The 72,089-nt window shown below is 36.2% G+C and overlaps 6 protein-coding genes across 8 annotated transcripts in view; 1 reads left to right on the top strand and 5 right to left on the bottom strand.

The window, feature by feature from the left end:
* Nucleotides 1-6,729, bottom strand: part of LOC120345816 (protein unc-93 homolog A-like) — an 8,161-nt gene extending 1,432 nt beyond the window's left edge. Inside the window, exons 1-8 of one of the 3 annotated variants that reach the window (XM_078115032.1) lie at nt 5,604-5,669; nt 5,258-5,333; nt 4,545-4,622; nt 4,157-4,230; nt 3,419-3,600; nt 1,648-2,097; nt 939-1,112; nt 293-527 (exon numbers count right to left, since the gene is read on the bottom strand). In XM_078115032.1, the coding sequence (XP_077971158.1) occupies nt 293-527; nt 939-1,112; nt 1,648-2,097; nt 3,419-3,600; nt 4,157-4,230; nt 4,545-4,552 (1,123 nt within the window). In that variant the 5' untranslated portion in view covers nt 4,553-4,622; nt 5,258-5,333; nt 5,604-5,669. Of the gene's footprint in view, nt 1-292; nt 528-938; nt 1,113-1,647; nt 2,098-3,418; nt 3,601-4,156; nt 4,231-4,544; nt 4,623-5,257; nt 5,334-5,603 lie in introns of all 3 variants that reach the window. The other 2 variants (XM_039415370.2, XM_039415371.2) reach the window with 2 other exon arrangements.
* Nucleotides 6,730-18,250: 11,521 nt separating this feature from the next.
* Nucleotides 18,251-20,572, bottom strand: LOC120346002 (non-structural maintenance of chromosomes element 4 homolog A-like). The gene has a single exon (XM_039415631.2). The coding sequence runs from the start codon at nt 20,510-20,512 to the stop codon at nt 19,517-19,519; it is 996 nt and encodes a 331-aa protein (XP_039271565.1). The 5' UTR covers nt 20,513-20,572; the 3' UTR covers nt 18,251-19,516.
* A 12,688-nt stretch (nt 20,573-33,260) lies between these two features.
* LOC120346407 (tubulin beta chain-like) lies at nt 33,261-36,991 on the bottom strand. The gene is made up of 5 exons (XM_039416134.2): nt 36,840-36,991; nt 36,384-36,495; nt 36,211-36,318; nt 35,307-36,145; nt 33,261-35,230 (listed from the first exon to the last, which is right to left on the bottom strand). The coding sequence occupies exons 1-5, from the start codon at nt 36,894-36,896 to the stop codon at nt 35,072-35,074; spliced, it is 1,275 nt and encodes a 424-aa protein (XP_039272068.2). The 5' UTR covers nt 36,897-36,991; the 3' UTR covers nt 33,261-35,071.
* Nucleotides 36,992-40,209: 3,218 nt separating this feature from the next.
* On the bottom strand, nt 40,210-43,179 carry LOC120346738 (tubulin beta-4B chain-like). Its single transcript, XM_039416550.2, has 5 exons — nt 43,020-43,179; nt 42,368-42,476; nt 42,113-42,223; nt 41,179-42,026; nt 40,210-41,054 (listed from the first exon to the last, which is right to left on the bottom strand). Exons 1-5 carry the CDS (start codon nt 43,074-43,076, stop codon nt 40,836-40,838), a joined length of 1,344 nt encoding a protein of 447 aa, XP_039272484.1. The 5' UTR covers nt 43,077-43,179; the 3' UTR covers nt 40,210-40,835.
* A 3,685-nt stretch (nt 43,180-46,864) lies between these two features.
* Nucleotides 46,865-51,909, bottom strand: LOC144425606 (4-galactosyl-N-acetylglucosaminide 3-alpha-L-fucosyltransferase FUT6-like). Its single transcript, XM_078114930.1, has 4 exons — nt 51,554-51,909; nt 51,217-51,394; nt 50,251-50,375; nt 46,865-48,473 (listed from the first exon to the last, which is right to left on the bottom strand). Exons 1-4 carry the CDS (start codon nt 51,901-51,903, stop codon nt 47,933-47,935), a joined length of 1,194 nt encoding a protein of 397 aa, XP_077971056.1. The 5' UTR covers nt 51,904-51,909; the 3' UTR covers nt 46,865-47,932.
* An 8,318-nt stretch (nt 51,910-60,227) lies between these two features.
* LOC144425750 (uncharacterized) lies at nt 60,228-63,729 on the top strand. Its single transcript, XM_078115323.1, has 3 exons — nt 60,228-61,837; nt 61,899-62,177; nt 62,330-63,729. Exons 1-3 carry the CDS (start codon nt 60,466-60,468, stop codon nt 62,569-62,571), a joined length of 1,893 nt encoding a protein of 630 aa, XP_077971449.1. The 5' UTR covers nt 60,228-60,465; the 3' UTR covers nt 62,572-63,729.
* The last annotated feature ends 8,360 nt before the right edge of the window (nt 63,730-72,089 follow it).

Here is a 72,089-nt window from a genome sequence, read left to right as displayed (position 1 = left end):
GAGGAAAGTTGGTTGTTTGTCTATCTATCCTGGTTGAGTATAAGGATAATAACTTAACTATAGAGCAAAATTATATAAAAATCTGTAATCATACAGATTAAATTTAGGTAACGTCTATTACACATTGAAATGATCGGCGGCGACTGTAAAGAACAGCGACTATCTGAGAGAGATTATATCCCTAAATACTATATATAAATCATTGGAAGTCAAAACCGGAAGGATGATGATGATTTACTGATCGATGTTTCACTGCTAAATTCTTCACCGTTAAAGTAATGCCGTTACTTACTTATAATACACATTTTCCAACACGAATATGTGACTCCGAACACAACAAATATTGCATAAACTAAAGATTTTGAATCTTCATTTGGCCTCCATAACAAACAGAATACGTATGCCAACGTCTCCCCGACAAGCAAAATAGCAATGGTGATATTTCGTCCCAAAAGACCAATCAATTTACCAGATAACACAGAGGATATTGCACTTGAAATTGAAATAGCCACCAGTGACAATCCAACCTAAATCACATATAAATACATTATTTATTTTTAATGTCCTTTACGTAATTTAAGATTCGTCACACTTTGAGTTCTATACGTGTGAGCTCGGAACTTGTCGGAAGTTTAATAATTTAGAATAAACAATCTGTTGTTTATAAGTCCTATGACCTTATAATGTTAAAATATTTATACAAGACGGACATTAGTATTCTCATCCATCATTGCTACACATATACAGTAGACGTTCTCATTGTCAATCATGCTATGTCGTTTATTGACGGGACATAAACATAAGTTGGAAACATTTGAGCCCGCGAGGGAAAGAAAAAGAGTTGAATGAGAAACCGGCTACTAGCCAAAGGCATTCTTGATTAAACGAAATACGTGAACGGCAACGCAATAAATATAAGTTGATTTTACAGCACTTACATGTTCTACGCCCAGAATGCAAGAGGTGTAAGCTCTAACAAGTTCACCAAGATAAAATCCATACATCAGACCATGATAGAGCAGAGCGGGTAGAAGTAAAATTTGCATGAAATTCGTACTATGCTTGAATATTGCAATAAGAGTCGCTTTCACCGAATGATCTTTGTGTTTCTCCTTTAGATAAAAACTATAAATTGACGTATGTGTACAAAATGATTAAATTCGGAAACATTACTTCGTTTCCTATACCAGTATACGCATTGGGCAACGCATATACAACAAACAATTCAATAATCCACAATGTAGAAGTTAAAATAACCAATCTGGGAATGGCTGTATATCAAGACATTTATCAAATCTTTGTTATTAGCCTTCGCTCGTCTGTGGGGCAATAATACGAAAAGCAATTGATCGCAGTAGTAAAAATATCTCATATTTTGCTCTGTAGTTTTCAATAAAAATGGTATTAATAAAATGATACGATATGCTAGAAAGGGGTGGTAAAAAGCTTTGTACGTTTTCTGTTAACAGTCCTGACGGTGATAAACTTTCACTACATATTCTGCAATTGCAATGTCAAATATTTTCAAAAAAACACAGATCCTAAGAGTAAATAGATAGAGGAATAACTCTATAGAGATAATAATGGAGTAATAAGTTATGTTAATTTTGCCTTCATGATATGATCATGATCAGTCTCCTAACTTACTATTTCAGATTTCGAGTCGATAATATTCGCATTCTCTTCTGGTAACCAGTCGTTGGTTTCGGGTTTGGCAACAGGCAGGTAGCAAATATGTAAAAATATACCAATAACACAAAGGCACGTAAAAACGGACAGGAGAATGTTTAAATGCAATTTATCTGCAGGAACGTAATTATGAAGGTTTGACTGCGTTATTTCAGGGTTCTGACAGTCATTTGCACCGCAGTATCTGTAAAGCTCAGGTTCATCGCTGCCCAATGTCATATTCGCAATTGGTTTTGAGTTCATGGTCGATGTTACATACGTGACGTTTCTCAATGTGTCGTTCGTAGCGTAAGATAAATTGGTTTCTGTAGCCCAGGTGGAGTAGGCTTGAATCAACATATCATTTTGGGGAGTTGAATGAGTTTCTCCTTTATGTAATATTGCATAAGTCATGGCTGAGCCAAAAATCTAGAACAATAATAAAGAACATTTTTCAAAGAATATTTCATAGACACCTCATTTTTGGATTTAATTCAGCGGGCTTATTTTATACAAAAGTGCTTTGTTGAAGATCGTCATGAAATAAGATCAATAGTTTATTTGAAATTACGCAGTTCGGTACATCATGACAATGCCCGATGATTGGATATATTCAAAATCATAAAAAAGACCGCTACAATAAATAATAACATGGAAAATTAAGGTATTAATTAAAGCACAACACTAAAAATAACAATAAGAAATTACAACATATATATAAGTGCATGGGGTACTGACAGCGAGAACAAGCCACTGGCTACCGCCCTTATAACAGGTCAAAAAAATGAACATTATACTCAGTTTGAAAACTTCATTTGTTTTAAGGCTTATCACTCAATTCTTAGCAATAATTTGAGGCTAATAACGAATACGCTCGGCACGCACCAGCAAGCATAGTTTTGGAGATTAACCGCAATCTAAGTCGGGGAAAAGTCACGATCACAAGGTTATAATTTGTAAAAACACCGTTTTACCGTTTGTTAGCATATAACTGCAATTAAACTGAAATGTTATGTAAAGCTGGACACTTAATCGATAAATTTTAAGTAAATGTTGTTGTAAAAACCAAGTAAATAAATATGATTATTTTGAGAAAGATAATCACATGCCAGCATTGTACAATTTCCCCCACAAATAATAATGTGCCGAACTTTTCCCACGCCTGATTTAATAGTTAACTTAATAATAGAACGCCAAGCCATAGATCCTAGGCAAAGCTCATAATATCAACTTTACGTTGAGAGTCTACAAACTAAAAGCCTTGTCAGCGGGTTTTTGGCAAATACAGAAAAGATCACGAAGACCGAAAACTTTTGTGGTCGACGCCTTTAACCACATTGTCCTTATCCACCCAGTCGCGTCTTTTAAGATCCCGATGTGCGCCAAACATAGATTACCGATCGTGCCAGAACCCTCCCACTTCTGATCTTAGAATTGCCATCTGCCCAAACCATATCTGACTAAGAGTTGTTCAGAGCTGGTGACCGCTTTTCCGTACAGTTATCCTACATATTTACCAAAACCATTGTCAAAATAGCTCATAAAAAGGAAGTATCTACATTTTTCAAATGAATCGCGGAAACTTTGATTTCATACCGAATAAGATTTATACATTTTTGGGATTATATTCCGAGCAACGCTTCTGAACGGTCGTGATGGTGATCCCATTGTATTCATAAATGCAATTTGGTAAGTCAAAGAAGCTTTCAATTTTCTTTTTCATACCACTATTGAAAATATACGACCTCACCTGTCCAGCAAAATAAACGCCGAAAAAAATTCCTGCATATTTTCTGATGTATTCGGATCGATGTTTAGAACCGTGTGATCCGTGTTGAATTCCAAAAAATGTACTGAATACAGGCACAGTCGTCCATATCATACCTTCACCCACACCAACGATTACCCCAGAGATAATCATGACATATTTCACTGAAATAGTACGAAGATTGGTAATATTTGCTTGTCGTTTTGATTTGAAATATTCAAAAGAAAATCTACAAAATTTTCAAATAGGTCCTCAACTACTAATCATAGTAAGCTTCAGCCCAAAACAATTCTAATAAGTACTAACAATATTTTGAAAGAATCAGAATTGTTCTAGTTCGGCACAGCAAGTCCCAGTACGCTGGGTAATATGAATGGATAGAAAATAAAATAACAATGTTATTATGAAAAAATGGTTTGCAAACAATAATGTTACATATGTTTAAGATATTCTAACTAAGAATAAAACACATTTTACATAAATTCATAGGTCGCTTGCCAACTGAACAAAATCAATCTAACCTGCTTATTGATTTAATCTATTGCGAAGGATTTTGATTGTCAATGTAAGTGGTATCTAGATAAAGAACAAGAGAGTCGCAAAGATTAATCAGACCAAGAAATTTGTGCTGGTCGATTGATTCTGTTCAGTATGTTATAAATTTATTCACGATTATAGCGATTTACATTTGATATTCTTTCAAAATCCCATTATATTTACCTGGGTAAAAGTTAGCAACAATGTACAACAAATGTGCAATCTCGCCGATGAGAAAGGCATACTTGCATCCAAACCTGCAAATAGTAAGAAAACACTATACTAGCAGAATTGGAATTTGATCAAATCTGTGTAGTGTTATTTGGCACTGATTAGATATATATGTTACAGAAAACGTGTGGATAAATAAAACGCTGAATTATAAAGGGTTCTATTGTACTGGGAATTCTACAAGCCAAATTCGAAAATTTTCTAAAACTACATTCGTGGCCTATACACGGGGTCGCGGACAAAGTACCTGTACAAAGCAAACTTTTAATTAAAGAAATATCACAATACGTTACGTCAATATAAAAATTATAAAATTTAATTTGCTAAGGAACTGACACACCCAGACATATTAAATATATTTGTATTCGGCCGACAACGTCAATCCGATGTCATTTTGTAATCAATAAAGTGTTCGCGTCTGAAAAAAAATTTGTTTCGTTAAAAAATTTTGCTTTATTAGTTGCTCTTATTATACACTGGATCGTGCAAAACTAGTCTTATTTTACTTCAGCTAAACGCAACTTCTTCATAGAAGAAAAGTAATATTAATTTATAATTCGTGAATTTCTCAAAGTTATTTCAACCAGTGAGTTCACGTTTCAACCCTTGAACGCGCGAGTATAAGTTGTATCCGTCATTTGCAGATACAACCCCCGACATTTAATTAATGTTATGGCTCTGGTTAAAGGTGCGCCCGCCAGGTTAATGTCCTGAGGCTAAATACTCTAAAACTTCACATAATGTAATTGAATTATTCCAAAACTGTTAAGTGTATCGCAGGCAATCGGATCGCTTTACAAAAGGGCATACTACTCAACTGTACATCTGCTAAACCAATGTTTACAACAGCGACATACATTGTTTTCAATGTCACCCATATCGTGTATCACGTATCTGCTATAGTTCGTGTGTACACACCTTCTTTGGGTGTTGTTTCGAAACAATTTTCATAGCATAGCGAACTATCGTTATACAATATGTTGAAACTCCGCACTACCAAGCGGTCATACTCGACTATGATGTGTATCTATATTAAATTAGGTCGGAACTTACTTGCGTATCACACTGGGTGTCAACAATAACGCAGTCAAGAAGGACACAACGTAGGCTATCCCAAGACTTATGGTGCCTGAAAATAAAATAAAATATTAAATATTATAACAATCATCAAACAAAAAGTTGGAAGAATTCATTTTCACTTTTGCCATTGTATGCCATCGTCTTCACATTGACTTCATTAAAGTTTGTAAATAGTAGGTCACGATAAGATATCACGGGGTTGTTTATATAGTGAGATCCAACCTTAAAATAATGCTATAATTATGTCAGTGAGTTCAGGCCTGGTTCTAGAAAATATACATATGGATTCGCGGCTCTATGAAATCGTAGATATACCCACCTATGCTTGCCTCGATATTAACGCTGCTCTGCAATCCGGTAATAGCCAGGTATGATCCAATATTTAAAAAATATCCAAACGAATATACAGAGAAAGCAATGACAATTTTACGAATCTTTTCTTTCTTTTGTCGTGCCACTTGGTCCTCCATATTTGCCTAAACCATTCTCCTGTAGAAAAAAACGATTTGCTTATTGACCAGCCTGCTTGACTTTTTAAAATACCCCGCAGCAAGACACGATATCGATCGAAGTCTTCTTTGTAAGAAAGTTAACGTAAACACGTCGTCCGACAACCTATGATTTGTTCCAAACAACCGGCAATGAGTCATCATAACTTTGTCATTGCACGCGCTGTTGCCGACGCATGGGCCATAAACCATCACCTACTAATTCTAATTGGCCCTTGGGGAATATGTATAGTTAACACTGATCATACCACACTCAAAGGCAAATATCTACTTCAGTTCATAACTGCAATCCTAGACGTAATGAGAATACAAGTTAGTAGCAACGTTAACGGAATTGGCGGTTCCTAATTTAACACTGAGGATACGCAACACATCACTCTCTTTATTCCAAGAATTCAAAACGATTACATCTGTTCAACATCTCTGATAGACGCGCTGCGAACCCTAGTGATTATATATCATATAAGTCTTGAAAAGATGGCGGAAATGTTACTATCAAAAATCTTGACCATGTTTATCATGATAAATATATCAAAAAAGATGTAAAAAATATTCTATCCTAAAAACTACACACGTCTGCATTGAAAGATATCTAGAAAATTACAAAAAATGCAAATTTCTGCTCTGGTGATCACATTCCCCATAAGAGCTAATGTTAAACTTGTTTTTTTTACATCATTTTTATTTTTGCGCGTAGGATGGGTTTTTAATGAATGAGGTCTATTGCCATATCGCCAGAAACACCTAACCACTGAAAGTTTTAAAGCAATTGGTCCAGTAATTAAATGGAATAGCGATTTTTCACACACAACAAAAATAACAACGAGAATATCGGTCGGAGACCGAAGACTTATCGATCGGAGGTTAGGGGATACCCCAGAACAGCGCTCTTACTCTATAGTGACACCGTGTGTCCCATAACTAATTAATTAATAACTCGCTAATTATACGACATAATTCATCGTAAATCAATAGGCTTCTGTTCCGAACTATGATGAATGCACATGCAAAATTTGGAGCAGATTCAACCTCGCTTTCGTGAGATATTGCGAGTATCTAACAGACAAATACCTATCAACATACTTATCGATCTTAAGTAACAAGATGAAGAAGAATGCCAACAACAACAACAACAATTTAATGAGAATATCGGTTGGAAACCGAAGACTTATCGATCGATAGTTAGGGGATCCCCCAAAACAGAAACTGCAGTTTCGATTCATCCGCTCTTGTAACTTGCGCACTGCGCATCGCACACACACACTCGGCGAGTTTCAAAATTCTCTCGCTTTACAAAAATCTAGATCACTATATCAATAATTGATTGATAACTCGCTAATTATACGACATAATTCGCCCAATATCAATAGGCTTCTGGTCCGAGATAAGATGAATGCACATGCAAAATCTGGAGCAGATTCAATCCCGCTTTCGTGAGATATCGCGTGCATCTAACAGACACACACACAGACAGACATACATACATACAAATACCTATCAATATACTTACCGATTTTAAGATCGATAAGTAATAAGACAATCTATAGCCTTATTACTTATCGATTTTAATCGGTAAGTATGTTGATAGGTATTTGTCTGTCTGTATGTATGTCTGTTAGATGCACGCGATATCTCACAAAAGCGAGATTGAATCTGCTCCAGATTTTGCATGTGCATTCATCTTATCTCGGACCAGAAGCCTATTGATTTTGGGCTAATTATGTCGTATAATTAGCGAGTTATCAATCAATTATTGATATAGTGATCTAGATTTTTGTAAAGCGAGAGAATTTTGAGACCCGACGAGTGTGTGTGTGCGATGCGCAGTGCGCAAGTTACAAGAGCGGATGAATCGAAACTGCAGTTTCTGTTTTGGGGGATCCCCTAACTATCGATCGATGAGTCTTCGGTTTCCAACCGATATTCTCGTTTCGTGTCCAATGATTTTGCCGCGAAAAACCCGATCATACCGTATAGTCGAGACTTTTATTTTCATAAAAGTAATATAATAATTATCTAAACTAGGTTTATCTGACGCTTAAAAAGCTTCCAGAATTGTCATCAAATACACGAGCATCTGTGTAGCTCGTGTATCACTACCATAGCAACTCACAACAGACTGCATCTCGCAGTTTGTGATGTTTTATACAAGAGACGTCGCAATGCGGAGGACGCACTTGAAGATACAGTCGACATTGATCAGGATATTACGGAGTTCTGCGATGATGGAAATGACGCTGTACTGTGGCACGTAACCATGCAGATTATTGCATCGCAGATTTTGCTGATACATTGAGCAAAGTCACATTAATTTTCGAGCTGTTCAGGAAGAGCCTACTGTGATGGGTAGGGGTATTGGGCAGTGTTCCCTCTAAGGTGTGCGCGTGCACACAGCTTTCAGAGGCTGCGCACACGCATAGATTTACTGCGCACAGACGTATTTCGATGTAATGTAATAATGTTCTCGGTTGGCAGGTTGAGAAAGTTTGTTGTTGGCCCACTCATTACCCGGTTAGAACGCCAAAATTTCTTCATTGGTTTTTGCACAATTATTAGTCATTTCCAAAAAAGTGCGCACACACCAAAATTTCTGCGCACACATACTACAAAAAATTAGAGGGAACATTGGTATTGGGTATTACCAAATCAAATATTAGTTTATTATAGGGTAAAGTAAGACGTCAGTATAACGCAGCTTAACGCTAGACCAGTGGTTCTCAACCTTTATTCTCTCGTGGCCCACTTCCGTTGCACAAAAAAATCTGTGTCCCATTAACTTTCTCATGTAAGGGAAAAACTACAAGAAAAACCCAAAAATATATTTACAAAATTAGACATTTTCATAATTATTATGACAATTACCATTTAGTAGCTTAGTACAGTATTATCATTCATTGCTACTATAATCAAAGTTTAACTAATTTATCAATAACTATAATGATAATAACTAAAAATGACAAATAAATATGTCATTTTTGATATGTTTGTGGCCCACCTGAAAATGTCTCTGTGGCCAAGCAGTGAGCCATGGCTCATGGTTGAGAACCAGTGCGCTAGACACTTTAAAACACAAGGATGAATAACAAGCACGCAGACAAGTAAACGCAATTATGACATCATAATCACAAATCTACCTCGTGTGTTAAAAACAACAAAATATGATGTAAATACAAAACACCCCTCTCCCCTAAGGAAGAAATAAACAATGTCACTAAATTAACACATTTACAATAAACCCTCAATTCAATGTTCATTATCATTATCACTAATTTAATCTGTCTGGCGGTCTCCTGTTTCTGAGAGGATTGCGCCTGGGTTCAGGATGTTGGCCTGCTCCTTGATTACCCTGTGGCTGGACATGATCTTCATCTGACGATGTGCTTGACCGGTTCCAATTGTACCATTCCGGTTCTTCATATCTTCGACAAAGTTCGTCATTTTCAGCTGGTGATCAAAATAGGGCGTTTCCAAAATACCCGTTAAAAATTTTGACCCGGTATGTCAGTAGTCCCATATATTTGGTGATTGTGCAACTGGCCCATCTTCTCTTTTTGCTAGAATAGTCACGAGCCGAGACTGCTTGACCAAGTTCGAAATATCTTGTTTTGGGATATCTTTTTGAATTTTGTACATTAGTTTGCTTTTCATTAATTTTTGATGCTAGATCAGACTTGACCAAGTCTAAACGTGATCGCAAAAATCGCTTCATCAATATAATAGCTGGTGACTCGTTCTTTGTCGAATGAGGTGTATTTCTGTACGCCAGTAAGAAATTATCTCGTTTGTAAAAAATATCACCTTTCTTCTTCCTCCCTCGGAGAAGAGAACTCTTGAAAACTCCGACAAATCTTTCTGACATACCATTACTTGACAGATGAAACGGTGCAGATCGTAAATGACGTATTCCATTATTCTTCAAAAAGCCTGCAAACTCTTCCGACGTGAAGGTCCATTGTCAGACACTAGTTGATTGCATATCATATACCATATTTTGTAAATATGTGTCGGAGTTCTTCGGTAGTTCTTTGCGATGTGATAGAACGCATAGGGATCACTTCTGCGCATTTTGAATGCGCGACAATTACAACCAAGAACATCGAATTCACGAACGGTCCTGCAAAACCAACTTGAACTCGTTCCAACCCATTTGCCGGAAATTCCCACATATGTAGTTCAGCATTTGCAGGCGTTTTTTGTGTTTCCTGGCAGGAAGCGCATTCTTTCACTCTATTTTCAATTGAGTTAGTAAGTTGTAGCCACCAGACATATGATCGAGCCTACGCTTTCATTTTGAATATGCCAGATGTGACTCTTGTAATTCTTCTAAAATTCTTGAACGTAATTTGGGTGAACTTACAACTCTGTTTCATGAACACTGAGTTCATGTCTTCTATTAAAATACGGTTGAATTCATCATTCTTGATTTTGTTTGGCCATCCTTTCAGGGCCAAATCTACCACTTTACACAATATTAACTCATTAGTGGTTGCTTTTCTTATTTCCGTACTTGTGACGGGCAATACCTTTAAAATGCAACATAAGAAATATTTTTCATCATCTGTATGTGAATTTTCAGACAATGGAAATCTTGATAAAAAATCTGCGTTACCATGATTTTCAGTTTTACGATATTATTCGATATCATATGAATGCGATGCTAGAAACATTGCAACAACAAAAAATGGTTGATTGTCTGCAATCAGTGTAAATGTAGGTAAAACTTTTTTACATCCCAGACTATGAACAGAGCTTCTTTTCCAATTTGCGAATAGTTCATTTCTGCTTTTGTTAATTAATGTTCGTGGCGCAAAAGCAATAGGTCTCTCTGATCCAGCTTTCATTACATTTGATAATGCGCAACCAATACCATATGGCATATTGGCTAGCATTACAACTCAATTTTACTGGTTTCTTAGGGTCATAATGCACCTATACTTGATCAGATGCAATTGATTGTTTCGCATTTAGAAAAATTAATTGTTTCGCTTTGTTCACATGTCTTAGGCTTTACCATATGAACTTTTGACCCCTTTTCAATAGACAATAATTTGGCTGTAGCACACTTGCCCGCTTTTTGCAAAATTTAGCATAAAATTAATCACACCAGTGAATGCTCAGACTTGAAATACATTTTCAGGACGTGGTGCATCCACAATTGCTTTGACAAGTTTCTCTGCCCTATGTTGTCCGTAACAACCAATATCATGGCCAAAGAGGGTAAAACGATCTTTCATAAATTCTCATTTTGTTAAATTAAGTCTCAATCCATATTCTATTAATCTCTTTAAGACGTTTTCCACATTCTTGAGGTGATCTTCACCATTTAATCCGTTGAGAATCATGTCATCTAATATAAATGCCACTTTAGGCAATCCTTGCAAAATTTGTTTCAGAACCCGTTACCAGATCTGGATCTGATGCAATTCCATAAACCATTCTATTCACACGATATAGTACTCTGTGAGTAGATGTTTGCAGTTGTCATCCACTTCCAATTGCAAATAAGCATTTTTCAAATCCAATTTTGTGAACTTTTGTCCGCCAGCTAAAATTACAAACAGTTCTTCTTTTGGGAATGGGTATTGATCGATCTTTAAAGCTGGCTTGACAGTTATCTTGAAATCACCCCAGAGACGTATTTGACCATTTAGTTTTGTCACAGCTACAATAGATGTTCCCCAATCCCTATGTGGTACTTTACTAATTATTCCTCCTTCAATTCTTGCTTTCATGGCGAACGTTACTTGACGTGCCTTCTTGAACGCCGGGGATGCATTTTTCTTCAATACAAATTTAGTTTTATGGCCCTTGAAAGTTCATCTTTAAATAAATCTTCAGCAAGGTATCCAATCTTATTTCTATATCAATTGGATTTTCATTTGAATTCAGGCTATTCACATTCTCCTATTTATTACAGTTAACTTTCAATGCTCTGATCCAATCTTTTCTTATTAATGGTGGTCCTTCTTTTTCGACTACATACAATTTCAGTTTTTCCCCTTCATTTCCACATTAAACTTCAACTGGTAGCAGCCCAAGTGATTTTATGGTCACCTGTATACGTTTTCATTTTTACAGCAGTAGGTGTTTATTGGTATTTATTTCCCTGCTACTTTGACAGGTATCCATATGATATTAGTGGCATTAATGAACACTTTTTCTTCTCCATTTACTTTTGCCACTTTTATATTCGATAGAAATTTTGATGTCACTTTATCTGCAGCGACACTTTTCTCTGCTTCTTTTGTGAAGTTTTGTTGACGCCCAGGTCGCGGCTGGGAGTTTCTTCTGTGGTGTGGTTTTGATCTGCTCATAAATTAGGTGTGACTTCTTTTATTACAATTCAGACAATATAACTCTATCAGCATTTATCTGGACAATGTCCAATTTTACCACACCTGTAGTATTTCTTTTACGAATTACGCTTCACGTAATGAGCATATTTACTTTCATAATTTGCAGTATTTTTGCCTTGAAGCACTTTTGTATCTTTGGCAGCAGTTTCAACTTCTGCAGCCATTTGCAATGCTTTTTCATATGTTAAATTTTTCTCAGTTATCAATCGATTTTGTATATTATATGGCTGCATTTCAGTCCACTTACGAATTTGTCGCGAAGTGTGTTTTCCAACACGGCACCCAACTCACATGTGGTGGAGTGGCGCTTTAAATCTGCGTAAAAAGCTGACAGACACACTTTCTCCATGTTTTTGACTTCGTTGATGAAAACGAAATCTTTCCGTTTGGATAAGGTTACCATATTTTCGTGACCTCAAAGCGGGACGCCTCCAAAGCCCAAGCTGTGATTTTTTCAACTTTGAACGTACTGATTTTACATTAGGGGCCTATATTTAAAACCATTCCGCCTGTCTTCATTGAACATAATGTCATCGAGAGTTCATGTGCTCTCTGTCCAAATTCGAAAAATAGAAAAGAATTTACGTTAACGTTGAGCACCCTTTTGGCGTACGGAGCTTGCAATTATCCGACAACAACAACGAAACACACAACACCACCTTCAGTAAGTAGGCTACCAGTACGCTACACAGCAGCAACAATATCGAGAATTGGTTTTGTTCGTGTATTATTCGGACTGGCTGAACGCCAAAGCGGGACTTTTGGCTGACCGGTCGGGACGCCGGGACAAGACGTTTAAAAGTGGGACTGTCCCGCCTAAAACGGGACCTATGGTAAGCCTACGTTTGAACCAGTGATTCTGGCGACAAGTGATCTTTCAACACTTCACAAAGTTCTGCAAATGCTTTAGTGGCAGGTTTCTCAGGCGCAACCAAGTCACGTACAAGCATGAAGGTTTTACGCCCAATGACGCTAAGGAAAACGCTGACCTTTGTCCCGTCATATTTTCAGGCGGTTCTGTTACAAAAACCGGCTGAATCCCACTACTGTATGTAACTCATTGCTCAAGATGCTCACACGATTCTTGGAAGCCACGGGAGACGTATTGAATATACATTAAGAAAGATCGCCCAAGAATTAAAATGTTTGACAGAGGGTGAAGTTGCAATTGTAAAATATTTGTCAAAAAATGTTTCTTTCGCGACATTCTTCAACTAATCTTTTTAATGAGACTGCTAAAGATCTTGAAAATGGCATCACTGAGGAGCTGCCTATGAAAAAGTTTAAAACGATCATACAATGAATAAAAAAGGTATATATTAAAAATATACTATATTGTCTCTAATTACTGTAAGTACTCAACTAATATTTATAAAATTACTTGTTACTTGAGTGATTTTTTAAGCGTAGGCTACTTGAACCCAGCACTTGGTATACGACTATGACAATTCCAATATATTTTCTGAATAAGAGCACAAAATAACCCTAACTTTGTAGATGTCGTCATCAGTAAAAATTAAGAAAAACAAGAGAGCGACGCTCAAATATATGGACACGAAAGCCAAAACGAAATAGTACGGGTATGACTTTACAGTACAATATAGTACAGTACTGCCGGTACCGCAGTAGTCACCTGATCACAAGCTAGCAATGGACGCAAACGCAAGGTGCGCAATCCTAATTCCCAATACCGAATAGAAAGAAATCAATCTGACTCAAATTTAAAATTTCCAATGGTACCACTTCTGAAACAGTCGCCGCGATTACTTCTCCTTAACCGCTTGAACCCGGCAAGCCGGTTTACCGGCTTGTTTGAGTACGCTCTGTGCCCCGGCAAGCCGGTTTACCGGCTTGTTTTTCGTGTCGGCGGGAATCAACTTTATGATCTCGTATCTCAAGAACCACAATGAGTATTTAAATAAATTTTATATTGCATGAAAGCTCGTTATTGGGACTAATTATATTGTGATGATCGGTGCTCTAATATACGATGTTTCAGTAAAATTGGCAATTTGAAAGTGCGTATGAAATTATTGTATGATAACAAATATTTAATATAAAGAATTTCGACTTCTTGCCTAAATAGCCACATATTCAATCGGCAATATATGTGGAGAATTTGAATAGCTTTTTATATACGTATCCAAAACGATTTTACGACGAGCCATTCAAATTTTATGACCAAATATATTAGATTATCTGTAGATTTAACAGCGACGCTGCGTCAAATTGATGTTCTCATTGGAGAGAGGCAACGTCTCGTCACGCACACCTTTACGCATATTACGCAAATGCAACTAAACGTGACGATATCCGCAATAACGTTACGTCGAGATGTTATTATTCAAATGTCCGCAGGAAGTAATTAATTAACCCGATGCTACGCATTCAAAATTCGCACTACGATTTGACTTTGACTGCCCGCTCAAGCCCATTAAGTTGTGGTTACGTATACGCAATATGAACAAGATTGTGATTTTATTAGCGGATAACGGAACAATAAAGACCATGAAAAATGTATGTGCATAAAAGACTGCTTGCTAAAAATTTTAAATTGAATATTGCACTTCGTTGTGCCCGGAACAATGAAGAACATGAAAATATTAGGCAGACTAAATCCAATATTGCACTTTGTTGTGCCAGTTATACCAATGGTTGTTGGTTTCGTTACCTATACATAGGTACTCATTACAGTATTTGTACTTATATACTGTCTCGCATCGTTTCAGCAACGCTTTGTCTTTAGCAGCTGGATTGGTTTTTTGGCAATAATGTAAATTTTGCTGCATACGACGCATCTATTATTAGAACTGGCGTTTTGCGGTGGGGTATCTAGTTCTGGCGACGGATATGATCTTGTTAGAATAAGAGTTGCTCTTTCTGCAGTATTAGTGCTCTCAGATATTATTCCATCCACTTGCTTCGCCTAACATTCGTAAAATCAGATATTTTGATCTGCAGAGCAGGTAAGTACTTATTTTGGTTGATATTTGAACAAATACTAATGGGCGAATAAAACATTTTCCACGTGAAATTTTATATGACGATATTAACTTCACTTCGCTATTACTGCACGCATTACTCGACGTCGGTACTTCAATCCATACAGGGTTAATATCATATCGAAACTCGGCGACCGATGTTCCGCTGAGAACGTCGTCGTGAAAGTTATCTTGCGCATTTTGCCACGCAATACGTTTCGAACGTACTTATCAACATCTTCATGACGGTAGTCACGTGATCGGCTTTTGCGTAGCTGCGTAATCAGTGCGTCATGGCCGCTTATCGATGTTGTTCACCCGACACAATGATACACAATTAAATATTTAAATATAAAATTGGTTATATGGCAGCCACAATAGTAATTCGAATATCAACAAAAAGCTTATAAAAAACTCTTTATGAACATCAAATATTGGCAGTATATTTTGTACCAAACTAACAAAATTTCAAGCCAAAACTCACATACATGCAGAAAAATGACTGTTAGATTAGGGTCAATTTTATTAATTTTGACAAACTGTATTTCAAAATGGAAAATACATTCTGAATGCACGATAAAATTTCCTTTCGATTGAAATGTCTCACAACGTGCTACCTATAATTGGTAAAAAGTTACAAGCGTGCCAAATAGCCAGTATTTAGACTTATTTTATTGTTCAACCAATACGGCGCCGCGAACCTTCAGGGTGAGCGAGTAACTTCGCTCAGAGCCGTCAGAGTTCAAAGAGTTAATGCTTGTCTCACATTTGCACAACTAAAACAACATGGCAATCTGCAAACATAAAAATGTGAGAAACACTATCAAATAACATTCAGTGTTGATACGTATTGCGAATTCGTCATCGCAGTTAGAAAAATCTTAAGATCTGCTATCAAATCCCAGAGAGTACGATTTAATTTAGGTGAATAAAAATACATATAAAGTATAGTAAAGAGCCGACGTTTTTGACGGATAATGATCATTTTTTGTACAAAGTAATCAATCCATACGTGCGTATTTAAAATGTCTTGCTTTATTGATTTAATTGTGTTTAATTAAAGCTGTGGCAGCTTCGACAAAATAAAAGCATTATCACTCTGAAATACTACGACAATCTGCGGACATAAAAATGTGTGGTAAAGTTCATTAAGTCTCCGATTTTATCGTGTTTTGCGATTTCGTGAGCTCGAAAAATCTGAGCTGTTCTTGCAGCACTTTATTTTAAACATATTTAAATTGGACAAATCTCTTCTTATGCGATAAAATTCCGCGAAGCAAAATTTATTTTAGTACAACAAAAAATTGTTTAACCTAATTTTAGAATTAATCAAAGGTACCTTGCGCACACAATTGACTGTGTTTCAATTTGCAATGACTGTATCGTTTCTAAAGCCAATTATTAAATATGTGCCGTAGGCACATGGGATTTTTCAGCTTACAGTATCTAAAATAGTGCTTTGAAACTGTCGCTGGCATTCTAAATCGAAACTTACGGTGTTTCCGTTTATGTTTAGTATTTTGTATTGCCGCTTTTTAATCAAGAAAATTTGGTTTGGTCACTCACTCCTTTAATTATCTTAGCATCTCGTCGCCGATGGGTATTATGATAACTCTTCTTTCTCACTGGTTTCAAAGTTTCATGCGGGGAAAAAAAGTAAAACCCACTGTGCTCAAAACACATACATATACGCTGGGGAAAATTTGTCATTGACGGGGAATAAACACCGACGTAAAGGTTTTTACGGCTTAAATAACACGTCACGATGACGAAAACAATCAGCGATTTTACCAAAATACAAACGCACGCGTTGTCAGCGACTTTTTCACAATCCTCCACTGCGAATTAGCAAAAATGACGCTTCAAAAGTCAACAATATTAGAAAAAAAAAACTCTAAAATAATTGGATAATCGAATTTCGATCTTTAAAACGCTTTCGCAGTGAAGCGGGTAATGCAGCACACCTTTCTTAGTGAATACATACATTTTCTAAAATGAGGGAACCTGTTGTTAGTGAATTGGATACAAAACAAAACCTGTTCTTCAAATATTTGGCATAATTTAAAATGGTTTTAAAAATCTTTCTCGATATCCATCTTCTGTCAAAATACGTATCCAAAATGTCTCTGAAGCTCTATTTCGAGGTTCAGCTTGTATATATTTAAGTCCAGTAATTGAGATACGTTATAAAATTTGGACGCGACACAATAGTAATTAATGTATGTAGAAATACTTTTTTGAAGTAACAGTAAAGCCCAAAATAGGGATTTACTTGAATCCAAATCGCCAACTCAAACATACCAACCAAGACTCCTTTACACCTCTGCTTCTGTCCCCTACTTTCAACCTGCGACCTCTGTTCTCTACCACGCTTTCGTCCAGTGCACTCTTAAATCCCCGATAAATATATACTGCAAATCACTCATAAAACACATTCAAAAGGCCCCCAGTAGAGTCGCGTCTCCAGTTTTAGAAAATATCGCACACCACGTCTAAGAGCTATCGCTGTGGTAAGGATGTCACGAGAAAGCGCCAAAAACGATTTCTAAATGGTCATTCATTTGAAATATATAGCATCACGCTCCTAAATTTCCCAACGAAAAGGCTTGGCGTCCTGAATAAGCTTTACTGCTGCCCCTTAGATGCTTAGTTCCGCATGAGCTCTTGCCCAAATCTGAGAAACCACAAAAAGCATTCATTCATACGCAAGTTTCTCAATACACCAACGCTATCTCAAGTTTAGAGTCTCCATGAAAATAAAATGTCAAACACGCCTGACTATTGTTTGGTTGACATAATAAGAAATCTCGCTCTCCCATTGCCATTAGAATCCATTCAGTGTGAAACAAACAATTGCATAAGACTGTGCTGACAATACATGCAATTTTAATATGCATTATTTTATAGAGAGAGAGAGAGAGTCTCTCCCCAAGAGAGCCTGCTTTTTTAGTATTAAAAATTGGCGATTTGGGTCATCAGTCGCCCATAACAAGAATCTGTGCAATAAACGCAACGCCTAAACTCAATCGAGTCTATTCTGAAACACAACCTTATGGCTCGGCGAAACACGTAATTGTGAAGTTGAAGGCCAATAATTTACTAGCAATGCAATGCTATGGGTTTCTTCGTTTGTGTTTGTATATTTCGTCGATCATAAAAAAGGACGATGCCGGTCTGCTGACAATAAAAAGATATCATCGGTTGACAATCTTCTTTGGGACAATGTGAATAATTGAGTGCTCGGTCTACTGACTCTCATGGTACGTGATCACAAAAATGTTTTCAATGTTATAAAAACTCAACAAATGGTTACAACCTTTGCCCCAAATGGTATGAAAATACTAGAGTATCATGAAGAGTAAAAACGATAGAATTATGAGAAAAGAAAATGATTCCAAAATTTATTAATAAAAAAGTGGCCATTTCATCCCTTCGAACGCAAACTTGCAGTAAAGATATTGAAAAGATAACCCATTTCACCCCTTCAAATGCAGGATTGGAGTAAAGATACTAAAACATAACTCAAATCAGGCCAATGTATAAAAGGTGTGATATTTTGGGCATGATATAGACTTGCAGCCAAAGGTAAAAAAACTATGTCAACAATATAGGCTACATAGTGATTCATTCAGCACAACAATAGCTTCTATCCATGGCCTGCCTGTATGCCAATCGAACACGACAATCAAATGTTTATAGTTTTCATGTCAAATTGGATGATAAATTCACCTGAAATCATTGCTTTTGTATTAATTAAAAACGTCTAGGTCAAGTGTGCCCCAATTGATTCAGTTCCAGTCCACCCATTGGTTGATAGAAATACCACATGGAATTGGACAACTCATTCAGACGATAAGTGCACAATTTATCACGGTATGTTTAGAATTAAGAATTTCATATTTATCATAAGAATTATTTCATATTTTATTTGGACTCTGCATTACAAATCAATGAAAATCTCACTCTATAGTTCATCATGAAATCGGCCGATTCATAGGAAAATCAGATACACATTAACATACAAGAATCAAAAAGACAATCTTTGAAACAATATTCCAAGTATTACATTCTATCTCTGAATAGTTCATACACAAGGATAAAAGCACTTATCAAAATCTATGATAAAAATCAATCTAGATGACTTATTGATACTGATCAAATAGCATCAGATGATCAGATACCAAATTACCTTGGTCCTACTGTATGTGGCAAACTACTACAGTCCAGGATCACCCAACTCATGCTATGTAACACACTTAGAAGATGATGAAACATAGTTGAACACAAGGGTTGCGATTTTAAGCTCACAACTGCCTTTAAATTTCAAATGTGATATCACATCATTTTTCAGCTCATACTCAGTCATAAGTTTTAGCACTGAGGTACTCAGCTTCTAACTCTTTTTGATGATGGACCATTAGCTCTCTCAGGGCTTTTAGGCTCTGAAGGTTCTATGAATGGAGCTCTTCCTCCTAGTTCATAAATATCAATAATTTCCCTCCACTCATCCATTGACATTGATACCATGACTTGATTACATTTTTTTTCGGTTTGAGTATTATCTTCCTCATTTTGGTTGACTGGCTCAACAACTGGTATTTGATTTTCATTTAAAAACACACGAACAAAGCCATCTTTGACGAGAAATGCCATGTGAAACATGTTTTCAATAGTATGACCAAAAGAATCCGGATTTACAACAAGTTCAAAATAGTCTATTGGGACTGGATCTTGTTCATACATTTGTTGAATCACTCCAAGCACTCTTTCAATTTCTTCTGGTGTGGCTTCTTTTCGATCCCCCTCGAAATGTGTAAGGTGCTGCGGCTGTGTTTTAGTCCCTGTATCGTTATCTATGGGGTCAGACTGTGTGTGTCGCCTTCTTAGTGCACTGTGCTCAAATGTACCAGACATAACATTCAATACAGGGTTCACGCTAGAAAAAAATTTAGAGGAATATTGTCCGAAATTTTCCCATCCTTCTGAAGTGATATGAACTTCATCTTCTTCTTCACCAATATAACGCCCATCCATTCTGGTCACTAATTTTTCCATGAATTCCTCAGGTTGAAATGCCACAAGATCTGTTTGAAGTTGATTTGTTGTTTGCCCCGCAATAGACACTGATAATGCCATAAACCGTGAATCTAAAGCTCCCTCCCTCGTTGATTTCACCCTTTGAAATAGAGAGTTTGCTTTTTTGACACGATCCAATAAATCTCCACTTTCTGGTTTTACAAATTCTTCCTTTTTGTCTTGGACTTCACTGATCAGTTTTCTGTATTCTTGTCGAATCTTCAACCTTTCTGCACGTTGGATAGGTGTCATAAATTTGCTTGATAGAGATGAAATCTCCATCTCTTCATCTCCGTTTTCTGCCATGTCTATTTTGATGAGATATACACTGTATTCTAGGACTATAACCTAAAACAACATTGAATTGATATAGTCAAATAGGCACCAATCCTTATAGTAAAAATAATGTGATTATCTTACTACTATTGGCATATCAATTATATCAAACTTTCCAAATCAGACAATAACCAAATTCTCCAACTTAAAACAAAGAATAAGCAAGTCCAAGAACAAGAAGTATAAAATAATTTATTAATGCAAATATTATTATGTATTATATATGTATATTGATTTTTATAAAACTCATAGAATGATACATTAATTGAAAACACATGTACCAACTCAAAATGTCAGTTTTCCTACCAAAACTTCTGTTTTACATAGACCTAATTATTGTGATATTTATTTTATTTCAAAAAACATGTTTGTAAAATTCTTTCAAAAATGAACAAAACTAAAATATTATAAATTTTGCACAAAATCCCTGGATTTATAAGCAGTATTTTGCCAAGAAAATTCGTGCATTACACGTCAACTAGCACAGTTTTCACAAAATTTGAATGTATGAATGATACAGTAATAGATAGCATACAAGGAATTTTAAGCCTTCTCAACCCCCTGCGAACCCAGTTTCCTCAATACGCATTTTTATAATTGATGAAAAATTCTATCGCAAACAAGAATACATGCGGTACCGGTATATCATTATACTGTTACGGTATACTGGTATATGACTACTGGGCTATGACCAGAAGACAGAAAAAGTCTGAGTCTTACGGTTGAATTTATGCTTAAACTAATTTGGCTACAAAGTTAAGTAAAACATGTATCTTTGTATAGTTTCAAGATGCAATTAGCAGATTAGTAGTTGGGAATGATACGGTAATTCAAGTAAGTGGAGGTTTTTTTCGTCATGAGCGATGAGTTCATAAGTTGACAAATGACTGCATGAATTTGCAAATGCAATCAGCTCATACCCTAGAATTAAAAAACGGAAATTGAGGAGCTAACAAACAGAGGAGGGTTTAAAATTTTATAGGGGTGTTCACGCAGTATAATACTGTGATACCGGTACCGGTACCTGACGACGTCTGATCTATGTCTCGAGCATTGGGCTAAATATCGATCTCCCGCTTTTAAATTATACCGGTACCGTACCTATCTGTATATAATGTAAATCAGTACTTGTAATAGGCTTGCCTCTGCTAATGGTAGCTGAATACATGAATGAGATGTGTGCGGAACAGACTCAATACAAGGGGTGGTGGAGGCTAACTCGCCATGCGACGGCGGTTAACGGGTACGGTACCGGTATGCCTGCAACTGCACGAAGGGTCTTCTTGTAATGGGAGATGGAAAGGTGGCTGTTTTACTTACAACTTCAATCGTGAGGGCAAATATAATAAATTGAATGTGTTTGGTTAGAATACTGTGCAAGGGATAACAAAGTGACAAGAAAACGTACGGTACTCGACACGCAAAGGAGGGTCTCCCTAAAACCAGGCACTTGCGAATTCAGGCACTTTTTCAGGCACCATTTCAGGCACTTTGATATTTTTTTTTACCGTACGTCATTGGGGTTTCCAATTGACCTGACAAGATAATTGAACTTTAAATAATTTTTTGCATCCCTATATTGCAATAAAACAATATTATTTCCACTTTATTAGGGTATAAATAATTTTTCAATAGTAAAATGTGGCAACATTGATTACAAAATATAGAAATCAGGCACTTGTGAAATTTCAGGCACTTGGTCAAAACCTATTTTACAATGTATCTGATTACTCTAAAGCAGAACATTAAATATATACACTTTGTATGGTTGAATTTACAACATTTTGGTAAAATACAATACCGTTTGTGACTGATGGAGACATGTCATATTTCGCAAGTGCCTGATTTTTCATTTTTCTCGGTGACAGTTGCCATATTTTTTCGCAATTATTTTCTTAAATTGTTTGCGTCAGCACTTATTATTCTTTGCTTTCTAACGCGAATTCATTGTTCCACAACAATTTGAGCGTTTTTAATATTGCAATGAGCAATACCATTTGACAACATATGGTCAATCATCGTACTTTCTGGATTTATTTGAAATTGAATATGAATAATAAAATCTGGCAACCTCAAGCACAAAATACTAAAACCAGGCACTTGTGAAATTTCAGGCACTTCGTAAAAACCTATTTCTCGATGTTTTTATACACTTTGAAGCAGAAAACTAAAATATAAACTCTTTTTTATGATTGAAATGACGTCTTTTTGGTAAAAAAACAAACACGATTGGGACTGGTGATGAGGGGTCAAATTTCGCAAGTGCCTGATTTTTCATTTTTTTCGATAACAGTTGCCATATATTTTCGCAAAAATTTTATTTGCGTCAGCACTTACTATACTTTGCTTTCTAACGCAAATTCATTGTTCCACAACAGTTTGAGCGTTTTTAATATTGCAATGAGCAATACCATTTGACAACATATGGTCAACCATCATACTTTCTGGATTTATTTGAATTTGAATATGAATAATAAAATCTGGCAACCTCAAGCACGAAATACTAAAACCAGGCACTTGTGAAATTTCAGGCACTTCGTAAAAACCTATTTCTAGATGTTTTTGTACACTTTGAAGCAGAAAACTAAAATATACACTCTTTTTTAGGATTGAAATGACGTCATTTTGGTAAAAAACAAAACGATTGGGACTGGTGATGAGGGGTCAAATTTCGCAAGTGCCTGATTTTTCATTTTTTTCGATAACAGTTGCCATATATTTTCGCAACAATTTTTCTAAATTATTTGAGTCAGAACTTACTAATCATTGCTTTTTAAAATAAATTCCTAGTTCTACAACAATTTCAGCGTTTTTACAATGAGCAATATTATTTGACAACATATAGATAACCATCGTACTTTTTAGATTTATTTGAAATTGAATAGGAATGATAAAATCTGGCAACTCCAATCACAAAATACTAAAACCAGGCACTTGTGAAATTTCAGGCACTTTGTAAAAACCTATTTCTCGATGTTTATACTTACTTTGAAGCAGAAAACTAAAATATACACTCTTTTGTATGATTGAAATGCCGTCTTTTTTGGTAAAAAGGAAAAACGATTGGGACTTGTGATGAGGGGTCAAATTTCGCAAGTGCCTGATTTTTCATTTTTTTCGATTACAGTTGCCATATATTTTTGCAATACTTTTCATAAAATCATTTTCGTCAGAACTTAGTACTTACTATACTTTGCTTTCTCGTTGAAATGTTTTTTAAGACAATCCGATGTATATTGAGTGCTATTCTTATCGCTAGTTTCAATTCGACGTCTGCCCGAGGGTGGTGCAAGTATTTATATTTGAAGTGAGTACATACCTCTTCAAAACGCCCATATGGAAGATTGAACAAGGCGGAGTCAACAAAAATTCAATCACATTTGGAACGTTGTCGCACTGCATCGTCGCCACTCATATACTCTGACATTCCGATGCATGAATTTTGCTTTCTGGAAAATAATAATTGGAGTGTCTGTTAAAGTGCGAAATGTATACGGGAGCACGTACAATACCAATGCTGCGTTTGCAAGCGTTGTTATCATGATACATGTGAGAAAGTATCGAAAGCGAAATTGTGGAAGTGTAAAATTTGTATTCGGTAAGTCGGTGTTGCCAATGTGGGTATTTTCAGGGCGCTCCCGTAGTAGCCTATGTGCTCCAAGATGGCGCACAACCTAATACCTCTATCTTGGTACACATACTATGTTCGGGTTGTGTGCCAACTTTGTGCACATACTACGGGAGCACCATTTTCTGCACAACCTATTCTGATGCTCATTCGCGACATGAAGACACTATACGCCCGACATATAAAAGTAGCAAAATATACACAAAATCTTTTCATGTTTAATTTCAGAACTGACATTTAAAATTTTCAATTCTTAGATCTGTGGTTTTACCTAATTGCAAGATACGTAAATCATATCATGTCAAAATAGAACAAATAGTAAGGATTTTCATTGGATACTCAATATTTCTAATAATTTTAAAATTGAAAGCTTCGATTAGTGTTCACTCATACACTTCCATTGTGAAGTTGTGTTTTTAATGTTTTATCTCCTTAATAAATTTAAATTCAAATTTATATCCCCGATTACTGATGGAGAAAGATCTATAATCGAGAGTTTAATACGGCTTCTGTGACATTAAAAACAATTACTGTTTTACGTTTTTATATATTTGTAACTTTTTGAATAACGCAAAAAAATTCGTTGACTGACTACTGGCGTGTTGAATATTAAAGGATTTTTATTGTAACATTCGTTTAACGATGCTTTTAAGCCTAACTTTGGGCATATCAGCTACCTGATGTCATTTGCCGAGCGAATTTTGTTTAGGTGACATTGCCATCTCGTATTTACCATCCTGTAGCCATTCTTCTTATTTAGGAACTACGTGTTTTACAGTTAGCTGTTACAGCATGAAATAATGTACAAATAATTCTACGTAAACTATCCATGAAATCCATTCCATAAACTATCCATGAAAAGATATTACAGTCAGATCTTCAGGTTGTAAAGAATATTATACAACAGCAACAGCAAGTGATTGAATATCTATATTGTAGCCGTGGTTGAACACCGCTGGTTGTCAATATAGATTTTGCACAGGCTTTTATAAATTTTGTGAACGGTAAATTATGTTCTATTAGGGGATAATGTGACTTGGATACGTATTATAAAAGATTCTATACGACATAAGTCAATTGTTTCTGTTATGTAGTTTATATGAAGTCATAGGCCAAATTACATTATTAAAATCGTCGTCCGATAACAATTAAAACTGGAATTTCGAACTGATATTGCCAGAAGACAAATTAGATTGTTTATAACGATGCGATTGTTACTACCTGGGTAATATATTACGTCGAAATGTTTATAACAAATTAGAAGAAGTTTTGAACCAATTTCAAGGGTTCCGAACATTACTATAAAGATGTCGTCTGATTAACTAATATTCCCTACAGATCTGTCAAATTTGAACCCGTATTTAAATAATACATATGTCATACTTTTGAATTAATAAAAATAAACAACACAATGTCATTCAAACTTTACAATATTCAAATAGTTTTGCAAAAGCGTGATTGGTTTAATTAAATATCGATTTCCGGATGTAGATACTGATGTTAAAAGTTTAATTCCATTTATGCTAAGTGGAGCTCTCATACAAACATTGACTTTTATAAAATTATGCAATAGGGAAACAACATATAAAAAAAAAGACAAAAATTATAGAGATATGGCAACTACCATTGACAAAACCAAAAAATCAGGCACTTGCTAAACTTGCTACATTTCCTACCAGTGACAGTTCTTCTTGTTTTGGACAATAAAAATACCAAATTCAGTCATACAAAATGTGTATATTTGGATTTTCGGCTTTAAAGTAATCAAAAACATCGGGAAATATTTTTTTACAAAGTGCCTGAAATTTCACAAGTGCCTGATTTTAGTATTTTGTGCTTGCGGTTGCCAGATTTTATCATTCCCATTCAATTTCAAATAAATCCTAAAAGTACGATGGTTATCTATATGTTGTCAAATGATATTGCTCATTTCATTATTAAAAACGCTGAAATTGTTGTAGAACTAGGAATTTCCTTTAAAAAGCAATGATTAGTAAGATCTGACGAAAATGATTTTATGAAAAGTATTGCAAAAATATATGGCAACTGTAATCGAAAAAAATGAAAAATCAGGCACTTGCGAAATTTGACCCCTCATCACAAGTCCCAATCGTTTTTCTTTTTTACCAAAAAAGACGTCATTTCAATCATACAAAAGAGTGTATATTTTAGTTTTCTGCTTCAAAGTAAGTTTAAACATCGAGAAATAGGTTTTTACAAAGTGCCTGAAATTTCACAAGTGCCTGGTTTTAGTATTTTGTGCTTGCGTTTGCCAGATTTTATCTTTCCTATTCAATTTCAAATAAATCCAAAAAGTACGATGGTTATCTATATGTTGTCAAATAATATTGCTCATTGTAAAAACGCTGAAATTGTTGTAGAACAAGGAATTTATTTTAAAAAGCAACGATTAGTAAGTTCTGACTCGAATAATTTAGAAAAATTGTTGCGAAAATATATGGCAACTGTTATCGAAAAAAATGAAAAATCAGGCACTTGCGAAATTTGACCCCTCATCACCAGTCCCAATCGTTTTTGTTTTTTTACCAAAAAGACGTCATTTCAATCATAAAAAAGAGTGTATATTTTAGTTTTCTGCTTCAAAGTGTTTAAAAACATCGAGAAATAGGTTTTTACGAAGTGCCTGAAATTTCACACAAGTGCCTGGTTTTAGTATTTTGTGCTTGAGGTTGCCAGATTTTATTATTCATATTCAATTTCAAATAAATCCAGAAAGTACGATCCTTGACCATATGTTGTCAAATGGTATTGCTCATTGCAATATTAAAAACGCTCAAATTGTTGTGGAACAATGAATTCGCGTTAGAAAGCAAAGAATAGTAAGTGCTGACGCAAATAATTTAAGAAAATAATTGCGAAAAAATATGGCAACTGTCACCGAGAAAAATAAAAAATCAGGCACTTGCGGAATATGACACGCGTCCATCAGTCACAAACGGTATTGTATTTTACCAAAATGTTGTAAATTCAACCATACAAAGTGTATATATTTAATTTTCTGCTTTAGAGTAATCAGATACATTGTAAAATAGGTTTTGACGGTAAAAAAAAATTGCTATTGTAAGTTTGTAACTGAATACCACGAGCAGGGTATGTTAGTCGTTGGTTTTGACCAAGTGCCTGAAATTTCACAAGTGCCTGATTTCTATATTTTGTAATCAATGTTGCCACATTTTACTATTGAAAAATTATTTATACCCTAATAAATTGGAAATAATATTGTTTTATTGCAATATAGGGATGCGAAAAATTATTTAAAGTCTAATTATCTTGTCAGTTAAATTGGAAACCCCAATGACGTACGGTAAAAATAAAAAAATATCAAAGTGCCTGAATTCGCAAGTGCCTGGTTTTAGGGAGACCCCGCAAAGGATGTCTCAACTTATCATTTTCATCTAAGCATGCTAAATATATCACCATATTAATTGATTGTGTGAGTATAAATCAACAGTACCGGTGTACGGTATACAACCTAACCTAGTTAGTTACAAAAGTTTTATTTCGCTACCGCCAGTCTCATTTTATTCTAAACAGCCGTTGGATGCGAGCTCGAGAGAGAGAGAGGGCTAACTCGCCATGTCTATTTTCTTTATATTTGTTGATCGACATCGCGAGTTTGAGAGAGAGAGAGAGGGCTAACTCGCCATGTCTATTTTCTTTATATTTGTTGATCGACATCGCGAGTTCGAGAAATTTATTATTTGTCAACCAGAAAAAGAAGCGAGCAACAGTAATAAAAATATACAACAATAAAGTTATTCGGTATAACGACTAACATACCGGTATAGACCGGGAGGAGCGATACGGTCATCAGAGTCAGCTCCCCCCCCCCCCCCCCATATTCATTATTTTATATTATGTATAATATTTTTTTGCTTGCAGAGGGATGTCAAAGTAATATATAAGAAGACAAGTGAATGATAAATAAAAATGTAAATAAATATAATAGTATGAGTCGATGTAACAGTAAAATATAAAGCAGCATCGTAATTTCACTATCACAAAATATGAATTTAAAAAGCACCATTGGCGAGTTGTACATAATTAGGAGGAGAATAATTTCTAGGGAATAGTACTAGATTAATATATCAAGTCAAAGGTTCTCGAATGTAGAGCAATTCAACCTAAACACAACTGGCATTTAACATTGCCAGTTGTGTTTGAGGATTTATTTTAATGTTAAATGATTGACATATGTTTTATGATTGAGTAAATAGTTGATTTATATCAGACACTATGATTTGACAAGCCACTGTCTACAGATTCGAAAATTTTCACATTTTGACAGGATGTACTATTGAGTTGGTAGTATTCCACAACTATAATGATGGAATGAGACCAGGAGGAAATTATTCAATGATGACTAGAACCACAGTAGGCCAGAACGAGTTGTATAATATATACAGGAAGTACTCAAGACATGTATGCTCAAAAGAAGAGTATAAGCTGCAATATACTATACATAATATATATATTAATATACCTAGGACCCGTTCGATCAAATATGATATAATAGACATACAATTTGTAATAATGTGTTTCAATTTGAATGACAGAAGTACAATGTTAGGTGACATCACCCATTATATACAATTGGAATAATACAAAGGTTAAACTCTAAATGATCTCCACTATACAAAATACCATATTCCAGAATCTGAATAGTTGCGAAAGATTTATCATTATTGTTCAGTCCCTTATCAATTTTTATAATCCATATTGCCCACATATAAGGGCAGATGTCCCAAATTCGTATGGACTCAACGTAGGAAGAGAATGTAGCCTTTTTTATCAGTATATACAATAATAATGATTTGGGACGTATAGATGCAAGTTTGAACACAGAAAATTGGATGCAGCAACTCATATCAACATATACAATAATAATGATATGGGATATAAATCCTTTAGATTGGATTAATAATATAAATGCAAGTTTGGTTTAACATAGAAAATAGAATGCAGCAATTCATATCAACATATACAATAATGATAATTTGAGAATTTTAATCCAAGTTTGGTTTAACACAGAAAATACGATTCAGCAATTTATATCAACACACGGTAATGAACGCACGCCTTCAACCTACAGCATAAATTGTTTAATTTTATAGGCCAGAACTAAAAAATAAATTCAGGAGAATAAGAGCCAATTTACCGTACCTATTTTCCTAAAGTACTAGTAACATATAAAGAGTAACTGTAAATATCGTGGTTGAGAAATGTCTGCATGTCATTTAAGAAACAGTAATATGCAATATTACATAAACAATTTTTAACAATAATATATGAATAATAATTTACATAACTTGTGAGACAAATGCAATTCAAGTCAATATTTGATAAGCTAATGTAGTGGAATTGCGAGAAATTGTAAACAATAGAAAAATTTCCACAGCAAGTCTAGTAATAGTCTATATAAATAAAAATAATGTAAACTCTAGACATGTGAACTCAAATAAAAGTTCAATATGCTATACATTTATATGTGAAGAACTACCATAGTCACATCAAAATGCAACGAAGAAAACCTAATTACAGGTTACATATAATAGCAAAATTTCATCCAGATATCTGCTGAACTGAACAGTTATTGAATTATGATATAATATACATACAATGTGATATAGTGGATTTCATTTTAAATGACAGTAGTACAATTTTAGATACCACCATTTACTATAAAACCACACACACTATTACTAGGTCTAGATGATTTCCACTTGACAAAATTGCATAAATTAAAATCAGGGATAAGGAATCAAGGAATTGCCGTCCAATTTAATCAGGTAACATTGTATGGGTTTATGGTAACTACTACAACTTCATATCATGTCAAAAGGTACAAATGCTGAATAGTCAATAGTTGGCTTAGAATGGAAACTGTTGATGTTACATACATTGAAATTACTCTTGAACTGTATATCTATCAGATCATGAGAAAAATATAATGTCCTATATAGGAAAGAGCTGAATTAATAGATTATATTTGCAAAGATAAAGATGCAAATCGCGAGTGAAATGGGTATTGAAATGTAAAAAAGACAACACAGAGAAGTTATCTCTCGATTTATTAATATTTATTTATGAAATACCTCATATAATTATATTTTCAACCGCTATGAGACGATTCTATGATGTCATCTGGAATAGTGTTCTACATACTTGGACCAGTAATTTGAATGGAATTCAGGGCCAAACTGGAACTTGTCCTATTAACAAAATATGCTCCTCTACCCGCTAAACGAGTGTTGTATTGGTGGACTCTACTACAATTTGTGAAGTGGCTATCAAAAATTTCAGGAAGAATTCCATGTTTAAATTGAAACATGATTTTCGCTATTTCGAATTTATATACATCAGTCACTGTAAGAATATTCATCTTTTTATAAATGGGACTTAGGCTTACCCGCAGACGTGTACCACTCATCAACCTTAACGCACGATTTTGAAGTACTCTGATCCTATCCAGATAAGTCTTAGGGGCAGATCCCCATGCCACAATTCCATATTGTAGATGTGACTAAAATATACAATTCTTAAAACCTTATCAGATACAAAGTGTCTCAGTTTGGACATAGCACCAATAGCTCTGGACAGACTACCTGCAAGTTGGTCAATATGCCCCTGCCAGTTTAGCTTATTGTCTAGAATAACTCCAAGATATTTAGCTTGTTTTTAATTAGCCATTCCGATATACTATGAAGATCCCTATTAACTAAATATTCTAGGCAGGACAGGTTTTTTGCGGCGAATGTAGCCCTAGTATCATCAGCGAAAAGTTTAATTGGAGCCCTAATGGCATTGACAAAATCATTTACATGAATTAAAAACAGGGTAGGCCCCAATACTGAGCCCTGGGGGACCCCTACCGACACCTTCTCACTTATTGATTGACAACCAATCAAAATTACAAATTGACTTCTGTTTTGCAGATAACTTACGAACAATTTTATTGACCACTCCCCGAATTCCATAGTGATTAAGTTTTGTAATTAAGATATCATGATCCACTGTATCGAATGCTTTTTTCAGATCCAAAAATACGCTACAACCCAATGAGCCTTCATCTATAATGTTTTAGTAATGACTGACAATATCAAGTATAGCATGTGGAGTGCAATGCCCATTTCTAAAGCCGAATTGGTCCCTATTTAGAATTGGGTTTTTGTCCAAGAAAGATTTTAGTCTCTTCTTTATCATCGGCGCCGATGCCGTTTCGGGCGATCGTACGTCTAATTGGCAAGCTCCATGACGTAATTGTGACGACGTAGTGACGTAATTTTTGGATGGCGTCGCCAGGTGTGGGTTAGGATTGACATGTCAAAAAATTGCAACCCTAAAATGCGGGAAACGGGAACGACAGGCGAAGCAAAAAAACGCGGGAACTACGGGAAATTTTACATAAGCGGGAATGACGGGAAATTCTTTTACTGTACGGAAATATGCATTTTAGACTATGTGACGGGTAAATTTGCACTAAAAGGCGGAAGCAACAGAAAGTTTATACCTGAGTGTGGATGTACGGTGTAATTTCACTAAAATGCATGTTTCATGTATTTGCTGTACGGTGTTTGTTTGATATTAAGTATCATGAGCGGAATAATAAGTCAGAATTTTTTCTCATCATTGTCTCACAATTGTACGAATCTTACTCACTTCATATGAATGCTCTTACCCAGCGCCGGATTAAACAATATAAGCACGTGCTTAGGGCACCAAGCAAAGAGGGGCACCACAAAAATTTTAGAGCAAACTTCAAAATGTTCCTTATTTTCCGTCTTCAAGTACCATATTAACCTTCTTTATTAAAAATAAACACTGAAACTTATTTATTGGACACGAAATGGACCCATGAGTCGTTCTCTTAAATTGTTGTTGTTTTTCTTTCTAGACTTCTCCTTGTTGCTGCATTTTGTTTTAAAAAAATTCTTTCCTCCTCAACAATTGGACCAACGAACTATTTACACTATGTGGCGGGTCCACGATCGCATTTCAACGATCTAGTGGTCAGCGAGGTCGGGAGTTTTTTGATAAAGTAGACCAGGGTGGTCCAAACCCGGTCATGCTGATACATTCCGTGCGGCTCACAGAACAATTTTAGCGTATATTTGTATCTAATGGGGAAACTTTTTTCAGTTTTTTTAGCTATTCCAACTGGGGTTGGGATCCCGAGATTCAAACCATTTTTCTAACGCTTTGTGCCTTTATTTTAGTAAAAACACTCCTCTGTTTTCAAGCGTCGACCATGTGACTGTAGTGACAAAACGCAGAGCCGACTTAACGCCGCACAGTTCAGTTTTTTTTTAGCTAGGTCCCGAAATACCAACTCAGACGGAACTAGTTGGTATTTGACGATGGCACTAAGCTTGCTCACGCTGCAAGTTTTCAAATTACTCAATATAACAATGCGTAATAAAATGAATGTCGCAAGAAAGGTGACATAAGGAAAACACGGCGGAAACGTATTTCCTTGCCCATCACACAGTGTCTGGTTTAATTTCAAGTAATATCGGTCACGAAAGAATAAAATTTGAAGCGACATTAAACGCGAGATGCGCAAACTACAACGGTAATTCTCGGGAATTAACTCTAGAATAACTGAGAGCTTTATAAATCTTCTTTAAAAGAACGCCATCCATGCAACATAATAATAGTCTGATTAGAACGGTAAACTCTCGTTGTTTGTTAAATTTAAAGTAAGTAAACTCGCGATATTTCGATCACTTTTGGGTTTTCTCCGACTTGCGGCCCGCGAGACCTCTTCAAAAGTGTTTGCGGTACTGCAACCTAGCAACCATGAACCACCTGAGGTAGACTACTAGGTACCGGTAAAATTTCAAACTACAGTTGTGACTTGTATCCTTTGGTATTTCGATCCACGTTGAGATTGGAGGCATGAATCTTTATTGTCACAGTCCCTCAGGATTAGAGCTCAACCGATATATCGGCCCGATATTGCGTGTTTGCCGATATAACATATCGGCAGTAACCGGCCGATATATATATATATATCGGCTATATATAACAGTTAAAAAACCTAAAAATATTCGTAAAAGTTGTTTTATTTATTGCTGGTTGTAATTATTTTTAATAGATAATACACTAATGTGGTTTATTGTTTTTATAATTAAATTACACAAGAGGGGGCACCAAAGTCTTCAGTGCTTAGGGCACCAAAGAGGCTTAATCCGCCCCTGCTCTTACCTTATGCTAAACAGCTAAAGCTTCATATCTAACATCACGGGAAAAGCATGATTTCCTTTTCTTATACTTACTTCAACTATTTTCCCAGAACATACATAAATGTGCACTAATTCGGAACAGTGGGATAAGTCGGACGAGTGTGGTAAAGTGAGACGAGCGTGTTTCTGGAGTACGAGTGACTGAAAATGAAAGATGCTCGGATAAAACATGAAATAAATTTGAAACGTGCAAAATTCAAATAGAAAGCTGTTGCCGATGAAGAAGGTACGAGTGTTTCCTTGGGGTTGGGATTTCGGAACCTAATATGATATTTCGAGTTAGGGGTTTTCACTAAACAATTCCGGAATCTTTCGCGATAAAAAACTCCTGAAAATTTGAGAAAAGTATACACATTTATTTATTGTCTGACAAGTGTGAGTGCTTCATACAATTTTATAGTTACTCCTTTTTGTTGTTTTATAGCAGCATTTCTTTCTGTACCACATGACGGTACCATAAGGTCGGCATTCTTCTACTTTCTTCGGTAGGTGAATTCTTCATCTCCGGAAAACGTTAGTTTAGTTATTGATGGTTTTACAGTTATGGCATGGCCCGCCATGAAACTTTTCCGGGGATGTACAAAAATGCACGCCACCAGTCATTTCCCGATTTTTTGAACATCGTATCGGTCATTACTGATAAATATTATATTAAAAGCATTTAAACAATATTGTGAGATACTTGACTTAAAAGTAAATATATATATATATATATATCTAAAATATGAAAAACATTTAAAATATAAATTACGAAAATGAGGAGCTTAAAATAGAATCTTGGGTGCATGCACCCACACCCGAAAATAGGTGGCATAAACAAAACAATTTTAATATCAGGTCTTGAGGGAAATATAACATAAATTTGCATTCGTCTTTAGTTTGGTCAAATTGCATTTTAATGGTTGGCAAAATAGAGCTTTCTCCGTTATTCTTCCTTACGCGTAATTTCCAAACCCTTCCAGTTTCGTTGTAAATCCTTTAACAAATTGTAGCCAGGTATATCAGCAAACTTAATGAGATTGCCTACACGTCAAGATTAAAGGAAGCAATCTGACCAAAATTATGAAAATGCAAATTTATGCTCCGATGACGACATTCTCCATCAGGCCTAATGTTTAAAATGGTTTGTTTACTTTCCATTTTTCGAGTTTCTTGTATATATATATAGAGAGAGAGAGATATTCAATTTTGATACAGTAGTTAACTCACTGTGATCATTATATATTCTGAGGGTCACCAACCTTTATGAAACCGAGGGCTTCTTCCTGAGTACTGATTAGGCTAATGACTATACCAGTTGGATGCACACTTCTGAAAAGCCAATTTGCTCGATTGAGCTTTAACCATCACTATTAATGGTATTCAACCACGAGGAGACACTGATAAAGTTGAATATAACAACATACGTAATAAAATGATGGGTGAAAGTTGATTAGAATGCTTGAGTTGGATATTCCATGTTCAATCACGGTTCTCATATTAGGGTGATATAATTATAACAAGGAATAAAATTAATATATGCAGCTTATTGATAACCGACGTTATTTGAGCTAATTTTAGAACTAATTTTAAATTTAGGACTTCTGGGCGACTCATGTGGTCCATACGGGCGTTGGTGATTTCTACTGTATTTCATCATTTTTGATATTGCTGGTACTCGCTGACTAAATCTTTGATGTCGTTATGAGCATTTGTAAATTCCAACTCATCCATGCCTTCGCCCTGGTACCAATGCAAAAACGCTTTCCGGCGAAACATTGCGGTGAATTGATCACAGACGCAAGTGAATATTTTCTGAATTTAATTTTAAATTATTTGAAAACATATTTAAAAATCAATACCGTATAAATGGAAATAGAAAATAAATTACTTGTATTGCCGTATTGTTGCATGCGACTGTGGCTGCTTTGTTTAGATTTCCAAGTGGAACTTTAAAGTAATCTGTTAAAAGATTGTCTGGAATCCACGCTGGGAAATTGTTACGACGTTCGTCCTGGATTTTAGCTATTTCTTTGTCTACTTCTACCATCAACACCTGGCCTCTGAACAATGCCGATGCAGATAAGTAACGCCCGTCTGCGGGATTGCAAGACATCAACATGTTTTCTTCGTGAAACAATTGCTGGGTCAGTTCAGAAGAAGTTAATTCATCTCCTTTTTCGCTCGACATAGGAGAAAACCCAGGCATAATGAAGTGCAATCGTGGAAATGGATTCATATTTAGTGCAAATTTGCGTAAAGAATAATTCAAATTACAGGGAAACCTTAGACTGGTGGTAACACCACTCATCGCAACAGAAATAAAATAATTGAGATCCTTGTAATGCGGAGTTTTAGTCTTCATGGTTTTGTTGCAGATATGGTAGAGAGATTTGTTATCGAAACAAATAACTTCATCAGAGTGTTCAAGCAACTTAGTAATAGACAGCGTCGCATTGTACGGTTCGACAACAGCCTCAGATACCTCAGCAGAAGGGAAAACGCTGAAGTTCATCAACATTCTATCGGGATATAAATCCTTAATTCTTTGTCCTATAAGCGTTCCTAAGCCCGATCCAGTTCCACCGCCGAGCGAATGGCACACTTGAAACCCTTCAAAGCAATCGCAGCTCTCCGTTTCTCTGCGTATGACCTCCATGATATCATCCAAAATCTCAGCACCTTCAGTATAAAAACCTTTAGCCCAATTATTTCCCGCGCCGTTGGTACCTGAAAGGGTAGGGTCGAGTTGAAATGGAGCAATACGACACCGAGTAAAAAAATAAAATTCATACCAAACATATAGTTGTCGGGACGAAACAGTTGACCAACAGCACATGATCTAGTGCGTACCAGACTGTCGGGCTCGAGGTCGACCAATACTGCACGGGGAACATGGTGACCTGAAAAATAAACATTCAGATACTTTTTTTAAACCGAGTTATAGCGGACAAAATCATCATCGAACCATTCATTTCTCGGAAGTAAACATTGTCCCTTTCCAAAACATTCTTCACTGCGCTAGCATGGTAGAATCCTTTTTCGTTTATTCCGTGCTCCGCAATGAGAGTTTCCCAATACTTGAAATAAATGGTATTATTTAATGCAGTAGGTTAAAGAACAAAATTCCAATTACTGGGCCGTATAATAGAAGGAATCACGATTTCGCTAAATTATGATGTGAATAAAGATTTTAGGGACTTGTGTATTGATTCAAGTGTATTTCTCCAAAACATAGTATACACCCTTGATACAATTTTCAATGCAGTGAACGATGATCTTGGCTTGTTTCACACAAATATCACACACAACGTAGTGCCGGTATAATTGTGAATTATTATCGGCCAAAACATCCAAGCACCTTGTGTCTGGGTTGGTCATTACGACCTTGCTCACAAATGATTTTTCTCCATGTTCTACTGACCTTTGATCCTATTCTATTTCCGCATTGTCCCACTTGCAAATGTATTATCTCACGCATTATCTTTTTGGTTTCTTTTGTTGCTATCTAGAACTGTACATATACGTTACTGAATCGGTTGTTGCTGTTATTTCGCTCTTATCTTATATTGCTTCTCAGAAACGAAAAACATTTTACAAACACCGGAAGTGGTTGCAAAGTTATGATGCACTAAGCTCAATGAATCTATACGTTGCAAATAAAATTTTGCGGTAACTTTTTACTTAAGTTACATGTCGCTACAAGACGCTAATTCAAATTGTTACATCCGAATCTCCTATGGACTTTTCGTTTGAAAATATATGATATGCAACGTCCACCCATGCTTCAATGATGATTGAGGACCAATTATTCGTAGAAAACTTAGATTAATTTACAAAGAAAAGCAGTTAAATTTAATGCTTATTGTGTATGGCAGGCGGTACATCACGGTTGCCCAATTTTCGTTTCGCAGTGATTCAAAAAACTGTATGTAGTAAGTCATTCGATGAAATACCTATACCTATGTTTTGAACGTTTTATATTAATAATTTATTACAAACGATTGGTTAGTTACGCTTGCCGTTAAGCCAGCTTTTAAAAAAAAATATTTACTACAAAATTTGCATTGAAAATTTCCAAAGGACAATAATAATAAGACATAGGTAGAATCGTAAATATATAAGACATAGGTAGAATCGTAAATATATACTACTACAAATAAATTAGGGGATATGTCGTGGCAATCATGAAAAAAACATTTATCTCAACTCTACCAACCAAGAATACAAAACAGCCATGCGCAAGGTCGGATTTAGACTTTAGAGCAGTGGTGTCCAACCCGCGGCCAGCGGGCCGCATGCGGCTCACGGGAAGGATTCGTGCGGCCCACTTAAAGTTTTTATATAAATACGGACGTATAAACATATTTAACAAAAAAAATTTCTGGTATGATATCAAATCTTGCTAGATTTGAGGCTTCAATTTCACGCGGCTCCTCCATGAGAAAAGCGTCGTTAACGCCACAGATTATGATTTTACGGAGGGCCACTCAAGCATGCAACATCTGTGGCGATATAATGAATTCTCTACCCATTGTCAAATTGATCACAGACTGCTATGAAGATATACAGGCATTTATCCCAAGGCTTGAACTGTATGAAACTCAATTTGAATTGAAGAAAGCAGTTCATTTTCCATTACTAATTAACTTCTACAGCAACAATATGGATTTCTATAAATATTTGAGACAAAGTCGCAAAGTTGTTGAAAGCATTTAAAGAGACATTCGCCTAATTGCAAAATTCGACGGTCTCTTCAAAACTTTGTATGCGTCCCGTTGACATTCGGGTAGAAGAGGCCCCAGAATATACGCAAACAGTTGTTTCAGGGAGATAGAAAACTTAAATTCTACAGTGAGTGTATCAATGAAAATGAGTTTTTCAGCCTGAGAAAAATGGTATTGCAGCGGCAATAGGAACAACATATATGTGCGAATCTTTCTTTTCGAAATTAAAAATTATGAAATCGGAGCATAGGACTAAGCCGTCTCCGGATGCCGTCAAGTAAACGCACCGTGATTGTGACCGAATAAAGCGAGCTTTGGACCTTTTCCCGACCTTTGACCCCGTGAAATTCTTCCCATATTTTACCATTGAAGAGTGGTTTTGCCAGTTGACCCCTGTAAAATGGGGTATTTTTGTTTCAAACCATCATTCTGATTCTTAGCATTCAACAATCTGTTTTTTAAAAGTACCGGTAAAGAATTTTAGCTTAAATCCATAACAGCTATTTCTACACTAATTTTTGATTACTGCAATTAAACTGAAACTCCTAAGAGAACAAAGTGATCATTATATTATTTGATATATATTTAAATATTCGAAACATAACTAGAAACTAACGAATAGATTTTAAAAACGCGAAAACGAGGTAATGTTTACGACAACGCCTGAAAATCTGTCTGAACGAGAAAAATGTCTGAGCGGATGCGAAACTACGTTCCTTTTTGCATCTTGCTGATTGGCCAATGTCATGAAGTAAACAAGGAAGTCGATGCTCTGGGAAACATCCATTCAGTCCGCAATTTCCAGTATGTCCTGTTGAGTTGATGACGTAGTACTGAGAACTCGTCGGCGTAATTTTGCATTATGTTAAAGGCAATTATGGCGTTCTATGTACTTATTTTGAACCGTAGGCTATGCTAGTGCTATTGGGCGGTGCATTTGACAAACGCTGCAGTGGTACAAATATGGAATGCAATATAAGGAATTACGGTAAACTCAAGGTATCGAGGTCAAGATATACTCGAGCTTTGTGCCGTACCTTTGCTATAACATATTTTTCAGTGAAATAACGCATACGAGGCCATTTTTTGTCTCAAATCATATAGATTTTATAATTTATGTGGGCTTATTCTGTAAAATATAAAAATATTTTTACAATTATTCTACGTATATTTCAATTTAGTTTGTGCAACCTCAGCAATAAATCTAAGAGCAAATTGTGTCGTAATTGTTTTTCATTCTCAGTTTCGATAGTGACCCAACATAACAGAATTTTTATTCCTTTTTTGTAATTTAGAGCGTATAAAATAGCTTCTAAATATTATTTAGTATCTATCGCGGATTTTATCGTTATCCCGACGTCGTTAATGACAATATTGTTTAGTTTGAGTTGGCGCCTTGGCGGTATAAAATTATAAGCAAAAATAAAACCATAACAGCCGACATGAAATATTTAAATAAGCGCCACGAAAAATACTAAAGTACTTTTCTCGTCTTAATCCTTCATCATTGACAATTGATGTATTATAATTTATACAAATATAATGTCCAAGTTTTGTGTGCATGGTCTTGGAACGGATTAGGGCATTTACATGTAAAATACGTCCCTACTTAAAGGAATTTTCTACCTCTGAAGGGGCTTCCGGAACAAATTAATTTCGCAGGTAGTTTTTACTGTAGTAAAATTATAATAATTCTTAGATTGGTTGTTGCTCACATAAATTGGTGTAGCTATATATCAATATTGTCTTGCCTCTTGAAAAAAAGAAAGACATATTTTCGTTAAACTGTTCAATCCAAATCGGATTCATTCTGAAAAACGTCTTTACAAATTCGAAACGACTTAAACGTGAATGATATCTTTGAAAGTGGGGAATCATAGAAAAATACAAAAAATAAGGTTTAACACCCAGATTGCGAATAAAAGTTCTGTAACCAGTTCTTAGTACGGAGTCACAAAAGGTCTTTTCGAACCCCGGTCGATTCCCGTTGCAGCGGCTTTTAACTGGAGCGCGACACTAACTTCGATTTAATGAAGAGTGTTCTAATGAACAATGAATAACACTAAATCACTGTCTCGAAATTTTATTCATTCCCGGAAGGAAGGCACATACTTTTGTCAAAAATCGCATTTAAAGGCATTAACAGAACAATTAGGGTAGAAAGTTGAAACTCTATTAAGTGGCAGGCTCAATATTATAACATTGCACTCAAAGAAGGGCGGGCACTGCATGAACGCTAATGGCGATATTCAAAATATTCACAAGGTGGAACGTGTCCAAGCGGGACGTAACCAACCATGCGATGAAATAATTGGCCAACTAGGAATGGTGATTTAGTTCAATAAGAAAATGCTAGTAAATGTTGAGAAAAATATGACAATGACACAAAGAAGATGAATACAAAGCAAACAAGAGCAGAAAAAACTACAAGATCGTGTTACCATCCAGTTGTTATAGACAGGAGACTTGTCAAATAAACATTTCACAAACGAGAGGCCGAATCATTCAAATGCCATTGTTACACATGAATCTTGGTACATTGAAGATTCTTTCACAACGTCCGACAATCATGTGATATTTTCTATTGGTCGTGTTTACATTGTAGATGTAGTTAAGTGGGAAAAGATGGGGATGGGTACAAATATACATATATAGTGCGTATAGGGTAAGCATTTGAAGATGGAACTTCCAGCTTATGCTCCTTCGTCATATTCCTCTTCTTCTTCGTCAAATTCGCCTTCATCTTCAGCAGTAGCATCTTGGTATTGCTGGTATTCACTGACCAAATCGTTCATGTTGCTCTCTGCTTCCGTGAATTCCATCTCGTCCATACCTTCACCGGTGTACCAATGCAGAAACGCCTTGCGGCGGAACATGGCGGTGAACTGTTCAGAAATGCGTTTGAAGAGCTCCTGGATATATAAAAAAAAACTATGCGTTAAGCAAATCGAATAAACCTGAGCATGTTAAACATTATTGAATATTTAATGGTTATATTCTAGTGTTGCTGTGTAGAAAAGAAAAATCTTGACGAACCTGAATAGCTGTGCTGTTACCAATGAAAGTTGCTGACATTTTAAGACCACGTGGAGGAATATCACACACTGCTGTTTTGACATTGTTGGGGATCCATTCTACGAAGTAGGAGCTGTTCTTGTTTTGCACGTTCAACATCTGCTCATCCACTTCTTTCATCGACATTCTGCCACGGAACATTGCTGCAACAGTGAGATATCGCCCATGTCGTGGATCACAAGCTGCCATCATATTTTTCGAGTCGAACATTTGCTGGGTAAGCTCTGGAACTGTCAGGGCTCTGTACTGCTGACTTCCTCTGCTTGTGAGGGGAGCGAATCCCGGCATAAAGAAATGAAGACGAGGGAAAGGCACCATATTTACGGCGAGTTTACGAAGATCGGCATTCAACTGTCCTGGAAATCGAAGACATGTCGTGACGCCACTCATGGTAGCTGACACAAGATGGTTCAAATCGCCATAAGTTGGAGTTGTTAGTTTCAACGTGCGGAAACAGATATCGTAAAGTGCTTCATTGTCAATACAGTAAGTTTCATCGGTATTTTCAACAAGTTGGTGAACGGACAGCGTTGCGTTGTACGGTTCGACGACGGTATCGGAAACTTTTGGAGACGGGACCACGCTGAAAGTGAGCATAATTCTGTCAGGATACTCTTCACGAATTTTACTGATTAGAAGCGTTCCCATTCCCGATCCAGTACCACCGCCAAGTGAGTGAGTCAGTTGGAACCCTTGAAGACAATCGCATCCTTCTGCCTCTTTGCGGACGACATCGAGCACACTGTCTACCAATTCAGCACCTTCAGTGTAATGACCTTTTGCCCAGTTGTTGCCAGCACCACTTTGACCTACAACGGAAACAAAACGGACAAGTTATGCAAAACATTGAACACAGATCGATATTGAAATCCACAAATAAATGCACAATGCTTACCAAAAACAAAGTTGTCTGGGCGGAATATCTGTCCAAATGGGCCTGATCTCACGGAGTCCATGGTTCCTGGTTCTAAATCTACCAGGACTGCTCGAGGTACATACTTGCCGCCTGAAAAAAAAAGAATGACATGAAAATATTCCCCTACTAACCAAGAACGAATCTTATTATTATAGAGCTTTCCATGACATCGTAAACCATACGTCAAACAAAAATGCCAACTCATTATGTTGCAACGCACAAGAGATCGCATACCTGAAGCTTCATTGTAGTACACGTTTATTCTTTCGAGTTGAAGATCGCTGTCGCCATGGTAACTACCAGTTGGGTCGATGCCATGCTCATCGGAGATCACTTCCCAGAACTAAAACAGAAATATACGTCAGTTTCAACACCTATACGAGGGATAAAGATTAATAAATCTAAGTACCATCTCAATCCTGTTTCTCTTTACTTTCTCAAGCTCGTAAAATAGCGTCGTAGAACACACGAGAATTTGATTGATTCCAGAATATTTATTTAGTCTTTGAAGTGAACCAAGCAAATTCAATAAAAACGCACTTACGCACGAGCATTCGACTGATTTCGAAAATATTTATTTAGCCTTTGAAATGTACCGAGCAATTTTAATAAAAAAGTCAATATAATAGGTATGGGCAGAGCGGGCTAGTAAAGATTTCAATGAATTCCACTTGTAATTACTTTCAAGATTGATGGTTATCCCATTTAACTTGACACAACCAGTCGATACTGGTTTCGTAAGCAATTGCAGTACATACCAGTAGGAAATAGAAGGCACGGTTCTTCAGTAATATATGGCCAAGCAAACATTGACAACTCAACCAGGAAGAAGACAATACAATAAATTAGCAAATAAATTGGTGAAAGGGAGTCTCTACATACATACCTTCGCTCCAATTTGGTTTCCGCATTGACCTGCTTGTAAATGAACTATTTCTCGCATGTTTTTTTTCTTGAGAATTATTTAAATGACTAAAAGTAGTTTAATCTGCAATAGCAGAGAGCAAGAGATAAAATGATCAATTTTATTTATCGCCCATGGTCTTGCAACGCATACTAAGGCAAATGCGACGACAAGATACAGTGATAAAATACTGTAAGAAAGAAACCCGTTGCGAACAGTCGAAAGCGAGGCGATGAAATATTAAACACAGACCTGCGGACGGTTACAGCGTGAACGCACGCTCCATGCTGCCATGTGCAAGTACAGACAGACAAGCGTACTACAGAACTAACCCATACCATGCTCCAAAATCTGAGAACATGATGTCATTGATCGATCGCCCAAAATTACAGAATTAATAACAATGCAAAGCCAGACTATGGTCGACAATACGAATGAGATACCATAATCACACAATTCGCCAAAATATTATAGTTCTGGAGTTCCAGCTAAATAAATCAACTGGAAAACACAATTTAGAGCAAGATAGTCGAAAACCCACACTGGCAGACTGGTATTCGTTCTGACTTAACTTTATCGATTTACATAAATAACGGGGCTGTATACGCACCACGCTAATGGAGGGCGACTAGCTGACTTCTTGTCTGACACAAGAACGGTTAAATGAGAATTACAAATGTGAGGCTAATCTCAACAAGCCGATGCGACATTATTTTTCAGTGGCTCAACAGACGGAAAGGCATGTTCTAAATTTGAATTCTAAGTTTGCAACGTCGGCGCCACTTTATTGCACCAATCACGTTTGCTCAATGCGGTAAATAGAACAGGATGTTAAAATTGCAACATATTCATCCGCTTCAACCGCCTGAAACTCGTTTATCCTTTTGTTTCCTTTATTAGCACTGTGCGTCACGCGGAGGGATTTTATGGATCACTTATTTCAGCGCTGGCGGCAAATAAAGGACAGCCACGGTGACGTAATTACACAGTATGTCGCAAGCGCAATGTGCGAAAGCGTGAATTGGCAACCCAGTCCACTTCAGATATTAAGTATGATAGCATAGTGTGGACCTTTAAGCCATCGAAACCTGCAGTCGCAACGCTATGGTCTACTACCCAATAATATAATCAGACAAATGTGTAAGGTTGAAACGCAAATCCGAAACTCAGACGACTATGAAAATACACATGACTTTCAAATTTTGGTTGATGCGTTTACGCTAAAAACACTGGCGCTGGTTCAGCAGTCACTTTATGGGTATACAAACATGCGACATTTTATCCCAATGTTTACGACATTTTGCTATAACATTTATGACTTCGGAGATGTTTACACACTGGGTTAGTCGATCACGACTCGCGTCACCAATCAATTTGATCGCGATGTCGTCAAAACAAATCAAAACAGATTGTCATTATTATCTGCAATTTTAGATATTCGGTAAACACGCAATCCCACCACTAACTTGCTAGCTAAACCTTTCATATTTGAGAAATTATAACAAAGCAGGATTCGAATATGGAAGACAAATGTAATCGCGAAAACCAGACCATTTTTACGCTAAACCACCTCCACGCCTGTCTTTCTCAGGTAAGTACTTTGGTATTGTATGAAGTTTTGTAACTAGTAGCGACAGAGCGCCCTCGCACATTTTCTAAAGCCTGAATTCTTCATACTCGTCATTGTGTACTTACGGTGAGGCCCTTTTCGTATCTGCCAACCAAGCCGTTATAACAAAGCAGGACTCGAATATGGAAGACAACTAAAATCGCGAAAACCAGACTATTTTTACGCTAAACCACCTCCACGCCTGTCTTTCTCGAGTGAGAGTAAATACTTTGGTATTGTATGGAGTTTTGTAACTAGCAGCGACAGAGCGCCCCCGTACATTTCATAAAGCCTGATTTCTTCATACTCGTCATTGTGTACACTTACGGTGACGCTCTTTCCGTATGTGCCAACCAAGCTGTTATAACTAGAGATGTACCAATACCGGCCAATTTTTCGGTATCGGCTACTTTGAGACCGGTATTTCCGATATATTTAGCTTCTCAATATGATCCAGAATGTTCTGAAAATGGGTTAGAATACTAATCTTGAAATTATTTTTTGCTCGGATAGATCGTGAACCATGAGCCATGTACGTCCCCACCCCCGCTAGTAGAAACGGGAATCGGATTCTGACCTGTTTCTAGCCGTTTATCAGCCAAACTGGCTCAATCAATTTGAGTATTTTTGCTGCCAAATTTTTATATCAAAGTTTTTAATATTACATGGCAATTATGCAGAAATATATCAATCGAATATTAGTGGATGTTCCGATGTGTAAAATATAAAATACGACGGTATATTGACACAAAATCCTGCGCAAGTATCTCAATGTACCAGTTTCAAATGAAAAGTAGGCTAAACCTTTATTTATTTTACCACCGACAGTAGCCAAATCCTATTAGTTTTCTAATTGAACACCGAGATTACTAGCGCCAGTTCTCAATGCATCAGAATCAATTGCCGCATTTGGATCCCAAACATCTACTTCTTAATATAAATATATGTATGTGATACTTCTCTTTTTTGATCCGAAATAATGTGCACTAATAATAATGTCAAAGACTATTGTTTAAAACCGTCTGCCCTGCATACTTGAGGTAATAATTACATAGTATCGGTATCGGAATATCGGTCGTTTTCTAATATCGGTATCGGCCCTTTTTAGCTGTTATCGGATCGGTATCGGCGACAAAAGTGGTATCGGTACATCCCTAGTTATAAAAAAGCAGGACTCGAATATGGAAGACAAATTAAATCGCGAAAACCGGACCATTTTTACGCTAAACCACCTCCACGCCTGTCTTTCTCAAGTAAGTGTTTTGGTAATATATGAAGTTTTGTAACTAGCAGCGACAGAGCGCCCTCGTACATTTTCTAAAGCCTGACTTCTTCATACTCGTCATTGTGTACACTTACGATGACGCCCTTTTCGTATGTGCCAACCAAGCTGTGATAACAAAGCAGGACTCGAATATGGAAGACAAATAAAATCGCAAAACCAGACCATTTTACGCTAAACCACCTCCACGCCTGTTCTTCTCAAGTGAGTACTTCGGTATTGTATGGCGTTTTGTAACTAGCAGCGACAGAGCGCCCTCGTACATTTTTTAAAGCCTGACTTCTTCATACTCGTCATTGTGTACTCTTACGATGACGCCCTTTTCGTATGTGCCAACCAAGCTGTGATAACAAAGCAGGACTCGAATATGGAAGACAAATAAAATCGCAAAACCAGACCATTTTTACGCTAAACCACCTCCACGCCTGTTTTTCTCAAGTAAGAACTTCGGTATTGTATGGAGTTTTGTAACTAGCAGCGACAGAGCGTCCTCGTACATTTTTCTAAAGCCCGAGTTCTTCATACTCGTCATTGTGTACACTTACGGTGACGCCCTTTTCGCATGTGCTAACCGAGCCGTATAGCTGGAATTCATAAATTATTTACGTTATTTGCGTTCGTAAATTCAAAGTGGAGTTACGGAAAGTTGAAGTTTTTCAATGACGTAATCAAGTAGAAAGTAGTCTTGAATGCGTACCTTCAAAGAAAATTTTCAAAGCCAAATTTCGTTGACTCTAAAACCCATTTTGTTTTTTAACATATATACACGTCGAATATGGCGACCGTTGCAGGGGTGAAAAGCGTTCAGCGCCTCGATAAAAATTCCCAATACTATTTGGTATGTACTATAGACCAGACCAGAGGAGGACAAGGTTTTTGGATTAAAGACCGAAAATTTTGCCCACCTATACTGGCGGGACATGTAAGTGTAACGTAAAAAGTTACATTTTATGAACAATATTTACAGTGTTACAAAAGCAAAAGTTGAAAACAATAAGCCTCGTGCCAAAATTAATTTGATCGTAATCTCAACAACTCCTTGAGCTATTTTTTAGCTGAAACATCAAAATTTGGTTTAAGTTATAGACCAGGGTGGTCCAAACCCAGGCCCAGAGGGCACATGTGTCCCGCCGCTTCATTATCTGTGGCCCGCGTCACATTCGGAGAGTAATCGAAAAATCGCATTTCGTGTTGTTTCTTAATAAAATTAATCAGATTTTGTTTTTGACATATTGTTACATCACTAATGTCACCTAATTGACTAGTGTTATGGCTAGCTGAGGCAACTAGCGAAGCTTAAATGATGTGCTTGGCAGTCTAAATTATTATCTAGCTTTCCATCTTTTTGGTCGGGAATATATGCTACCAATATAGGCATGAAAGAAAACGAATCGAATAGGGATCCTATTAGCCTTGGATGGCTATGTCTGATAACTAATAACTATGTGTTTGCACAATAAAAGTGTTTGTTTTGTATTGCACTGTTTGCCAATTTTTGCCACTATTGTGGCCCGCGAACAATGCAAAAATAAATTTGTGGCCCGCGGAGCCCACAACCTTGGACCACCCTGTTATAGACTATAGAAATACAATTCGTTGTATTTGAATGTGTGTGTTCAGCATTACAAATTTGCAAACATATACAGTTGGATTCCAACTAGCAACGAACTTTCTCTTATTTACTACCAATCACCGAGGAAGGTCAGGCATCACAAATTAAACTAACGGAATTGACAAAAAATGTCAAGGCAAGATATATGGATTTTCATAAAAATACACCCCTATGTATGTCTGTGTCAGTCACTTGTGCGAAGGCTTGTTTGTAGTGAGGGTATTTTTCTCATACATCAACTATTTAAATAAATTTCGACGATCAAGTATTGCTGTTTGATGAATTATATGCTTTTATTCATATTTCTGACACCAAGTAATTGTGCCACGTAAAGCAGCCCGGGCCCGACGCAATCATTATTAGCAAGCCCTCGCGCAGCTGCACTTAGCATTTTATTTCGGAATTTTAGTGAGTATATTACGTAGTTTGTTTTCTAAACATTCGGGCGACTCGTTTCCATACCACCATTTTGTAATTGAAGACACAATGGAAATTTTTGTTTGAAATTTCACTCTTTTACACAGCTCGCAAAATGCTGACGGTATCCTAGCGTCCTTCAACCTAGCATCAGGTTCGAGTTTTGGACACGAAACTCCCTCTACTTTGCCAGGTGGTTGAAGATTCCTCCATGTTAAATACTCGAGGTAGGCTGTATCATTTTTGTCCAAATAATTTATATATTTGGATAAATTCTCAGAGCTTGTGAAATCGTCTGCATGAATGAACGAAAATGGTGGTGCGACGCGTTCGACATCGGCCTTCCGAGGACCCCATACCACAGGTACAAGTCCACGGCCTAAGGCTCTCGACCAGAATTTTTCTGTAATATACTCTCGGCACCACAATCCATTTTCAAAGGCCAGGAAGAATTTATATGGACGTAGAAGAGTTGATAGGTTCCCCTCGAACCTTGACCCGAAACATTCGCCATACCTGCAAAGATCACTGCGTATTGAATACATAAATAAATATATATGGATATACATTTATTATTACCCATGTGATACGTCATTAATCAACACGTTTTGCAATGTTTATCGTTCAATTTTACATCACCATATACCATGTGCTTCCCAACTATTGGGTCGCGAAGTATTTCCAAATGTTACATACAGTTTTCGATTAGATAGGAAATTGTGGCATTATCATTACTTACCAATTATGAAACAAACAATGTAATAATTAGAATTATGCGTTGTGTCTCGTTAATAATTTCAGTATGGAAAAAATAGATAGGCGACTAGACAGATTGGTAATTTGCTGAATTCGTGTAGAAGGCAAGGACGACGGTTTATGTAATTGGTAATCTTATGTAAAATGAGTTGCATTTTAAATACTGGCTAAACAGGGTTAATATACTTTGTTTGATTGATTCTTGTAAGCCACAAAATGGATAATTTAAAAAAGAGAAAAGGTAACGAAGTAAAAGGAAAGCTCGAAAAGTGGTAGTGAGAAAATATGACTCTGATTACACCAAATGCGGGGTCAACCCTTTTATTTCCCGCCAATCTGAGCCCATTTTGACACCCATAAATTGTCATTTCTCTTTGTTCAAACACGCTAGAAACATCGTTTAGGTTTAGGCATTTCTAAAAAGCTTGCCTCAAACACAATCTGGCAAAGGTCGTTTAAAATACGTAGCGCGTCTCTCTCTCTTTCCATCGCGTTTGTAAGAGAGAAATTTCAAATTTTTTTGAGAAAAAGTTTTTTCAATTTGAGCTCTGTAGTAAATACATGCGAGAGAATGGAATGTATTATGTCTGATGTAAAGCGCATACGTCACCTTTCATACGAGTGAAATGTGGAAATGTAAAATAAAGCTGCCGCCAGTTATGGACGCGTCCCCGAGCATCGACTTTCTTGTTTACTTCGTGACATTGGCCAATCAGCAAATTGCAAAAAGTGACGTAACAATGCTCCCTTTCCGCATCCGCTCAGACACTTTTCTCACTCAGACAGATTTTCAAGCGTGGTCGTAAACATTACCTCGTTTTCGCATTTATGAACTCTATTCGTTAGTTTTCAGTTGTGTTTTGGAAACTTAAATGTAAATCAGATAATTCAATGGTCACCCTGTCTTCCTAAGAGTTTTAATTTAATTGCAGTAATAAAAATCAGTGTAGAAATAGCTGTGATAGACTAGGCTAAAATTATTTAACGGTACTTTTAAAAAACAGATTGTTGTGTGCGATGAATCATAATGATGGTTTGAAACACATACCCCATTTCACAGGCGCCAACTCGCGAAAGCACTCTTAAAATAGCCCCGAAAATTTTGCAATGGTAAAGTATAGAAAGAATTTTTCGGGGGTCAAAGGTCGGGGAAAGGACCATCAAGCCTCGACTTGATCTGATAATATGCAAGCTCAAGTTTCGCATCAATAGTAAATTGCACAAAAAATGGCAATAGAAGTGGGTCGCGCACTGAGAAAAGGTTGGGGAGGACTGCGCCTAACCGAAGCTCACACTAATTATACGAACGTTGGAATGTTTTTTCAGCTGCAGTTTTTTTTGTTTTTTGTTATAGGAATATAATAAAGCAGTTAATATGCAGTAATTCCGTTGATATTCATGGTAATTAAATGGCGTTCATGCCCACTAAATATATCGTTCAGTGCTAAAGAGGTATTCACGACTACCAAGCGAATCTATTCCATGATTCCAGAAAATAAAGCAACAAGCACAAATGTAAGGAGTTTAGCATAACTACCTGTCCAGTTTGAGGCCATTTTCCATCAACGAATCGGAGATTTTGATCCTACTTTTTGCACCCAATCTCGTGCAGTCACTGGCTATCATCACCGCAGTCTTGGTTTTCTTCGTAAAGTCCATTTTCTGAAGACATACGTATGGAGAATTGTATTTATAAGCGCTGAATATCGCCAAGAATGGCCGTAACGAATCCCACTCTAATATACCCTTTTAGGAGAACTTCCTCAAAGCGAGGCTATGCGTATTCTGAACTAAAACTCAGCTTGAAGCTAAGTTACAAGACATTATTGAAAACACAAGTAGCGGGCATTGCGCGAAAGGCGGTATCGGATAGTGTTAAATTTGCAGTAGTTCATGTCAATTTGACTAGAGAAATAGCTAATGTAGTGGTAGTAAATCATAAAGAGTAATTGTAGTTCCCAAAAATAGGTTGACGTGAAATTTGTCCGTCGTAATTGCAAACTTATAACTAAGACGTTTCTTTCTAGAATAGCTCAGAATATCTTGACAACCAAAGCTGAATCGCTGAACTCGCTTATTTTGAAATGAAAATACCTTTTTATACAGGGTGTCCAAAACATTTCGCCCGATTTTATAGTAATGACAATCAAAAATCTTGTTTGTTTTTGTTTATTAGTTCTTATTGTGCTTGTAGTTTTCATTTATTATACAATAACATTTATTTAAACTTACAATTGGTATTACTATAAATTCGGACAAAATTTGGAATTGTTATTATAAAATCTGGCAGATTTTTTGAACAACCTGTATATATTGAGTTCATGGTAATTTTGAAGAACGTAAATATTTGAATAGAACGGCACCATTGTAGGTTATTGCGTGATGTTTAGTCTCATTCTCATCATTTTCGCCAACTGTGAAATTGCAGGTTTATGCGTCGGCAAGTGTCATTTGAAAAATATACCATTGCTCAAGTAATATTAAATAACTTTAAAAGCTATACCTCGGGTCGCAGGTTCCACCAGCAACCATACATGTCTTGAATATCCGAATCACTCCTGTATGTCATGGTTAAATTGAATTCATTGTCAAAATCGTCAAGTTTTAATGGTCCATGTATCAGATATTTTGTGCGATATGGATTTTCTTTTGTCCAAAAAACATATTTGTGTGCTAGAGACCTGGGGAACAAACACTGGCGAAAATTATGCTGTATAATGACATGTCAGTTGAATGGATTTAATAAGCAGGGGTGTGTACCCGTTTAATATGATATAATTTAATCTTGCGTAAGTTTCATGTTCAATTCAAATATTTCGACTAGATAGCATTACTCATACCTCGCTGACTTATCTGGAAAATCTCCCTTTCTTTCCAAAAACGAGTCATGAAAAACGACCGTATTTGATAATTCAAATTTTGCTCTGTCTGTGGTGAAAATGCAACCCCCACATTGCTTATTCATTCTCACGGTAATCGGCGCCATTTCCGGCCTCTGGTATTTCTTTCGATACCACAGTGGTGCGTGCCAGAGCAGGATAGTAGTGTTTCTATCTTCTTTTGCCAATAAATGCGGATTTTGATAAAACATCAGACGGGATACGGAAGAAAGAAAAATGGTAGAGATGCAAATCGTAATAATAACATATAATCTCATAATAACTAGACACGGTTTATTTAATTTTTTCATCAACAGTTATCTAAAATAATTTGTAAAATGAAAATTACCTATTTCTTAACCTCAAGTTTCTATAATATACATATGCGATATATAACGTCTTCATTGGTTACAAGCATTAGCGACCAACACTTTCCACTTCAATTTCCCTCAAAATTTATTTATAAGGCAAGTATCTGCTAACTAAATTCATGCTATAAATGCTTTTATTTCCAAAGCAAAATAACACGTTTGATACTATAATTTAATATCATCGTATTTTAGCGTAATTGAATATTCTGCTGCGCCCGAAGGTATAAATAAAGTTGCTTCTGTATAACCTTGCATAATTGTTGGAATAGGTATCGTCAACTCAAATAGCAAGACATTGATTTTAACAATGTAATATTTACGCTAACATGGCGCATAAAATTCAAAACAATATAAATTAGAAGTACCGCATCAAGTCAACAAAGACATCTACCGCGAAATTAATCAACAAAAATATATACGATTTATATATACTTCTCATATATATATATATATATATATATATATATATATTTCTATTTCATCGATTTGCTCGACAACACGGGTTTATTTTTGCTGTATTTGGGCGACGGGAATTTTGGGGCGACACAATGCTGTAGCCCAAATAGTTTGGGCTTTATTTTCTCCAAGAATCCCTCAAGATAAAGGTCTGAAACTTTTCGTCATTTTCAACATTGCCCTCAACCATCACCACATAATGTTGGATAAGAAATTCGAGCAAAAAAACTCTGTTTTTTGCCGACAGTTTCTAGGCATAGCTATAACCCGTGTTGCTAGTTTTGCTAAATTGTGGCTACAAAAATAAATCATGATTTTCTCTTTTCTAACCCGGTTATCTTTTGGCCAGAATTAGAGGATTAACAGAAAAAAATTTTCGCTATCGTATTGTATTCCTATAATTCACCGGAAACTTATCTGGAACTTGGTACACTGTTATGGTAAATTTCACCTTAATAAAATTGCAAACGTGCAGACGGGACTTATTACGCCATATATAGTCTGAGTCCGCTTTGTCAGATACGATGGAGGGTTGATTTTATCCATCAAATTAATAATGAATTCAGTTTGTAGAAAGAATCGTGCTCGCTTTACCGTGCATAACATAGGTTTTCCATTTGTATTGGAAAAGAGGTCGATGGTTTGGTTGGCAGAAATGGAACACATGTCGCTTTGTAGTACAAACGCTCTAAAATACGGTATACAAAGACATAGTTTTGGATATAACCTTGGGTAGACCTACCATACGTCCCGGTTTGGCCGGGACAGTCCCGGTTCAAACGCCTTTCCCGGTGTCCCGTCCCGGTTAGCAAAATGTCCCGGAATTTTACTTTAGTGAAATTTTCAAAATTAACTCTAACCTGACGCAAAATTATGAAATAATTCCGTCCCAAAAGGCATAACTTTGCTTTAAGTCGAGTCTTATTTTAATATCTTAATTTTTTTAGCTTATTAGGTTGAGTGAAATATCACACAGAGCTTGAGAAATCTTTTAGTTAGGGAATAATGAGTGACGCTTATTGCGTCATTATTCTATTGACTTCAATGAAACTACAGCAACTGCTGCATTAGAACAAATGTCTGATTTGTGACTTAGTGTTGCTTAAATTTACGTGCATTTTCCTTTAAATAAAGTAATAAAAATTTTTATTCAATCTAAGTAGAATACTTTATTATGCAATATTAAAGCTTATAAATATAAATATGGAATAAAAATTTGCCAAGATCAGGCCTTCGGCCTTTCGTCCAGTTATTTCATTCATAGTTTTGAGTTTGTCCCGGATTATGCCCAAGAAATTATGGTAAGTCTAACCTTGGGTATCTCACTACCTCACTATGGGAGCTTCAGGAATATAAGCAGCATTCGAGGCAGTCAGTACCTTCCGAGGCGGCATAACAGGTTTCGCATTAGCGATAGTTTCTTCGTAATAGTGAATTCAATATTCTGGGATAGTATATATGGGCACTGTTTTGAATAGCCAGCTGGTTGCGTTCCCTAAATTCTCATTGACAGGTCGGTGGAAAATAACCGGTTTTCATGACAATTACTTATATATAATAACTTTATCATGTTGCTCTGTTGTGCGAGATAATAAATATAGTGAGTAGCATAATAATAGTTTTATTTAAACAACTAGACAATATATATATATATTACTAGTTCCTTTATTTGGTCGACAACGCGGGGTTATTTTGCTGTATTTGGGCATCGAAAATATTTGGGCAACATTTTTCTGTCGCCCAAATAGTTTGTGCTTTACTTTCGTTATGAATCCCTTCAGCAAAGAGTCCGGAATTCAACTTTACTCTCAACAATCTACGACGTAATGTTTGCTATGAAATTCGAGCAAAAAAGCTCAACTGGACAATACTGTATATATATATTTTTAGTTTCTTTATTTGGTCGGCAACGCGAAGTTATTTTGCTGTATTTGGGCGTTGAAAATATTTGGGCAACATTTTGCATTTTTCCCACATAGTTTTGTGTTTCACTTTCTTTATAAATCCTTTCAGCAAAGAGTACAAATTTCAACTTTATTCTCAACAATCTACCACATAATAATGTTTTATTTGATATTCGAGCAAAGAAGCCGAAAGTATTTAGGCCTAGGTATCTTTCCTGTAGTTGTTTTTGCTACATTGTGGCGACAAATATACATCATTATAAAATTGTTAAAATAGACCACATAAATTCTATTTATCAATGTTTATAAATACGAGCGTATAAACATATTTATCGTGAAATTTCCCGATATAATACTAAATCTTCGAGGTTTGAGGCTTTAATTCCACGTTGCCCCGTCATAGGAAAAGCATGGGCCTTTCCCCAGTCATCGATTTCCTCGTTTACTTCGTGACATTGGCCAAAAGGCAATATCCAAAAAGCGACGTAGACAACGTTTTTACATTTAAGGGAGGGGGAATAGGGGGGCGCGCATTTTCAATACGTCGATAATATCTTTGTCGAACAATTTTGCAACCAACCACCGTGTTTTTGTCTGTTAGATTGCTACGATGCGGTGCTTTGTTTATATTATGACGAGTTTTGTTCGAAATAACCGTCTTCTTTAAATATGTGACGGTCAAAAAGGCAATCAGAAGCCCAATTTTTCACGCATGGCTGCGTATGACTAGTCTCGACGCAGCAGAAACGATTTTCAAGGTCGTTCGGTCCCAAATACGTCTTCCTAGTGTATATAATAAGTATAAGTTTATTTCGACTCCATAATCAGCAAAACAATAAGATGAATGGTAAAAATAAATAAAAACTGATTATGAAATCAGGAGAGCGAACAAAACCTTAGATAAGGTTTAAAACGTACAGAATGTATATAAGATGGAAGGTTTTGCCAAGAAGATGTGGTACGTGTTCACTCACCTAAAATAATTGAAATATTCCACACACGCACCCACACACAAAACCATATAGAAGTTATTAAGTAAAAAGGGAACATGAAAAATTACATACTGGTAGTTAATAAAAAATAAATAAATAAAAATTACTTGCCACACCATATTAATAAATTTATGATGATTGCCACTGCCAAATTGATCAATTTTATAAATGGGAGTGAACAGTAAAGATAAACTTTTTTAAAAAAAATATATTGTCAAGCTGATTATAGATGGAGTCAAATGCCAAGATGCCCAACCAAAGTTGCCAGAATTGGATGCATGAAGAGGTGGGCTAGACCACTTCATTGCCCAAACTAGAGCCTATTATTGCCAAATTATAGTCCAGATTGTAATAAGTATTTAAATCTATCAGTAACTTTATGAGTATGAGTAATTATATTTAATTAAGGTAGAAAGACAGGGTATAGGAATATGTTGGTTGCTAAGGCTATAAGGTTTTTTTTTTTTTTTTCATTCTTAGATATTGACTTCTGCAAGGATAAAGGAATTAGGAATAAAGGAATTAGTATTGTTATTTCACAGGATCATTTCTTCATTTAATTATTGTGGCGTAATAGATGTCAATTCAAGTTCATCGTGGATGAGACATCAGCCTGCGAATTTTGTTGTTGTAGACACCATTTATATTCAATAAACTAGCCATTGTGTTGATCATCACGGGACGACCTGAAAAACAGAAAATAAATCTGCGAGAAGGATATTCAAGGGTTACATATTTGGAAACAGCACTACCCTACACTTTTGTTTAGAATTAATTATTATTTCGAGTAGATATTGATTATTAGTTATCTATCTTTAAAACGCTAGTTCAAAGACCAGAGTTGAAATATGGCTGGGACACCGGGTGAATTCCTCGCAAACCATGCAGAAACTCTCAAACCACGCTGACCATTCGTATGTTGGCCTTCAAATTAACTTCACAGCAGAACCTCAACCTAGGATAAAATTTTGTATAGCCTACACACAAAACAAATCATAGAATACCACAACAAATTAAAACGAAGGGGAGAATCCAATATATCTCCACTGGTCGCCTAATTACAATAATAGGTACAGGAGCTAAACTATACGGTCTACAACCCTCATAAGGTATCACACCACCCATATAGAAACAAAGGCCATGCATGTGTAATGTCAAAAATCCAACATTAAGCAAAAAGGGAACATGCGCATGCAGATGTCTGAGTGTAAACAGCCATTTGAAAAATAAATAAATAAAATAATTTTCTGTGCATGCTACAGAACCCGACACACCAACATTAGATGTAGAACAGGTGGAGAGAGATTAACTGCCGGCTCAACAGCAATCAGCAGCTGCAGGGGCAATAGCAATATTGTAGCTGTTTAATATTTTCATGAAAATAAGTATGTGCAAGTGAAGAGTGTCCCAACTTTCTATCATGGTCATTCATAAAGGTTCAATATTTTTTTTTGTGTCCGAGCTACCAAAACGTTGTAGCTTATTACATACGAAAGAGTATATATATCAGTGTGGTAATGGAAAAATAACTTTTAATATTTGGATACCAAGTACGACTTAACTTGTTTCTGAAATGATTTTTTGGATTTTAATGACTTCAAATTCAAGGGACAAAGCAGTTTGACAATGAATTGTCATGAAAATCATAAACTAATGATAATACTTCAAATTTCATTATGTCTTCAACCTTGAGTATATTTAGCGATTTATAGAAATGATTTACGCTTTCACGTTTACTTTTCCTAAAGACAATTCTTAAAAAATTATTACAAATGCTTTGCAATTTCGAGACAAGTGTTTTATTACCATGGAGCCAGACTGAGCTACAATATCGGATATGACTTAGTAGTACAGATTGAAACATTGCTAGTAAAGCTGATTGATTAACGCACTGGGATACATGCTTGGTGGTTTGTATAGCTAACCCCTGGTCGTAGAAAGTTAATTTGATGTTTAGCGTGTAGAATAAATGCCAATGCACCTACGGTGAAAAAATCAACGGATTTTATAGTGGTTTGAATGAAATCGTCCGCAGACTGGCTGTACCACCCTGGTACTGTGGTAAACTAACAGCTAGTTTGGGGCAACATTCAATTTACTTACCAGACTATATCCAGATATTTATGCAGTCAACATACATAGCGGTACCGTAACACCGGTTGCATTATAAGCGTTAAACATATCTTGTTTTAGCAGAGGTTAGATTAAAGAATTTTGTCGAATTTATTTACAATCCATAATACTGTAATATTGCTGTATTGGTGACTGTGGTAGCTATGTCACTATCGGTACCTGATGGGGTAAACTATAGAAATACTTTGAAATACGGAGCAACAGCAGTATTTAGAATTCCTGTGACAAATTCACTACCGGTACCGGTATTATATCTGTATATTGAACATTAATATAGCTACGGTACTGACATAGTACCGTACTGTAGTAGCATTATTCATTACAGCATTAGTAGGTCTGTAGGTACGGTAGCCTATTGTTCTAAAACAATTATCTTGTTTGAAATAGCACTATCCCTGTATCCCAACTGGCAGACTGGTCACATTCCATTACTGTGGACTGTGGTTGGCTATAATATAATTTCAGATCAACTCCAATGTCAGAATGTGGCGAAAAGATTAAAAGATGATAATTCTTACTACAGTACTATGCCACAGGTTGAATGTAATTGAAAGTGATAACGTATGTCTACTTAATTTTGCTCTCTTTCCACTGCCTGACTGTTTTATCACAATATCATTTATAGCTAAGTACCGGTAGCCTATTTCTTTTTTAGCGTGTTAATAAAATAATTCATATTGACTATATACAGATATATATAAATATAACTGTTCCTTTGTGCTTCGCAATCTCCAGAGTAAGATCAGTACTAGTTTTATTTGTTTGTGTGGACATTTCCAACTATTACAGTATTGCCCGTGACAGAAAATGGATGACTCTCTACTTGAAGGTGGTTATAATTTTTATAACATAATATAGTGTTAATATTTCCACCATTCGAATAACAATATCGCTTTATATACATCAACAGTGTCCAACCCGCGGCTCTCAAACCGGTCTCGTGCGGCTCTTTTCGCCTTGGTTATTTTATGGAAAAAATAAGTTGCAAACTACGATTTTTAATTTTTGATTAAACACATTATGAGTCATTGTGCATTCTTTTTTAACGTTGAAGATACGCTTTCATCCACTTTACAATACAATTGTTCTTTATTAGGTCACAATTAAATTCTTTGTTGTGAGACGCACTCTCGTAATCGTAGTTCTGCGAGAAATTTGTTTGCGTTTGGGTAAATTAGTTTATGTCGTCGACGACTCATTTAATTCTGAGACGGTTAGTTTAAAATTCCTTCTAGCCTCAGATGAGGCTGCAACCGAGTTGAAGATAATCTACATTTTGATGAGGAAGACCAACTGCAATGCGCTTTAAATTATGGGAAGAGGCCATTGAGTTAGTGAGAAGCATGCCCATGGAAAAATACGCCAATGTTAAACGAGCCGCACATATGGTATTGTCAATGTTTGGATCAACATACGTCTGCGAATCTGTGTTTTCTACCATAGAAGACGTGAAATCAAAGCATTAATTTGTTATGATGAAAACCCATGTAAAAGAACTGCTTCGATTGACTACAACGACATATCATAATTCCCACTAAGTAGCATGCATAAAAATAAATGGCTTTCAAATTTATGTCATAATCATGTTGGTTAGTGATATTTAATAAAATAAACCAGCATTGTCGCACAGCTGAATATAGGTATATCTGATGTTCATGTATGTTCCGGTTTATAATGCGGCTCTTCGTGTTATCAAAATACGAAAATGCGGCTCTTCGTTTCTGGCTGGTTGGCCACCCCTGATATACATCTTGAGTGTAGTTATTGCAAAAGTGATTTAATTCGTTGAATTTGATATTTGTTTTTAATTTGCAATACAAAAGTTGCTTGATAGTGTGATGAAATATAGCTGAAGCCAAACCTTCAATTATCAGTTTCATTTATAAACGTATAGAGAAGATAGGGAGTTAGTCTTGTGCATTATTCGCTGTATAATTAAGGTTTACAGAAACTTTAGGATAATATACTGTAGACTTGTAGAGTATGGATTCTTCCAAGCGTCCAATTCCTGATTCGCCAAGTACATCACAGGAGGAAGATAGCGCACTAATGGCGGTTATAACAAGCACTATTCTTCGCCAAGTACTGATACAATTGCCATCAATGATTGATGAATGTTTGACCACCAAAACAACACCATCCAGTCCATCGGATCTTTCAAGAGTTGCCGAGTCTAGTTTTCAACACATTCTGAGTTCACTAGACTCCTCATTGAAAGATATGAGAAGCGAACTCAGTGTGATTGCTAAAGCTCAGAGTGACCTCAGGGACAGCCAAAAATTCTTATCAGATAAATTCGACTCGATTAATAAATCTCTTAAATCCACACAAGATATGGTGAAAAAACAGCAGAAAAAGATTAAAGATCTAGAAGAACTCGTGGAAGACCTTGAGGATGAATGCGACCACCTAATGCGGCCAAAATTATTTAACAAACTGATCCTGTTTATATCTGTAATTGACTGAATCATACGGGTTAATTTTTATATTTCACTCTTCATATAGTCAACAAGAAACTCCTGTTCGACATGCAGTTCAGATCAGACACTACTCACACGATACAGGTATGTATTTTATCAATCCTCAATAATTCATTCCTTTCTGGAATAAATTTAATTTTTGTTTCCATGTTAAGATTCAGAAACTGAAGATGCTGTTATCAGTGACTATGATAGTGAATTTGTGCCTCTGTCTTCCACATCTTCAAATTCGCCATATGATCTACTAATGGTCATTTCCGATAGATCAAGGAAAAGGAAATCCCGTAAGCAAAGAAATGAAGAATTGAAAAAAAAAAAAGCCGAAGCGTCCTTGCTTATATTGTGGGAAACTACGAAGCCAGTTAACACGTCAATTGAGAATGCGTCATAAACATGAGGAAAGGGTAAAATTGGCAATGTCTTTGCCAAAACATTTACAAGCCTTTGAATTTGAGAAAATGCGAAAGGATGGTATGTTTGGGCATAATATGAAGATGTTGAAGGAAAAAAAAAACCTTATTGTGTGAAAGAGGCCAGATGGAAGATGGAGTCAAAATATGTACTCAGTGTAAAGCTTTTGTGCGCAGAAGATATTTTTTTAGTCATTCAAAAAATTGTGGGAAAAAAAATGGTATACAGGAAACAAAGGGGTTAGCTGCAACATTGATTAATAATGATACAGATGGGTTGGAATTCACTGATTTGCTATCGAGGTTCAGCGGTGATAGGATTGGTAAATTCTGTCAGGAAAATGATGTAATTAAACTGATTGGAAGAAGCCAGTTCAATAAACATAAGCGAAAAAAAGACAAACTGACTGAATCTCGAAAGGCAGTTATGTGTAAAATGCGTACACTTGCTAATCTATACTTCCATTTTATATCTTTTACAAATGATAAAACTCTGCCAATTGAAGAGATGTTTCGCAGGCAGAATTTCCCTGCTTTAGAAGAGGCTATACAATCAATGACAACCCATGAAGATGGAACACTTAAGGCTGGTCTTAAAGTGAGTGTAGGAAATTTTCTCAAATTGTCTGCGAAGGTCGTCAAGGGAAGTTATTTAATTGGTGATGATGATTCTAGCGCAGATTTAATCGACAAGTTTGTTGACGTACTTGAACTAAAATGGATCAGCATATTTGGCGATGCTGAGTATTTACTGCTGCAAAACCGCAACCATAAGCAAAGAGATCCTGGTAAATTACCAGACGAAGACGCTGTGAAAAAAATACGAAACTACACTGTAGATAAATTGCAACAGATTGTGAATAATCAGTATGATTTTTTTTGTCCAGAAACATTTGTATTTATTCGGGACCTCACAGTCTCTAGACTCACTCTTTTTAATGCTCGACGAGGGGGTGAGCCATGTAGACTCCAAATGAGCGATTGGTGTGATGCCAAAACGGAGAAATGGATTGACTCTCAAAGAGCCAAATATGTTAATGACGCTGAGAAAAAACTTCTTAGTACATTTAAAATAATGTACCAAGGAGGAAAAGGCACCAACCGTATGGTACCTGTTTTGGTGCCACCCGATTGTGATTCAGCATTAGATATGCTTGCAAACTCCGAAATTCGAAAGGATTCTGACATCAATATTCGAAACATGTACCTTTTTCCAAGCACAAAACAATCCCTAGATCATTGTAGCGGATGGCATAGTGTGAAAAATGTAGTTGATGCTGCTGGAGTAAATTCACATATCACAGCCACAGCAATGCGCCATCGAGCTTCAACTTTATATGCCAGCTTGGAAATACCGGAAGATCAACGCCTAGCGTTTTTTAAGCACATGGGACACACAGAAGATATCAATAAGAATGTATACCAGTGTCCACTCGGTATACAAGAGGTTACGAAAGTTGGGAGTTACTTTGCATCATTGGATGGCATGCAAGTCGAAGGTGAGAAATTTGGTATGTTATTATAATCATGGGTTGGTATTGATGAACCTTTTTAATTCAGGGACGGAAGAGCCAGACATAACAGGAGATTTAGAAGAAGGAAATAGTGTAGAAGGAGAATCATCTGCAGTATCACAAACGCCGGGTGTTGAAGATTCAGAAGAAGAAAATAGTGTAGAAGGAGAATCATCTACAGTATCACAAACGCCGGGTGTTGAAAATTTAGAAGAAGGAAATAGTGTAGAAGGAGAATCATCTGCAGTATCACAAACGCCGGGTGTTGAAGATGACAGTATGCCATCAGGATTGGGATTGAATACTGAATTTGAGATGTGTCATGGTAAGTATTTCTATCCAAGTCTTGAAAAGTGCACTAATATATGAAACTACGTATAAAAGCTAACTAGTGTAAATAGTTTGGTGTTGGGGCTAAATTAAAAACTTAAACATGTAGAAAATCATTTAATGAGTGTGTCATTTATTTGGTTTCAGATATGCCAAGTACTTCAACTAAGCGCAGAAAACGACAATATGTTAGATGGTCAAGCAGTGACACTGCAGCTTTGTTAACTCATTTCAAGTCTTGTATTGAAGACACTTCTGGTGAAAATAATACCGGTAGCTTACCAGGTAAAGTTTACTTTTTGTCTGTTAATATCAGTCAGAAAATAGAAAGTTTGTTGGATGACGAGGACTTGAGCAGTTTACATTATTCTCAGACTAATGCGTTCTAAATTGCTATGCAGGTTACAAAGACATTGAAGAATTTTTCCAAAAGGAGAATATACTGTCAGGCGTTAAAGACAGGAAAAGTAAATTGAGAATAATTCATGCAAAGCTATTTAATGAGAGAAAGAAATTCAGAAAGGACTTTAAGAAAAGGCTTGCAAATTTAAATTAGACATCAGTGGCAGCAAATTTATCAGAAAAACAGCTGACAGCATTAGATTGCATCAAAAACAGATTTCTTTGCTCAAAATACAATATTGAGCAAATACATTTATTCTAATTAAAATACTGACAGCATTAACTTAATTAAAATGCTAACATAATTTTGGATTTGCCAGTAGAATTACAGAATGGATTATTCGAGGGGGAGGTTTATGTATTTAATTTCATAAATATACATTCATCATAATTTTTGTTGAACTTAGCTTTCTGGGAATAAAACCCTCTTCGATAGTTGTGAAAAACAAGTATCATGACTGAAAACAAAAAAGCGTTTTACACTCCATGATAGTGGTTCTCAAAATTTTTAAGATGAGCCCCCTTTTTAGAATTTTCAAGTTTTGCAACCCACCTTAAAAATAATTGTAGCTAAAATAAGCTACGAATAACAGATAGTAAGGCGTATGTATGTTTTATTCACAGCATGTGTGGATGAAACATATATATTCAAAATAAGGCGGGCAAATACAAATCTCACATATTTATTCAATTAAGCTTTATACCCCCCTCAAAAATTGTCAAAGACCGCCAATTCCCCACATCCATCGTTTGAAAACCACTTCTCTATTATATCATGTTCCGGTGGAATACTTAAATTATATCGATTATGTAACATTTCTTAATTTAGTTTTATAATATTTTTGTAAAATCATGTCCAAACATCGGACCTGTGTCAGTAATTTTTTTTCATATCTTTGTATGCGAATTTCGTTGACGAATTAACTTATGTGTGACGAGTTCTACTCGCTTACTTATTTTTATTAATAAGTTTGTAATTTCATTTTATAGTATTTCTGTAAAATCATGTCCAAACATTGGACCTGTGTCAATAATTTTTTTCCATATCTTTGTATGCGAATTTCGTTGACGAATTAACTTATGTGTGACGAGTTCTACTCGCTTACTTATTTTTATTAATAAATTTGTAATTTCATTTTATAGTATTTCTGTAACATAATGTCCAAACATCGGACCTGTGTCAATATTTTTTCCATCTCTTTGTATGCGAATTCCGTTGACAATTTAAATTGTTTGACGAGGTCTACTCGCTTACTTGAATTTTTTAATAAATTTGCTTACTGTCCGTTTCGTTTTCGTTAAAATGCTTACAATGAAAAAATTGGTTGCATTGGAATCGAGGGTCGTTAGACATAACAGTCACTAAGTCACAAGGTGCACCACAAACAACATGTGTCCTTTGCCGTTATGGGTTGAGGAGTGAATGATCTTGCGGAACGATGTTCAAACATGCAAATTTACAGTGACAGCTAGGGCATACATTGCAAACCGATTAATTTTTTCTCGTTTATTACCTTTGAATCATGGCTGGTACAATCCCAAAGGGTATCGGAGAATGTGGAGGTAAGGGCAATGATGAAGATTCTCGTTGCCTAAATAGAATTCTATGGAATGTTACATTCAGCATCTTTATGCGTATGCGCGGAAAATGGCATTGTGGTGTCACATGCATTTGCTCATTTTAAATAATCCTCTGGACTGCTCAAACGATACTTTACCTGCAATGTCATACATACGCCGTTGTGCAGCGATTTTACAATTAATACTAACCTATTGTCGAGCAAGCCAATGCCAAAAATCTCTTTAGGTAACTTGCAGTCACAATTGTGGTGAAAATATTATGCCAAAAAAGAAGACAGTTTCAGTGATTATTTCAGTGATAACAACTGAGATACAACTTGTTTGCTGAACTTGCATAAGACGCAAAAAATATGACATGTATATGTCGTCGATGCTGATATCGTGTTACAGGGGAGTATTCAGAAATTTTCGAGGGGGGTTCTGAAATTTCTATTTGCCATGTTAAATCGAAACAACTAGCGGGCTCGACCAAACGCCGGAAAACGTGTGTTCTCATGGAGTCTCTGGAATATAAAAAGCTTTTCGACCTATGATAAATTGTTATGTATAATACAAAAAAAAACACCACCTGGCTACGTCCCCGTTGTATTACTTTGTTTTTACATTCGGTTTTTTTTTGTATATTTTTTTAGATATCTTTATCGTGGTAACTCACAATTGAAAGAATATGGAATAATAGGTGAGCGAGCGCGTAATACCCTTTTAACAATACCTTTCCATCGGAAATCTGTGCGCTTTTAACCTCACTTGTGATTTTGTTAGCTCACCCGATTCTATATTCATCTCATTTATTTTGTTTTCATCAATTATCTTATCGTCCATTATGCGGATTATGGGCCAGTTTATACACCGCAGGTCAATTAACCCATGCAGATAGATGCCAAGTTTTTTTCTTTTTCCACGTTCATTCCCTTTGTTCTCCAGTTTTAATTACATAATTATGCAAACTCACGGTCATCACAACAAGAAATATTGCTTTAAATAGGAAAAGTTTATTGCCTTACTAGGCCGGTCAATTGGACTTAATTCTGCGGGAATTTGAGTTTTCATACGTAACCAATTCTTCTTCTCGTTCCCGATATGTTAACTATATTTTTTTAAGGAAGGGGTAATGATTCAGGTGATGGTTTGATTTAATAGTATGAAGTACCAAAATACTAGGTATAGGTATATCCTGCTCATATAAATACTTTCAATTGCTAATACAATAAATTATCGCAAGACAACTTAATAATTATGGCGAAAATTGCGTTTGCGAGACCTCACCATCATAAATCGATATTTTCTAGTTCCTTTGCTTAGAAGTGTTGTAAAGCACGTGTAATGCACTCAATATAGTCAAATGTATTTGCATGCAACAAAAAAAAAACGATATTGAAAGCATTAAATTGTGATAATCGATGAAACCCTAGTACCTTCAATACGCGTAACTAGTTTTCTAACCCCATTTATTTGCAAATTTCTAAATTCTCAATTTCTTTTCTAAAAATCCAATCTCATCGAGTAAAGTATCGTTGAATGCGTCTCTGAAATACCAATTGAATGGTATTAACATTTTTGGTTTTCATTGTTTATATCAAAAGTTATGACCAAAAAACGATGAAAAAAAATAAATTTCAAATTCAAAAATAAATAGTGTCAGACGCCAAGCCTCAGCCACGCCCTAAAACATGCAAACCACTATTCTTGGCTCTTTCAGCGTACAAATTGTAACCGGGGTTTAATTTACCTTACAAGCAAAGCATTTAGCGGTAGCTGTGAACGATTTTAATGAGGGACAATGAGTAAATATTCAATGACTATATCTATTCCTTGCGGTGACGACCATATCCAATAATGTTCCTCATTCCCGCAAATAGGCTAAAAAAATAGTCTCTCGGAATTGGGCGACGACGATTGGGCCCCAACTCGACTATATTTTAAACAAACTGTATTACTTGCGTGAAATTTTGTCAAAACATTTCCCACTGAAAACCACCCAAATTAACGCTGTGAGTAGCACACTATATGCCACAGAAAACGAGTGGCCCAAATGCAGCAAAAAATAATATGTAACCTCAATGCAGCAAATAGATATATATATATATATATATACAGAAAATTTGAGCAATGCGAATAAAATATATTTCATTCAAACTAGTTCATTCAAATGTTACTGAATCAGGATATTTTATGTGGAACTGCCACAGATTTGTATCGTCACAACATGAATTGATTTTTTGCGTGTATCCTGTGCGTCCTCTGACTCAGAGAATCTTCACCCAAATTATAAACAGTTCATTTTGACGTAAAGTAAACATAGAAGGATAGAACAAAACAATGAGTAAGATTCTACTCAAGAACTATGAAATGAAAAAGGGCCTTGGGAGGCATAAAAGCAGCACAATAGAATATAGACTATAACAGCATAACCCTAACCCGATATCCATTTACTTAAAAATAACACGTTCTTATTAAACAAAAAACTGCCATTATTCAAATTGACCATATCATCATCCTCTGGAATGTCATGCCAGTCACTAGATTCATAAATTCCAATGAAGATTTTACTCATTGAACCTTTTCCTTTCTCACGCGTTTTAGTTTAACCATTTGAAACGTGTAAGAGAGATTTCTTGCCTTCGATTAGGTCAAAACAAATTTCACGCTATCGGCTAGATCTTATTTTAAGGGTAGGGCTTGGATTAAAATCATTTTTAAATTTGGGCTAGGTCCTCTTTTCAGGCTATAGGACTTATTTTCGGGGAAACACCGTAATTTAGGTTTTTCCCATTTTGTAGTTATCAAAAACTACGTGGTATTCTGGACTGATGAAACAACGTCTAAGGTCTCTTGTGCCTGATTCACTAATATCACGTCTACAGAAACTGGATTCCAAGCTGTTTCAAAGGAAAATGGGTCCAGGTAAATATATGAAAACAAAAAGCAAAATCTACAGAGTATAAATGTGTTACAATAAGTAAAATATTGTTGAAAATAGCTAAAATTAAAAATAAATTATTTACCTATAGTGATTCTTCTACATTTTCATATGTTTTTTAAATTACTAAATCTACCTGAGAACTCGTCCAAGAGTTACGAGTCTATTTCCTTGGATCTGATAGCATACTAATTAATAATGCTTTCCAATAAATTCTCGAAAACACAATTATAAAATTAGATAACAGGTTGCATAGAACGACAATTTTTGTAACACCGTTTTATTTGCCAGATATGTTGAATTTGAATTTCATGTTGACTATGAAGGAGATGGAACGAAAGTTATAACGAAAGTTATTGATTAGCATAACAATGAAAAGTACTAGTAAACTCTTTTATTATTTTCCTTCTAATTTAAGACATTTGTTAATTTTTTGACACAAATTGAACGTTTGCAGAATTTATTCACCTCGAGCACGGAGGGAAAATGAACGGACTTGCGAATGAAGCGGTGTCAAATATGGGTAAAATTACTAATACATGTACATATATAATATTCGATATATAGATAAATTATTATTCTTTTGTTGGTCTGCAGTTAAACTCATTTAATTCTATTTGTTTTAATCAGACAACCTTTTAGACAATGCAGCTATAGTTTTTCATTCTATGAAAATTATTTTGCGGCTTTGTTATGTCCACTCGACAAAGGTATGAAAACTTATATCAAACTTTTTAAGTACTGGAAGATATTGTAAATTAAATTACCAAGTCGAAGTATTTGTTGTTGCATCATGAACTAGTACAAATACCGGAATATAAATACTCCTTCCATTGAGTTCAAACGTTTGTTCTCTACCCATTGTGGACATGAACAGCAGTCTCGTTTTGCCTTAGCTATATATATATGCAAGGTCTGGTGATATCAGAATCTTATCGAAAAAACTTGTGTGCTTTACTTTGTTCAGATCATCAGGTGCTTCGTGGATTTTTTCCAAGTCCAAATCCAACTTTGTGACAGGTTGCAGTCTTCATTAACGTCTCGCATGATGTCGCAATATCTGCAAAATTTTCTCCTTCAACATGTCCAGAAACTGACTGAAGTCATTATTTGAGCTAACCAACTATTATTTATCAATGTTAGTTACATATATATATATATATACTAATTTCATCAACAGTCCTCGATGTTTGCTATTATTCAGAATATTGTATTTTAAAAAATAACGCTGATTACGTTGTTTTATAATTATCTAAATATATTTTATCACACTCGCCACGAATTAGCTTGGCTTGGGACAAGATTGTGTTGTCAGTTTAGTTCATGCGATGTGACTGCTATACGTTTCTTAATATAGACGCCGTCGGTAAAAAGTAATGGTCAGAAGGATTGGCAAGATTTACACACAAGCCATTCACAGATTCTCACTTCTCTTTTTATTCACGTTTCTATTGCAAAATATACTAATAGTTTTAAAAATTCGAAATCTTCTTTAAGGTCGATAGAGTATAGTCAATGATTCGAGAAAATTCATTCCAGTATATATACATGCTCTTATCCTCTACGTTCATAATGGTCTCCCGGCAGCTTTTGCATATACGTACGGTTTCACAAAACATTTTCATGCTTCCGAGTCTTATTCCTCTGTTTTAAATCATTCCTATTTTTACATGTCAATTTGTCGTACTATTTTCAACTTGACAAGCTGGATATTCATCAAGTACATCCGCTTGCTGTTGCCAACCTCCGTTTTTTTCAGAGTTCCAGAAGTATATGCACCAAGATAGCGCACATCCTGAACATAGTATTTGTACCAGGTTATGGTTCAGGTTGTGCGCCATCTTGGTGCACATACTTCGGGAGCGGCGTTTTTTGATCCTGCTTAAATATAATTTTATCAAAATATTAAACCACATTACAAAATATCATTTTGTTTTAAATTTTAGCATGAATATCAATCGAAAACAAATTTAGCACTTTGCCTTAGCCATGATCCATCACAATTATATATACCAGCTTGTCAACAGAATTTCGCAAGTAAAACCAGAGCCAACCTATTTTTAGAATGAGAGCTAAAAAATGACAAAGTTATTAGTAGATTATCAGTAGCATTGTGCATTTCTTTATGTTCATATATTTATTGGTATTCGTTATTCACCATATACTTTCTTTTCATATCTAGGCCTCTATTGTTGCTGCATTGCTGAATTTACACGCTACCACACACAGCGCACAAAAAAATCAACAACCCACAACCCAAGTTGAGAAAGTAAAACGTCCAACCATCACATCTGCTAGCTCAACTGAAGAATGGACATATTTTGAATCAAGATGGACAGACTACAAAGCTGCACAAAAATATTTGGCCAAGACATAATTTTCCAACTATTCGAATGCTGTGACGATCCACTGCGCAAAGATCTAACTCGCACCTCACCTAATCTTACAGGAAAATCAGAACAAGACATACTGAACGCTATCAAAGGAAAATGCCATGATCGCCAGAGTCAAGCTCGCCAACATGAAACAAGACAGAGACGAACCAGTAAGAAACTTTGGCGCCCGCATTCGTGGCCAAGCGACAGTCTGCCAAGCGACAGATTCCCAGTCCACAGACGCCACAGCTCATATCGAAAGGGGCGCATTCAAGTCAAGCCCACATCCGATAAGATGCAAGCCACATGTACTTACTGCGGAGAAACAGGACACGGCAAAAGTTCTCCACTGAGAATCAAATAACGTTCCTGTCCTGCTTTCAATCAGACTTGCTACCACTGCTTGAAACTACACCATTTTGAATCAGTTTGTAAAGGCAAAACATCGTCAAAAATGGTCAAACCATCACAGGAACCTGAGGACATGGAGAACTCTATGTCCAATTCATTACGCTCAGTTTACAAGAATTCATCCAACGGAATGGCTCTGGACCACCACCAATATGTGCCAAAGTTGGGAAAAACGCAAGTCAGATTCACAGCTATTTTTTGATATTATGATCGACATACTGCCATCTGACTTTGCTAAATTGGGGTTTAAAAAGAATTTCAAACCCCAACAACAATGACTGCGACCAATAACAAATGAATACATATCCTTGGCGCCCTAGTTGCAAGATTTTCAGGAACAACTGATAACGGGAAAATAGTTCGTTCCCGTCAGATCATTTACATTACCGACAGCTCGGACAAGCTGTTCTTGAGCAGGAAAGCATGCATTGAACCTGTTTAATTTTTCAAAGATTGGCGGAGTCAACAGGGAAATGACATCAATTAACATGACGGACAAAACTTTGACAGGGACTAAAAATGGTGACATATAAATATGCACATGTCCCCACCGCAAACTTCCCCCACCAATCCCAACGTCGGTACCATACTCGCCGAATGGGGAAAACCGACAGAAGCTACAGGAGTATCTAATCGAATAATACAAATCTAGCACTTTCAACACCTGCGAACACCAACCGCTCCCTATATGATGGACGGGCCGCCAATAAAACTTATGATAGACCCTGAAGCAAAGCCTGTCGTTCATCACACACCAGTACCAGTACCCCTCCACTGGAAAGAAGAGGTAAAAGCCGGCCTAGACAGGGATACTTATAGGACTATAGGATATTGGGTAAACTATCTGCTTTTGGTTAATAGATTACGTGTTTAAACTTAGTCACTCTAATCTTAAAATTAGAAGTAATATCTTAGTCATAAAATACGCAACAATTAGACGTACTGTAGGGCAGGGGTCCGCAACTACGGGGTCGCGACCCAAATTTGGGACGCGAAACCCCCCGCTCTGGATCGCGAAACAATTTAAATTTTCCATAAAAATGAGCATTGCGTCTGTGTAGCGTATTTATGTATAACAACTTTATAAATCACTGATTATAATTATGAATGTTTCCCCGAGTATACACTTCCTTATTTACTGTCGTAACATTGGCCAATCAGCATAATTGCAAAAATGAAGTAACAATAAACGTTTCAGAAGCGCTCAGATACTTTTTCCATTCAGACAGTCTTTCGTGGTTGTGGATATTATCTCGTTTTGGCAATTTTCGCGTGTTGTTTGTTAGTTTTTAGTTGTGTTTTGGTAAATATACGTCCTAATCAAATAACTAAGTCCTAATTCTTGAAATAAGAACCAATAATTTTGCAATGGTAGAGTGTAGATCCAAGAGGAAGAATTCAAGAGATCAAAGGTCGAGGAAACATTCGTTACTTAGTTGTTCGCATTGTTACATCCTACTACGTAGACTTTAGGTTTTCAAAATGCTCCGTACGCACCCTCAGGACTCCGTTAAAGACACTTAGACCTCCGCGAGCTATTCGTTCACTTGAAAACTGTCCTCGACCCACTGCCCTACGTCAATCTACTTACCTATCCTCGACCCACTGCCCGACCTCCCTGAACTTTCCTATCCTCAACCCACTGCCCTATCTCCCTCAACCTTCCTATCCACGACCCACTGCCCCATCCCCCAACTTTCGCATCCCCGAACCACCACTCTATCTCCCTGAACCTTTCCCCTCTCGACCTACTGCCCTATCTCCCTCAACCTACCTATCCTCGACCCACTGCCCTATCTGCTACAACCTACCTATCTTTGACCTACGGTGCTATACTATTCAGTACTATTATTTACTACCCGATCGCCACACTGAACTCTACTATCTTGCGACCAACTTCCATGGGTTAAACTGGTCGTGTATGCCAATGAGATGATTCAATCGTACGTCGACAAAACAGGATTGACGGCATTCGTATAATATGTAGGCCGTCTTATGCCCCTAATAATTGGCCATGTCGTGAGTCTTGTGACAATATGATGCCGATCCAAAATGAGCAATAGTGCTCCTGTTCGTATAAAGTATTTTTCTTTGACATTTTATAGTAAAAGCTGCGTCCTCTGCAGCTTCATAAGTTTCAGATAAGATAAGCTCAATTTTGGGACTACACGCTGGATTGGAGGGCAGTTGGCAACGCTAGCTACGACAAAACATTTCA

Source organism: Styela clava, chromosome 8, assembly GCF_964204865.1.
Source record: "Styela clava chromosome 8, kaStyClav1.hap1.2, whole genome shotgun sequence".
Lineage (NCBI taxonomy): Eukaryota > Metazoa > Chordata > Ascidiacea > Stolidobranchia > Styelidae > Styela > Styela clava.
This window is presented reverse-complemented; position numbering and strand designations above follow the sequence as displayed.

Bases quoted from the DNA above. Each gene is read 5' to 3' on its own strand.
- LOC120346738 (XM_039416550.2), bottom strand. From the start codon at position 43,076: ATGCGAGAAATAGTTCATTTACAAGCAGGTCAATGCGGAAACCAAATT. The intron at 42,477-43,019 runs GTATGTATGTAG...TTTCTGTTTTAG, and splicing joins GAAACCAAATTGGAGCGAAG to TTCTGGGAAGTGATCTCCGA. The intron at 41,055-41,178 runs GTTCGTCAAGAT...TTATATATCCAG, and splicing joins GTAACAGCACAGCTATTCAG to GAGCTCTTCAAACGCATTTC.
- LOC120346407 (XM_039416134.2), bottom strand. From the start codon at position 36,896: ATGCGTGAGATAATACATTTGCAAGTGGGACAATGCGGAAATAGAATA. The intron at 36,319-36,383 runs GTTCGATGATGA...TTTATTTTTCAG, and splicing joins TTACTTCCGAGAAATGAATG to GTCACCATGTTCCCCGTGCA. The intron at 35,231-35,306 runs GTAATTTATTTT...AATTAAATTCAG, and splicing joins GCAACAATACGGCAATACAA to AAAATATTCACTTGCGTCTG.
- LOC144425606 (XM_078114930.1), bottom strand. From the start codon at position 51,903: ATGAAAAAATTAAATAAACCGTGTCTAGTTATTATGAGATTATATGTT. The intron at 51,395-51,553 runs GTATGAGTAATG...TTTGTTCCCCAG, and splicing joins TTTCCAGATAAGTCAGCGAG to GTCTCTAGCACACAAATATG. The intron at 48,474-50,250 runs GTAGTTATGCTA...TGATCTTTGCAG, and splicing joins AATGGCCTCAAACTGGACAG to GTATGGCGAATGTTTCGGGT.
- LOC144425750 (XM_078115323.1), top strand. From the start codon at position 60,466: ATGGAAGATGGAGTCAAAATATGTACTCAGTGTAAAGCTTTTGTGCGC. The intron at 61,838-61,898 runs GTGAGAAATTTG...TTTTTAATTCAG, and splicing joins GGATGGCATGCAAGTCGAAG to GGACGGAAGAGCCAGACATA. The intron at 62,178-62,329 runs GTAAGTATTTCT...ATTTGGTTTCAG, and splicing joins TGAATTTGAGATGTGTCATG to ATATGCCAAGTACTTCAACT.
- LOC120346002 (XM_039415631.2), bottom strand. From the start codon at position 20,512: ATGGCAGAAAACGGAGATGAAGAGATGGAGATTTCATCTCTATCAAGC.